The following is a 72,089-nucleotide window of genomic DNA, read 5'->3' as shown; positions in this document are numbered from 1 at the left end:
TCAGAGTGCACAGTCTCTCATGGTTTGTCTCTCCCTCCAATTTCCCCCAACTCACTTCTCTCCATCTCCCCATGTCCTTTGTGTTGTTTTTTACGCTCCACGAGTAAGTGAAACCATATGATACTTGACTCTCTCTGCTCGACTGATTTCACTCAGCATAATCTCCTCCAGTCCTGTCCATGTTGATACAAAAGTTGGGTATTCATCCTTTCTGATGATTAGTACTTCTTAACCATGGCTACACAACCCCGGGAATTTATAAGGTAATTGCAAAGGATTTACAGATATAATATGTACAAAGTATATATCTCACACACAGATATGCATTATTATTTTTCAAATATATATAGGCCACTGTGATAAAATACATCATAACTTTAAAGCACTACTGAATTCATAATAACTTTATTGTACATTATTTTTAATCAATTTTTAAAATTAAAAAAATTATGATACTCTAAAAATTAAAAAAAATTATGATACTCCAAAAATTTAGAAACTATTACACGTTGAGTTGATTGATTAAAGCAACGGTTTGTCAACTTTTAGCCACACATTACCATCACTTCAAAAAATTGAGCTCACACATCCCAGTTGGTATATATTTCCTTCTAATCATTATGCACATTCTTCTATGCTCTTATCTTTCTTTACCGTATAAAAGCTTATAAAAGAAAATTTAAAACAATCAGCCAAAAAACAAATATAAATGTTAAAATTTCTTCCAGCACTCCTGAAATGTGGTAGCTCCCTTTCGGAAGAGCATTGGCTAGAAGGAGAGAAAGATGTTAAGGGTTGCCTGAAGAAATAAGAGGAATGAAGTTAGTGTATTCTGGGAGAAACTGTACAGGTCAGTTAGACCTTGTGGAGACGGTTTCAGGGTATTGCTGACTTACTAAATTTTCACCCGACTCTGGATATTAGCACAGCAATAAATCACAAAGGCACATATCCACATTGTCTCACCTGTTTTACACATTAGCACTGCTGTTTGGGAAGAATTATAGGCTGGAAAAGAAAAACACTCTCTGTCCTGGTGCCTCATATGAACGGACCTGTACCTGGAACAACGCCGACAGCCCGTTGTGTCCTCTTGACCATAACCCTGGGGGTTGGGCCTTTAATCAGCAAGCAGAGCGAGCAAGGTTTTTGAACTGGTTTCTATGGGGACCCACTGAAGCCTGGCACGATGTCAGAGAATGAAATTTCTGACAAGGGTGTTAAATCCAGGTCAGTTTACATTTGATCTATATATTTCCAAGTTGGGAAGTGGTGGAACTCTTTCGCATCCTTCAAAACACTTGATTGTAGGGTGGAGGGGAGATGTTCCTATTTGTAGAACACAAGAAGCTATCACTTGATAAGGTAAAGGCTGAAAGGCAAGGGGACCAGAACAAGGGGAGCCTGCTGTGGAGGTTACCCAGAGTCAGCCAGAAAGATGAAAGTTTTGAGAGCTGGGTCACCGGGACAAGGGGACTTTTCTGAAGAGTCTGTCCTTGGTGGTGGCCTGGATGATGAGAAAGATTTCCGATATGAGTCAGAATGAGAGGGCTCTTCTGTTTGCCCATGCTAAAGGTCAAAAGAGTGGATGAATGAGAAGGGACACATAAGTGAGATCTCTAGGTAGCTTCTCCTGAGTGAGGAAACCACAGTGGCCAGGGTTGAGAAGAAGCTTGGGAGAAGAGAATGGTATTCTCATCAGCATGAAGTGTTCTCAGAATGGAGATGTGGATGCCAGTCCTGCAGCAATTGTGATCATTGTTGAGGGAAGACTTGGAGATACCTCTCTTCTGAGGGTCATGGTTACTTCCATGAGCAGATGGCCTCAGGCTCAGAGTGTGATAAATTGGGTTTGGCCAGAAAAGCCAAGGTCATCTCTGCTAGAAAAATAATTTACATACCGGAAGACTAGGATTTCTGGGAAATTACCTCGGCTCTACTTCATGTACCTTTGGGCACTTTTTCTTGATTTCAAAAGCGAAAGAGAAAGATGAGATTAGAGGATAGAAGGACTTACCTGGAAGTGACCTGGCATTTCACTGAGGATACTCCCTTCAAAGGGAAGTGAGAAATGTCTCTGAGTGGAAGAAATGCAGGGACCATCTGACAGGTGAATCATGACAACTTTTAAGACAATAAAACAACATATATTGAACAAAACTAGCAATCAAAAAAATAGCTTCTAGACACTTCTAAATTAAGTGGATGTGCATTTAAAAAAACCCATTCATTTTTATAAATCAGGGTTTAGTCTCAGTTTACAGAACTGAATTTAATGGGAATTAGAAGCTTTAAAAGCTGCTAGAAGCTAAGTCTGAAGGAGTCACCCCAAGAATAGTACCACAGAACTAGCCTGCCAACGTAACTGCTACCACTAGCAGCATCAGGAAGATGGGGGGAATAAAGAAGGTGCAAGAGCAATCCATGACCTCAGGGCCATACCATCCTAGCCACAATCCAGGGATCAGGGACCCAACACCAGAGCTATACGGAGCCTGCTAGATCTATCCCAGAAAAACAGAGGGGGAAGAAGCTTACATGATGGGAGAGAAATGGGACAGAGACTCAAGGTGGGTGAGACTGATCAAGGTAAAAATGTATGGTTCCAGAAGGGATCTGCTAGAAGTATCACCTGAAGGTATCTGCTAGAAGCATCACCTGAAGACATTCAGAGAGAGCAACAGCCTGATTCATCAGGGCAAGTGACCAAATGAGAGGGAAAATGATAGAGAGTAACTAAATAGAAGCTCTACCGCCCACTACAGTTCTTCTAAGAAATTGAATGACTTCACCCAGAGACGGTATTTTTCTTCATCTTAGCTGTTAATTTCAAAATTGTTAGAATAGACAGAAGCTACTAGAAAAGGGCAAATCTGACAGGCATCCGTGTTGGTGCCCACTGCAAGTCTCCAGCTCCATTGAGAGCATCAGGGCCACTGGCTGTTAAGAATATCAGGAGTAGGTTAGTGTCACCACAGGGATCCAGGAACCCTGCTGGGTTTATATAGGACTGGGTCTCCAGGGCTCTAGCTAGCTGTGGTAACAGGAAGAAGCAGACAAGTGCTGATGCTTTGTTCTATCACACCATCAGACTCTGGGACTGTTCAGTGACACCAGTTCAACCTGGTAAGAACATCTCAGAGGCTTTCTCCCACACCTGTGGATGTGTAGTTAGTGAAGGCTTAGGACCAAGAAACACGACTGCCCAGGTGCTCATTGTTCCTCTAAAGCCATTGTCAACATGGCTGGGGACTCCACCCCCCAAATTCTAGCTGCTTTTGGCAATCCAGAGGCTGAAGTCAGGATTAAATTTAAGGATTGTACATTGTTCCAGATGGCTATACTCTGGATAGGTAATGACAATTAACTAATTAATTAAAATAGTTTTTTTAAAAAGGCCAACCAGTTTCTGCCATCCGGGTGAGCAGCAGAAAGGAACAAAAAAAGAAACAAGTCTCACAAACAACATCTTTGTCAATTAAAAACAAAAGTTTCAAATCCAGTGTCACAGGCCACAAGAAGAGTTGCAGAAGCATGGGGGAATTGGGTTTTTGGTGTCGCAGTCTTGGGACAGCCTCAGAACTTTATTAAGGCAAAGCCATCCACCCAGTTGCACCCTACTTTCAATAGAAAAGAGACATAGCTCCCCAGAAACCACCCAAAACGAAAGGGATGGATAAACAGCCTTCTGGGAAAGACAGCAGGGGCCCGCCTACCCAGCTGGGCGCCATTGCTGCTCTCCCTTCTGGGATGACTGAGTGGGGCCAACATGACTCCTTCCCATGGGTTAGGCTAACACAACTGAGAGGACTCATGGCTCCCTGAATCCTTCTGACCTTATTCCAAATTTCCTTATGTCTTCTCTGCACTTTCTTTGAGCACCTAAGATGTCTCATTAGAGTTTTAGTTTGGACTTGTGGTTGTCAGTCCCCTGCGGACGGTGAAACACCTGGGGACGTAATATAGGCCACAGTGTCCAGCTCGTGGTCCAGCAGATTGAGAGGCATTGTGTGGAGGTGAGAAATGGGTACTGCTTTGAGCGGACGGTCTGCTAATAGTTTGCCTCTGATGCTAATTAGCTGGGCAGCTCAGCATCCTATAATCTCTCTGAGCCTCAGTTTCCTTCTGTAGAAAATGAAAAGGACGATCTTTTAGGAGGCTCTTTAATGCCAACATCCTATGAGAGAAGTCTGCTTTTGAACAAACTCTGAGAGGTCAGAATGGGAGATGAAGATCAAAGATTACTGCACCAACATATCTAAAAGCATAGCAAAGAAACTGACAAGCCTGAGGTGCCCCTCTTTAGTCCTAGCAACTGGTCAAGTTAATGACAGACAAATGAAGCCCATACAACACACAGGCTCAGACAATTTGAGGTGTAAATGGTCCAGTCCTTGGCTTATGCCCCTCCCCCACTTTCATCACTGTGTGTAGCATTCTCTAATGATTCATTGATCCACTTCTAACCTCATTTTAAAAAGTGCTCAGCAAAAAGGCGCCCCATTACCTGCCGCTTTCTGCGGCCCGAGGACGCCTATTTCTGTCTCCTAAAAGAGTTAGCTGTGGGCTCCAACTACCACCCAGCCCTCTATCACTGTCAGAGCAGAGTGAGCCCCAGCGGTGTGCAGAAAGCCTGATGGTCTTACCCTCCTGGGATTCTGCTTTAACCCTTTGAAGTACACAGGCAAGCACTTGCAGAAACCATAAATCATTCTGATAGAGAAGAATCGAACCTGCTTCCCTTGAACAAGCCTGGAGGATGCCTCTGCATAACATTCATCACCAGCTGCCTACATCCCACACCTGGGGAAACAGTATCCTGCTGGAGTTGCTGTGGGAATTCATCCCCGCCCCCATCCTCTCTCCCTTCCTGCAATCTCCTTACCCACCAGTCAGCCCAAAACAATCCTATGAAGAGGTTACCTTTTCAAAGAACTTTCCCCTCTCCTTTCTCCCTCTTCAGGTTGGCCTGCATACTGGAAGCATTCATCAATACTTAATAAAGATATTTTTATTGAGCCTTCAGCCGAGGTTCTCAAAGGACTTTGCAAGCATTAGCTCCTAAATCCCTACCCAGGAACATTACTATAGGGTTGAAGATGGAAAAAACCAAGACACAAACTTGTTACGAGTGTCTCAAGGTCCCCTGGTGAAAGGTGCACCAAAACATTCAAGTGTGCTAGATGTCCTTAAGCCTTTAAGGCAAAGGCGAGAAGGGGCCTAGTGCCCAAGTCTGTAGTGCCAGCTGTTGTACGCTCAGATGTGGCTGGATGCTGGCCTGTCCCTGCCTGCTCACCACTCACCATCTCTGCAAGGACAGAGGTTTCCTCCCTGGGAATCTGCTGTCTCTCCCATATTCCCCACAGACAGAGAATGGTTTCTCCAGTCATACCAGAGCTTCTTCAATGTCTCTCTGAATTCTCTAGGTCACCAATTCCTATTAATCCTCCCTCAAAAATGTCTCAAAATCCATTCCCTTCCTTTGTCAGCTATTTCTGCCTCTAGTAAATTCCTGCTTACTTTTCTCATGAGCTTGTGCATACATTTTCTAACTGATTTTCTACCATGTCTTCCCTCTCTGAAGCAACTTTTACTCCACCTTCTGGAGAGCCCCTTCTAATCAATAAATCTGAGCATGTCACACTCCTTCTTAGAAAAAGATAGAATCTTCCTGCCACCAGAGCAATCGATGGAACTGCTGAAGTTGCATCAAAAATATACACCCACATTTTTTAGGTTTAAAAATCCCCTTCCTCTTCTCATTTTTCAGAGAGCCCGTAGGTCTTAACATTATATGCGCCTGTTGTATGATGACTTCTTGTGCTCCTTCCTCCAACACCAGACTTCTTGCCAATCAGTCCTGCCTCTGCTGCCTCAGCGCCACCACGCCCAGACCACAGCCTGAGACTGTTCCATCGCCCCACCTGGGCCACCAGCCGTATTGCTTATCTCATCTGGACACATCACAGACACACCCAGAAATACTATTGAATCTGGGCACTTCGTGGCCCACTCAAATTGGTACATAACATAAATCATCACAGAGAGAAGCCATTTCTTGGCTCTTCCCAGTTGCCTTCCTTGGCTGGTGGCTTCTCCCTCCTTCTTCATAGTTAGCCATGGTCGGATGAGTCCTTCTCACACTGAATCACCCTGCGCGCTTCCTTATCCCATCCCCCTTTCTTGACTCTGACCCCTTCCCTGCCTCTCTCTTCTTTGTGATCCCGCCAGACCTGCCCTGAGAACTCAGGATAATCTCTTCAACTCAAGGTCTTCAACTCAACTTCTTTCAGTCTGTGACTTTGATTCCCTTGTGCCACATAACATATTATATTCACAGATTCTGGAGATTTGGATATGGACATCGTTGGGCCTCCATTACCCTGCCTATCAGAATGGGACGTGAGGAGTGGGTGATGGGGCAAGGACAGAGTAGAGCACCTCGCCCAAGCATGGCCTCTGCGCTCTGCGGAACGGAGGTCAGGTCCTCCCGCAGCTCCACAACATCCAGCAGGTAGGTCACTTTACAACCATGAGCTCAGTTCCATCGGCTGAAAACTGTGGATCAGTTTTTAGGATCAGTCCTTCTAATAAAAGGACCTGAGCACAGAGCCTGAAACAGAAGAATAACAATTATAGTAGCTACGATTTATGAACTCTTCCTAAGTGCTCAATAAAATGCAGCTATTATCCTGAGGATGGTGTTGATGATGATGATGATGGTGCTGAGAGTTGATGATGATGACGATGATGGTGCTGAGAGCACGAGTTGATGTTTGGTGAGTCAACATTCTAACAACAGGGACTGAAATCTAAAGATTAATATAGCCAAGGTCGGGACCCTGTGGTGGTCTTAGCAATCATCATTCCAAACTGGTCTGAGAGCATTTGCTCCGGTTAATGCCAAGAAATATTTGCTCTTTCCATTAAATTATCCATTGTATGTCACTCTACTTTCCTGCCCTTAGGGCTTCAAAGACCTTGCTAGCACCTTCCCTGACTCTTCAAGTTCACTGTCACTAGTAGCATCTCTCGATAAAGAAGTTCAAAAGCACATCCACATGAGCAGGGCTTAGGACCTGTGTCTCAGCTCTCTCCCTGTCACCTACATGGTTGAGTAGAGGTGGTAGCCTTGAAGTGATTAAAAAGAATATTCCCGTGTAAAACACGCCCTCTTCATCTTAGAAAGAACACTCTGGGAAGTAGTGCAGCTAATGGCATATTAGCTGACAGAAGTGATTTAGCAACTGTCATCATATAACAAAATAATGACTTACTAGAAAAGAATATCTCAAAACTACTTAGACAAAGTAGCAACTACGTATTTAAATTGAGTGACCATTAGATAGGAATATCAAGAAAGAGCTAAGAACACTTGCATATCTTTCTTATTTTGTTTTTGGTAACATTGAATGGGCTTCTTGTTTTGAAATTTGCCCTGTGCGCTAAATTATCTGCTGTGTGCCACCCTACTCTCCCTGCCTCCTGACTCATTTAAAATACAGCATAATTTTAAAGTCTAGTACCTAGGGCATAGATGATCACTGGTTGGCACTCATGCTGTCTGTCTGCTCCTTGTGCCCACCAGCCCCATGATAAGCATCATCCACCATCAGCTGCAGAACTGTAGTCAATTCCATAGGCAGACGCTACAAATCTTGTGGGATGGTCCGCAAACTGAAACTGAGCAGACCTCCCTGAGCCACAGCATTTCACTGATACAGGGGAAAGGTTGCCAAATCTTGCAGCTATCACCACCAAAGAACAAAGAGCCACTCACATCTCATGGAAACAAAACCAGCAGCGAAGGCCATACAGTAAACTAGAATATTCTTTTCACAAAATCATTTTTTTGTTAGTGAAATACAGAGCCAATTAAATTATTTCACATAAGACTAGACATCTCTTTTGCCACCCCTGTGATCTCAGTAGCTTATTTTCCAGATCTTTTCCAATGTATCTAAAGACATGCATTTATACCCAAAGAAATGTGCATTATTGTTAAACATTAGAGTCCTAAAAACCAAATTGTAACTCCGAAAAGTCAAAAAAGGAAGCATATAAAATGTAAGTCACAAAATAAGATAAACAAATGACTGATAAACATTTGAAAAATAGCTAGCCTTTTAAAAATCAAAGACATGCAAAACAAGCTTTTGTTTTTGCCATCAAATTGTCACGGGTCTGTTACACCAATATTGGCAAGGGTATAGTGAGGCAGGTTCTCTAACGACACTGACAAAACTCCAAATTGCTATAACTTTTCTAAAAGGCATTCTACTATAGACATCAAGGAACTAAACAAATGTTTAGACCTCAGACCTTAGTGATTTTATTATAAAAGTTTATTAGATGTAGTTTAAAATATATGCCCATAAATAGTCCTCTGATTATACAGCATATACACAGAATTTATAGTAGACTTTTTATATAAGTTATGTGATTTTAACAGGACCTATAATCATTAAAAGGAAAAGTTTTTGAAGAATTTAAAGTAACATGATTAAGTAAGTAAAAAAAAAAAGTACATGATGAAAGTGTATATACATGGGGGCGTCTGGGTCACACAGTCAGTTAAGCATCTGACTCTTAATTAAAGCTCAGGTCATGATCGCAGGGCCATGAGAGGGAACCCCCTCCACCATGACCACTGCACTCTGTGCTAGGTCTGGAGTCTGCTTAAGATTCCATCTCTCCCTCTGCCCCTCCCTCCCCTTTAAAAAAAGGGTATATACTCCCATACTCCTCATGTAAAATACACACACACTAAACTAAAACTAAAATGATATAAAATGATAACAGTGATTATCTTTCTGGCAGTGAGGTTGCTATTGATTTTTATGTTGTTCTTTGCACTTTAGCATGTTTTGCACATTCTCTACAGTGAATAGTTTTTACTCTTATAATCCAAAATATTTATGAAACTAGTTAGAGATCTTGCTACATTTGGAATAAACAGAGATTTCTTAAATAGGATACAAAACATGCTAAACATAATATAAAAAATACAGATTCAATAGAAAACATAAAGAAAAGCTAATAGTTTGTGTTTATAAAAAATGTAATAATGAAAAAAGAATGGAATCTAAGAGTGGGAAAACATATGTTATACATATATACCCAAATATAAATATTTATTTGTCCTGTATTAGTCTGGGATATATTCTTTCCAGATAGAGAGATAGAAAGGTAGAGAGATAGATATAGCTAGAGACATATAGACATATCTGTTTATCTATTTATCTAGAAAGAAATTTATAGAAAACGGGAAGAAAAAGTCACAGAATAAAATCTTCAAGGGAGTTCCAGACTGAAAGAGGCACCTCACACAAAAGGATATACAAATAATCATATTCAAAGATGCGCACAATCTTATGCTCCAGAAACATAAATAAACACACCAGTGGGGGGGTGGGCACAATATACCCACCAGCATAATTAAAATGAAAAATGACAAAAATGTATGTGGAGTAATTGGAACCCTCCCACACTGCTGAGGGGATTGTAAATTGACTATGGAAAGCTGTTTGGCAGTTTCTATTAAAGATGATTGTATACACATCTATGACTCGGCAAGTCTGCTATTTGATTTATAGACAGGGAACATGCATAGTTACATTCACTGAAAGGCAAGTAATAGAATGTTCATGTCAGTACTGCTCCAATGCCTATCAACACTAGAATAGATAAACTGTAGAATATTAACACAGAGGAAATCAGGCAATCAGAATAAAAGAGAAACACCCACAATATGGAAGAACTTCACAAACATAATGTCAACTGAAAGAAGCCAGTCTTGAGGCACCTGGGTGCCTCAGTTGGTTAAGCCTCTGCCTTCAGCTTGGGTCATGATCTCAGGGTCCTGGAACCGAGCCCCACATCAGGCTCCCTGCTCAGCGGGGACTCTGCTTCTCCCTCTTCCTCTCTCCCTTCTTATGCTCTCTCTCTCTCTTTCTCTCTCTCTCTCTAGTAAATAAATAAAATCTTGAAAATATTAAAGAAATAAAAAGAAACCAGTTTCAAAATAGTGCATAGTGTTATTCCTTATGCTCCAAGTAAGCAAAATCATATGATGTGGAGAGGAGAAGGGAGTTGGGGGAAATTGGAGGGGGAGATGAGCCATGGGAGACTGTGGACTCTCAGAAACAAATTGAGGGTTTTAGAGGGAATGGGAATGGGAGATTGGGTGAGCCTGGCGGTGGGTATTATGGCGGGCACGTATGGCATGGAGCAATGGGTGTGGTGCATAAACAATGAATTCTGGAACACTGAAAAGAAATAAAATAAAATAAAATAATTTTTTAAATAGTAAGATTAAAAAAATAGTACATAGTGTATGATTCTATTTACATAAGTCCAAAAACAGGCACAAATAATCTATGGTGGGTGGAATAGTGACTAAAAGAGGTCATGGGAGATTTCTTGCTGCTGCTAACAACATGGGAGTCTAAGCAGACTAACGTACACTCCAATGAGTTCTGTTTTCTTTCGCATCACTGGACCTCAAGCAAGCCAGGCCATGCCTACCTCACCATCAGGTTGGAGAGGGGCATTCCCTCTGACTCCCAGGAAAGGCAGTTTTGCTTGCAGAAGGGCTGAGGAGGGGATAATTCGGAATTCAGGATGCCCTAACTTGTTTCTGGTTTTGTATCTTCATCTGTAAAATGGATATGATCCTACCAATGCCGTGGGGGAAATTGTAGGTACAAAATTCAACTGAATAAATAGTTGCTGACATTATTCATGCAAAGTGTTGTATTGGCAAGAATATAAGGATACACATGTGCGATCTGTTACAGGAAATTTTTCTCAGTAATGTATGTGTAGAAAATAGTTGTGAAAGCATTTTGGGAGTGTCAGATTTTTAGATGAGGAGGGTTTTTTCCCTATAAAGTTAATAATTTTGTTATTTGTTGAATGTAAATGCACTGATTTTTGTAATCATTATTGCCTTCTAAGTATTGTCTCTTAAAGTGGTAAAATATTTACAAGACTCTAATACATTTGTGAATTTAATTAAACATTTAGAAGTATTGAAATAGGTTTGCAATGTTTAAGTATTTAGAAAAAAATACCTTAGTATATATATTACTTATTATACTTAGATATTTATTATACCTTATTATATATTATTATATTTATATATTTTGATTTATTAGTTATGTACATAGTCTAGGACTATTTGGGAGGCTGTTGATTATTTGATGTCCAAGGCAATGCTAATAAGCTTAATAAATGTATATATAAGATTACAACACTATGCACTGCCCCAAGGTAACAAAACAATGGGAAGAAGTTGGGGGGGGCTGTTAACAGTGTGGAGTAGGGGGTGTGCAGAGAGACCCCGAAGCAGCTGCCAGACATCTGAGAGATAATGACAGAGGGAAGGATAGAGGGAGCCTTGCTGTAGCCAAAGAAAATAAATCCTCTTGGGCACTTTCGTGAAGGGATGTAATAACGATTCTAATTGCTTAATTACTCCTGCCGGTGTTTATGTGAGTGTGCCTTCCCTGCTGGAGCTGGACCACACAAGCCCCTGACTCCACATAGGTTACAGGAATGAATGTGCACGGGAAATGCATGGAATTATTCAAATGAAGCAGTTTTCTCTGGAGTATTATCCAAATAGCCCAAAGGCTTCCCTTCTGGGAAGTACAAATCGACTAAACTTAAGATGTCTGCAGAGTGACTTGTCCAAGTCCAAGTTGTCCAAAGTAACCTGCAGATGGAGGATGGTGGAGATGGAGAACATCTCAGGGAGGCCTACCCTATATGAGTACTTTGCTAAGTGCTTTTACATATGTTGTCCTATGTCATCTTCACAGCCCCCTGAGACAGAGCTCAATATTTTCAGGCTTACCGACTAGCAAATAAAAGCTTCGAGGGAGTGCCTTCCGTGCCTGAGGACTCCCGACCAAGAGTTCAGACACAGGCTCCCAGGCTGCGAGCCCCCAGCCTCCCTGTTGCTCCAAACTGCTTCCCCAAACCACAGCCTTGAGTCTTGTTTGTGACCCACAACCTCGTCCCCACCATGCTGTGGGGGCTGCATTTCTTGCGGCCTTGTGGCAAAATGAAACAAACCACCACAAAGGTTAGGTAAAACCCCTAACCTTCAGTTTAAGCTTGTGAATGTCAACCCTCCCCTAAAGAACAGGCGGTCAGGACTGAGTTCAACCAGGTTTTGGGTTATTTTTGATTTCTAGCACACATCTCTGATCGTCTAACCTTTATCTTTTGAGATTCTGGCTTTGTTCCCATATTTCTGGAAGTAACAAAGTATATTTATGTAAGAAACTGTTTATAGATATCTACATTTGAGAGGCGAAGGAGACCCAGACTTGCTTTGATTTACGATGAATTGGGCTTCCATGACCTCACTTCTTACGCAGAGGACAAAAGTTCTTTTTTCTGACAGGATCTGGGGGACCCGCCTAGAGCAGGTCCAGGAGGCTTGCTTCTCCCTCATCACAAGGGCCAGCACTGTCTTCTGGACTCCCTTCTGTCCAGAGCTGCATTACGCCCAGCATAATCACTGCCACTGTGTTCTTTTATTTATTTATTTATTTTAAAGATTTTATTTATTTATTCAACAGAGAGAGATCACAAGTAGGCAGAGAGGAAGGCACAGAGAGAGGAGGAAGCAGGCTCCCTGCTGAGCAGAGAGCCCGATGCGGGACTCGATCCCAGGACCCTGAGATCATGACCTGAGCCGAAGGCAGCGGCTTAACCCACTGAGCCACACAGGCGCCCCACTGCGTTCTTTTAAGTAGGAACTTGAGTATGTGTTTTCAGAACCCTCAAAATAACAAAATTCAACTCTGAAGAACTAATTAGAGACCGACTCATAATTAATTAAAAGTAAATAATTAATAAAAGATCAACTTACACAAAGCATCTAGTAGTTCATGACAACTTGTATTTCTGCAGGGTTTTATAGATTCCGAGAGGACTGACATGCGCTTTCATATTTTATTTTGTCCTCACCACTACTTTGCAAGATGGGGCAAGTATGTCACTTCCATGTTACAGATGAGAAAACTAAGGCAAAGACATCAAAGTCCTTTGCCCAAGGTCACGTGGATGGAAAGTATCAGAACTGAGGCTGGGTCTCAGCTCATTTGACTTGGTGTTATAACGCTTTATCCTTTATAAGCATGTTTCTTCTTCAGATTTGTATTTTCCTTTGACGTAGAACTTACAGACTCAGGAGCTACTTTGGCATATATTCAAATCTGAAATGGAGAACCATTTCTTAAAAAATGATTCAACTTTTCCCAAAGAGGGCAGTTGGGGGTCGGCAACACTCCGAAAAGAGTATCTCAATTTATACACCATGAGGAGCATTAGCAAAGCTTTTAAAAAACACAGATAATCAAGCATGACTACAAATACATTCAATAAGAATTTCCAGGTGTGGGTTAGTTTGTTTGTTTGTCTGTTTGTTTTAAAAGCTGAAGAGTTGATTTCATCCCAAACTAAAAAGCACAAGTTTAAATGTGGACAACATTAGGCAATCTGAGAACTGGTGAGGAGAGTCACTGATTTGCAAAGTAAGTGGCTCCTGTGCTCAAAGGCTTACACCATTTCATGGGGGTGTCTGGGTGGCTCAGTGGGTTAAGGTCTGTGAACTCAGACACTTGGGTCATGACTCCGGGGTTCTGGGATCGAGTCCTGTATTAGGCTCCTTGCTGGGGGAGGGGGGTATGGTAGTCTGCTTCTCCGTCTCCCTCTGCAACCGCCCCCCCCACATACTCTTTCTCAAATAAATAAATAAAATCTTTAAAAAAAAAAAAAAGACAGTGCCATTTCCTTACAGGAAAACTTAATAAGATTAATTTGTACATAGCTCCCCCAACAGAGAAGACAGAATGAATCGCATACAATTGAACATAATGAAGAATGAATTCCAACTGGCTATGGGGCATTGTTCTATATTTACATGGAAGATCTAGTCTACATGTTCCTTAAAGAGCAACGTTCCTCGTACGCAGATGACTCTAGTCATCATACAGTCTTCCTCAGAAGTGTTCCATGACTCTCCAGTTTCTCTCCAATCATGCCCACAATCACCCATGATCCTACCCAACCTGCTTCTACAGACTTGACGCACAACCATTGCCCTCCCAAACCCCTCCGCCAGGAGGCGATATGCCCACCAGTTCACATCAGATTGCTTACAATTTCCAAAAAGCACTAGATTTTGTTGGGTTGGGTCTTTACCCACGTGCCTCAACTAAAATGCCCTTCCCTTTTATCCTTCCTCAGTGTCTGCCCATTAAACTCTGCCTTTTCTTTAAGGGTTAAGAACTCTTAAAAAAAAAGTCATTAAACTCTGCCTTTTCTTTAAAAAAAAAAAAAAGTCATTTAAACTAGAATTCTTTCTTCTTTGTGTTCTGTTGGTGGTTTGTCTGTCTGTTCCTAACTTATAAACACCCATCAGTTTCGGACTTATGCTCGGTGTTACGTGGTATAAAAAAGATTGAGTAGTGAATTTAATTTAATGTGGTCCCCGGATTGGAATGCATCCAGGAACTTAGCAAAAATAAACATAAAACTTCTGTGGAGGAAAGCCACATAAGCCTCAAAAGATTCCCACTCATCAGGTTCCAAAGAACAGGCCTGGAGTCAAAAATCGCAAAACACACCAAATCACCATGGATGAGAAACAGCAAAAATGATATGCATGAAAGTAATATTTCAGAATACAAGAGATAAAGAGAAGATCTCAAGACCAACCAGCAAGAAAGTCAACTCACTTATGAAGCAGTATCACACTCTAGTTTAGCGTGGTCTAGAAGCAAATAAGGTCTAAGTGGCAAGTGTGGTGGCTAAGGGCATGAGCTCCGGAATGCACTGACTGGGTTTCAATGCCACTTCTATCCTTTGCAAGTACATCTTAGCAAGTTACTTTACCTCTCTATGACTTAGTTTTTCCATCTATAAAATATGATTAATACCATTTTCAATTTCTTGTACTATATGAAAAATGCACACATATTTCCTAGAAGATTATCTGGGATTAATTAAAGGAACTGGACAGCTGACTTCTCATTGGCAACAACAAAAAGCAGAAGACAGTCACTCTAGCTATCAATCTAGAACTCTTGATTTACCCATATATTAATCTATATCTTTGTTCACTACTCCTTCTTGCATTCCAGAATGCCCATCTGTTACCATTTTTCTTTAGCCAAAAGTACAATCTTTAAATTTCTTTTTGTGATAGTTTATTGGTTAACTCCCTAAGTGTAAATAATATATGAAAATCACAGTGAAACATGAACACCACATTGAAAGTAACTTGAAACTCCCCAGGTTTCAACAGGTTAAAAGTCTAACCATCTCAAATGCTTCAAAAGAGACAGGTATGTGGAAGTTCTTGTACACTGCTATCAAGAGTTTGAATTGGTAAAGCCAGTTTGGAAAAGAGTTGAGTATTACATAGAATTGTGGATCATGAACACATTCCTAAATATATAATCTAAACAAGTTTTTACATGTTCACACTGAAAGACATGTATGGGAATATTTGTAGAGCCATGGTTTCCAAAAGAAAAAACTGACAATAATCCATTTCCATTAACAGAAGTATGGATAATTAAATATTATGCTCGTACCAGCAGTAGTATCATGATTGAACCTCAAGAAGATAAAGCTGAATGGAAAAAAACTGTTACCATAGAAACTATTTCTAGAAAGAGCAAAAACATTCAAACTAAAATCAGTTGCCCCTTGAACAATGTGAGTATTGGGGGTGCTGACCTCTCACACAACTGAAAATCCACGTTTAAGTTCGAGCTCCCCCAAAACTTAACTAATAGCCTACTCTTGACAAGAAGTCTTACTGATGAAATATAAATGGTATGTAATACATATTTTGTATATTGTAGGGATTACATACTGAATTTTTACAATAAAATAAGCAAGAGAAAAGAAAATCTTATTAAGAAAATCATAAGGAAGGAGAAAATACATTTATAGTACAGTACAAATACATTTACAGTACAAGGGGAAAATACATTTATAAATACAACAGCGCTGTACTTATAGAAAAAACTCCACAAAAAAGTGGACCCACATGGTTAAAATCTATGTCATTTAAGGGTTGCTTGGAGATGCATTTATATGGTAAAGGAATTTTTAACACAAAATTCAGAATAATGGTTACCTCCAGGATCAGAGGTACATAAATAAGTGTGGTGGGACTAATAAGATTCTATTTCTGGGGTGCCTGGGTGACTCTTGATCTTGGGGTTGTGAGTTTGAGCCCCACGATGAGTATAGAGATTACTTAGGAATAAAATCTAGGGGTGCCTGGGTGCTCAGTGAGTTAAAGCCTCTGCCTTGGGCTCAGGTCATGATCCCAGAGTCCTGGGATCAAGCCTCACATGGGGCTCTCTGCTCAGCAGGGAACTTGCTTTCTCCTCTCTCTCTCTCTCTCTCTCTGCCTGCCTCTCTGCCTACTTGTAATCTCTGTCTGTCAAATAAATAAATAAAATCTTTAAAAATAAATAAATAAATAAAACCTAAAAAAAGAAGATTCTAATTCTTAGAGTAGGGAGTAAGAACAGAAGTAACAGTTTTATTCTTTCTTAATTGAAACATTTTTGTTTGTCTGAAGGATCTTGTGAATAAAGAAAGCATCATCTTCATTTTAAGAAAATTAATTTACAGCACAATTGAAGCACCTATCCCACAAGGCTAATAGGAAATTCCATCTTGGCCGTTATACGGGTTCCCCAATTTGAGAGTTATACAAGAGTTTGTTTTTCCCTGACTTGAGGGTTATGCAAAGGTCCTGATGTTCTACAGGAGCCAACACAGGCTGTAGTAGCTTCCTTCCATGTCCCACAGGCCCTGCTATGTCTGTCCCACGCTTGGCATGCAAGGATCTTTGGAGACAAGGAAGCAGAGGAAGGACCATGGGTCCCTGGGCTTAGAATTTTCAAGCAGCTGAAGCTTCTGAGACCTTTCCAACTCCCCATGTAAATTAACCTCCGTTCCTGTCTATGTATCTTTGAACTCTCTGTGTATTCTCACATCAGTGCTATACTCTTTGCTTGTTAGAGCTTTCAAATACACACTAACTTTTTTTCCCATTTATTTATTTTCAGCATAACAGTATCATTATTTTTTCACCACACCCAGTGCTCCATGCAATCCATGCCCTCTATAATACCCACCACCTGGTACCCCGACCTCCCACCCCCCGCCACTTGAAACCCCTCAGATTGTTTCTCAGAGTCCATAGTCTCTCATGATTCACCAATTTTTAACAAGTTCTCTATTGTTAAAACTCTCCTTGCGGCTTTTATTAGCCATGAGTAGCTGCCCCTATCTACTTGGGGACAAAAATATCTTAGAGAAGGATCTCCTATCACCATATTCTCTGGATTACCCCCTCCCACCTACCTCCATTCTCCCCAACAGGGTCTCTATTTTCAAGCCCTTTTCCAGAAAGAAAAATGAAAGCTCTGTAGAAAGCCATCTCCCTTGTCCATCTCTCCTCATAAACCTGTTTTTGGTCAGTTTGACAACATTTTTGCTGCAGAATAAATTGTAAGTCATCTTAATTAAATCCAACACAGAGAACTGGTCATTCAAAATAGTTACAAAACTTAATGGCATTTGCTTCTTAGGTCCCCACTGAAAACACAGAGTTGCAGTATCAAAATTCCTCTAAAGCTGACACAACAAACACCCTTTCTCTCTCTGGATGTTGAACAATTTGTGTACTTGCTTGAGGGGCTATCTAATCTTTCAAACAAAAAGAACTGTATCTAAAACTTTGGGACACTCTTGGCTTTCACTGTGGTAAATAAAGAAATCCATTTTGTTTTCTTCCTTAAGGACAACATTCTTTACCAGATGAGATGCTTCACCCTGACTGGAGAAAGGGAAAGTCTTGGAAAAAGGAAAAATAATTCATTAACCATGTATTCTCTCACAGACCCACATACACACACACATACGCAGGCACCATAGGTTTAAAGACACAATGACTCACAACCCCTCCATTACTGTTGATTCCAAGGATGTCGGTTGCTCTCAGGTACCCCAGCTTTACCTGGGCCTCCCCTTGGAGAGTTGTTGAGATTTCTAATCACCTTTTGAAAATCCTTGAATTTACAATATAAACTCCTATTTTAGCTTTTGTCTTTCTTCTAACCCATCATTCCTTCACACTCCTGAGCTGCTGGGGCCACTACATAGGTACCAGCCATGTTGGGCTTGGATGCCTGGCTCGCTGGCAGCTCTTTTCCACCTCACTTGTGGTGCAGGTGACTCACTATGTTGCCTCTGCAGTCCCATTTCACCCTTCTCCCAGCTGAGATTTCAGTGGGTTTAACCCTCCTGCAGGTGTAGACGTTGACCATCCTTACTGCATCAGAGAAATCCTTCCTTGGTCTAGTATAGGAGCCGGGGTGTAATCTGAGTATTCTGATCAAAAGGAAGCCCAATGACTTTGTTTGGAACAGGAGATACCCTGTTTCTTCTCCTGGATATAAGAAAGGGAGCATGTAGCCTCAGGCGCTTGCAATCAGCTTGTTTCCTTGAGGGGATTCATCCATCACGTAGGGGCCGATGCCTGGAGAAGAAGGCTCACAGAAGCCCCTGCTCTATAGTGCCTGAAGTCCAATTCTCTCTGGATGTTAAGTTATGTGAGATAGTGGCTGGATTGTTTAAGCCACTCGGAGTTGGGTTTTCTGCTGCTTGTCTCTAAAAAATATCTGGATATACTAAATAATCTCTGATCCTAGGAATTGATTCCAGCCTTCCCAAGAGGGGTCTCCCCTCCCATGGCAGGGCTGGGTGGGTCTCCCTCAGAGGCCCAAGTCCAAGTCTAGCCATTTCCTGCTTTCCTTTCTCCTGTCTGTGTTCAGTGCCCATTTCTGGCAACCTTTCTTTTCTGTCTCATTTCTTTGAAAACGAACAAACAAAACCCACAGAATCCATTTGACTTTTAAAGTTTAATTTAAACAATTTTTATTTCAACAATACATATTTACAAGGTAGATGGCTGAAAAGTTTTTAACAGGAAAAGAGAAATCTCCACCCTATTGTTCTACCCCTAACTCTCCAGAGGCCATCCCTGTCTCTCCTTTTCATTGTTTCTTCTGGACTACAGCTCCTGTTGCTAAATAACATTGTTCTACAGCTTTTGTCATTCCCTAGCTTTAGTTATTATGCATTTTCTGTGACAGAAGATGGAGATCTAGACATCTTACACCTCTCCCCCGCATACATACCCTCTCATTTCTTAAAAAAGTTGCATCACAGTATTTTGTTATTTACATTATTCTCTGTGTGCACATTATTTACAGCTGAGCCACATAGTGTACTACGATTAAATTTCTGTTCTTAAACAACTGTTTCTTTCTGCGAGCATTCAAGGATCAGTGTCTTTTCCCTTGTTTATTTTTCTATGTATTTTCACTAGTTCATCCCAAGTTCTTCAAGAAAAATATAAATCCCTCCAATGCGTGCAAATCAATTAGTTTCTATTTTCTTTTCTGCTATCACCAACATCTTATTTTCTTCACCTTTCTCCTGTGTTGGATTCTTTGTTTCCTAGATCCCATGTTTTCCCCTATCTTGGCTTAATCATTTATTTTGGAGGAACACATCCTCCAGCGGGTTTCTGATAAAAAGTGCAAGGGTGATAAAGAGTGTTGAGACCTTCTGTACTAAAAATGTCTATCTACCCTCTCATTTATTTGTAGGTGTTTTTCATGTTTGGGCCTTTGTGCCCCACGCCCCCACTGCCTGGCCTTGCTGGCCCCCAAGTGCAGTGGTCATTGACTATTCATAATTACGAGTGAGGCTCTAACAGGCTGACTAGGTGCTCTCTGAATGTGAGGGATTATTTGCAGTGTGGGCTTCCCTGTCAGGTAGGTAATAAGGGAGGTTCTGGCTTTTTTGTTAGGAAATCCTCAACGGTCGGTTAGTCTTTTTCTTGGGTTGGACAGTTTCCCCACAGTGGAATCCTATACGCACCTGTTTTGATGGGATATGAGTCTGTCAGCATTCTGGACTCCTGTTTACTATGAAGACATTTCCTTTCTCCCTAGCTTGAGACCACCACCTCCCTCCCACACTCTACCTGAGGTCAGTAACTCCAAAGAGAGTATCTTGTGAAAATGAGAAGGGGTAGGTGCTTGATGGGGAAAGGGAACTTTTATTCAGACCTTCAACCAATCTTCCTGGAGTTTTGTAGGGAAAGCAGTGGAGTAAACACCCAGCTATCTCTTCTCCACAGATATTTTTTAAACACTTACAAGCTGTGTGAACTTGAACAAGCTTCTTAATTACTCTGAGCTTCAGTTTTTTCATTTGTGAAGTAGAAACACAAGGCTTTGGTGTGAGGGTTACATGGGGTTGCTGAATGCGAAATGTCTGGCACAGTCAGCCCAGCATGGAGAGGGCATTCAATTGTTCATGGTACAGTGGTCTGGGAGGTAGCAGTTGGTAGTCTCACTAGGTTTGTTTCAGTGGACAAAAGAACCCCTTCCTAATATCCAGTTCTTTTCTATACTCTCTCAAAAGGAAAGCCACCCTATTCATGTTTTGCCAGCATATTAGTAGAATTTCAGAGGTACAACAACCTTTGCGATTTATCCTCTACCCCACACTCTCTCTCAGTGCCCACCCAAACACTTAGAGCAACCTCCTCTGTTCTGGCTCCCACCCCATTGGATTAATGTGCAAGACTGAGAACTGAAGTGAAGTCAGTCCAAACCCAAATCCCAAGAGTAAAACTGACTCCCTCTTCTCTGTATTTTCACCCATAATCCCTCTAATCCTAGGCAATGGCCTAGTTCTTCCTCCTACTCTTCCCATCCTTTCTAGCCTCCTGGCAAGAAAGAGGCAAAGAGAACTTTCTTGCCTTCAGTGTGCTAGAGCCTCTATCTCAGTCCAAAATGAAATATCTCCTTCTCCCTACTTTTCACCCAGCTCTTTCTTGCCCCAGACCTCCTCTCCCTTTCTCTCTCACTGTTCTTGTTTGGGACCTGTTAAAGGGCAACCTTCTTCACAAAGTCTTTTCAGTGAATTCCTAGGATGCTTTTCTTATCTGCTCTGGAACCTCCTTTAGCTTTGTTAACTGGCTATATCTTAAAGGATTGAAGGTGTAAGAGGGGCTGGAGAAGCTGGACAAGTTGAGATTGTCTTAACCTTAATCTAGAATGCCTGGTGGGACCAAGATCTGGTACAGAATCTGACAAAAAGAAGCACACAATATGCTAAGCACTTTTTCCCCAGTCTGACCTTTTAGGTTGCAAGACTAGTAGAGACTTTGCCTGCTACATTTCTCATCTAGACTCAACCACTGAAAACACACCTAATAAAGTGTTTGAAGTAGGACTTGATTGACCTTTGTTGGAAATGGTGTAAATATATGGTCATTTGAGACTACGTGTGAATGAATGTGAGCACAAGGATACAAGAACAGGCCTTATCTACAAAACCCTTAAACTTGTGTTTCCTTTTTCAACCAGATGCAGACAGGAATGCTGCACTTTGTCTTCTGTAGGTGATCTTTTCTGAGTGTAGCCCTTAGCCTGTCCTTAAAATTTTCCCCAGCAAAGTAATAGAGCAAAGGATTGAGGCACGTATTGGCTGCTGCCAAGGCCAGTGTGATGACCACAGCTTTATGCAGCTTGTCTCCGCATACACCCACTTCCCATGCAAGCAGGTGGAGGGTTCTCAGTACATGATAGGGCAGGAAACACAGGAGGAAGATGATCAAGGCAATGATGATGGTGATAAGAGCCTTCTTGTGAGAAACCCGCACACCCAGTTCTGGGACCTTCACCTTTAACAGAGCTCGAATGATCAGCAGGTAACAAATGTTGAGCATGCAGAATGGCAGCAGGAAGCCCATCACCAAGGCAACGTAGTTCATGGTCTGCAGATTAAAAATCTTACGCATATTCAGCTCTAAGCATAATGTGACACTGCCATTCCGCTCAGAGCCATTGTTCAGAAGCACTGCTGAGGAAGCCATGATAAGGAACCATATGATCCCACACAGAGTCCAGGCACTCCTGGTGCTGGTGACATGGAGGCGCCTGAAGGGGTGAACGGTTGCCAGGAAACGCACAATGCTCAGCACGGTCAGGAAATAAATGCTGCTGTACATGTTGACATACAGAGAATAAGACATAATCCTGCAGGCCAAGTCCCCAAATATCCAATTGGAGCCTCTGAGGTAATAGTCAGCTCTGAAGGGTAGTGTACTTGTGAATAAGAAATCTGAAATGGCCAGGTTTAGCATGAAAATATTCACAGACGTGGACTTCTTATAAGACTGCAGGAAAACATATATGGAAAAGCCATTTCCCAAGGTTCCCCAGATAAATATTATCAGGTACACGGTAGGGTAAAAATCCTTTTTGAAGTTTTCAATTGTACAGTTCCCATTGCTGTTGTTACTGGTGAAGGTGCCATTGGATTCCATTTCTGGTATGGTGGTGGATGGAGGCAAGAACATAAGTTTTCTCTTCATCCTAGATTAAAAAAACACACACACAAAAAGTTGCTTCTTGTTCACTACTTACAGCTTTTCAGATTTTAATGAAACAGAAACACTAGCTTTTCTTTGCTACTTGAGTCAAAAAATATCTGAAAAGTCTTTACTGTATGCTCCATTATAAATTTCTAGAATGCAAAATAAACATTAATTTATTTGGTTAAATCCAAAGCTTCAAACTTGGGAGACCTTTGGCAGAGTGCCTATGCTAATACTGCAGCTAAATCTACCAAAGAGCAGTTGGCTCATCAGAATGTATGGAAGACAAAAGGAAATGGCACAAATTTTCAAGTGCTAAAAGAAAACTCTACCAACACAGTGGTTCTATATGCTGCAAAAATACCCTTCAAATATGAAGGAGAAGTCAAGACATTCTTAGATAATGGAAATCTAAGAGAATTTGTTGCCAGCAGACCTACCCTAAATGAATGACTAAAAGAAGTCCTCTAGACAGTAAGGAATCAATAAAAGAAAGAACCTAAGAACATTTAAAAAAAAAAAAAGTAAGACATGAAAAGCAAAAATATATAAGTAAGTACAAGAGGATTTTCTTCTCTTTTTGAGTCTAAGTTATGTTGTTTAATGATTGAAACAAAAACCCTAATATTGATGGGATTTGATATGATGTAGGGGAATTTTTAAAGATAATTTATTGTAATTGGGGGAGGGTAAAGGGATATAAAAGAGGTAAGTTTTCCACACTTTGCTTGAGTTGGTAAAATGATGATGTCAATAGATTGTGGTTAGTGACATATGTATAATGTAACACCTAGAGCAGCCATTATCAGAAGAGACCCCAAATTGTTACGGAAATGTTGAAAAACAAAAATAAAACTGGCGGCATCCTGTTAACTGATTTCAAGCTTTACTACAAAACTGTGATCACCAAGACAGCATGGTATTGGCATAAAAACAGACACATAGAACAGTGGAACAGAGTAGATAGCCCAGATATCGACCCTCAACTCTATGGTCAAATAATCTGTGACAAAACAGAAAAAAAACATACAGTGGAAAAAAGACAGTCTCTTCAATAAATGGTGCTGGGAAAACTGGACAGCTATATGTAGAAGAATGAAACTCAACCATTCTCTTACACCATACACAAAGATAAACTCGAAATGGATAAAAGACCTCAATGTGAGACAGGAATCCATCAGAACCCTAGAGGAGAATATAGGCAGTAACCTCTTCAATATCAGCCACAGCAACTTCTTTCAAGATATGTCCCCAAAGGCAAAGGAAACAAAAGAGAAAATGAACTTTTGGGACTTCATCAAGATCAAAAGCTTCTTCACATCAAAGGAGACAGTCAAGAAAGCAAAGAGGCAACCCACAGAATGGGAGAAGATATTTGAAAATGACAGTACAGACAAAAGGCTGACATCCAGGATCTATACTGAACTCCTCAAACTCAACACACAAAACAGATAATCATATCAAATAATGGGCAGAAGATATGGACAGACACTTCTCCAATGAAGACATACAAATGGCTAAAACATGAAACATGAAAAAATGTTCATCATCACTAGCCATCAGGGAGATTCAAATTAAAACCACATTGAGATATCACCTTACACCAGTTAGAATGGCCAAAATTAGCAAGACAGGAAACAACATGTGTTGGAGGGGATGTGGAGAAAGGGGAACCCTCTTACACTGTTGGTGGGAATGCAAGTTAGTGCAGCCTCTTTGGAGAACAGTGTGGAGATTCCTCAAGAAATTAAAAATAGAGCTTCCCTATGACCCTGCCATTGCACTACAGGGTATTTACCCCAAAGATACAGATGTAGTGAAAAGAAGGTCCATCTGTACCCCAATGTTTATAGCAGCAATGGCCACAGTCGCCAAACTGTGGAAAGAACCAAGATGCCCTTCAACGGACGAATGGATAAGAAAGATGTGGTCCATATACACTATGGAGTATTATGCCTCCATCAGAAAGGACGAATACCCAACTTTTGTAGCAACATGGACGGGACTGGAAGAGATTATGCTGAGTGAAATAAGTCAAGCAGAGAGAGTCAATTATCATATGGTTTCACTTATTTGTGGAGCATGACAAATAGCACGGAGGACATGGGGAGTTAGAGAGGAGAAGGGAGTTGGGAGAAATTGGAAGGGGAGGTGAACCATGAGAGACTATGGACTCTGAAAAATAATCTGAGGGTTTTGAAGGGGCAGGGAGTGGGAGGTCAGGGTACCAGGTGGTGGGTATTGGGGAGGGCGTGGATTGCATGGAGCACTGGATGTGGTGCAAAAATAAAGAATACTGTTATGCTGAAAATAAAAAAAAAATAAATAAAAACAAATAGAGATTTCTATTAAAGATTATTAAAGCATAAATGACATATAACATTATGTTAATTTTAAATGTACTACATGACTTTGGGAAAGGATCACCAAAATGAGTCTAGTTACCATCCACCACCACACATAATCAACAGATTTTTTTCTCTTGTGATGAGAACTTCCAAGATCTACTTTCTTAGCAACTTTCAGATATGCAGGAAATATTGTTGACTATAGGTACCACACTGTACATCTCCCTGACTTATTTTAATAATCAGAAGTTTGTACCTCCGGATGTCCTTCACCCATGTCTCCTACTCCCACCCCCCTCCTCTGGCAGCCCCCAATCCGGTCTCTCTTTATGAGTTTCATTTTGTTTGTTCATTTGTTTCTCAGACTCCATATATAAGTGAAATCACATGGTATTTGTTTTTTCTCTGTCTGAATTATTTTACTTAGCATAATACCCCATAGGTTCTTAATTATTTTCTTAATTACTGCTCTAAAATTCAGCCATCTTTAAGGGCCGGCAATAAAGTTTTAGAAAATGCAAAAAAAAAAAAAAAAAAAAAAAGGATCAAAGTAAACAATGGATCAAAGGTAAACAATGGATCAAAGAACCCTGAGATGCTTTGCTATTTATTACCCAAAGATATAGCCATAATAAAAGTAGAGTTTAGCAAGGCTGCTTCATGATATTACCTGTAACAGTAGAGATAAACTGGTGATGGTATTAAACCAACACTGGCAGGGTAACTTGAAGGCTATCGCTAAGGATGCTCCCATGTATGCCCCATCTGCCATCAACACAATTCTAGCAAGTCTGTAAAGGTAGAACATGGACATCCACAGTCCCAAGGCTCCTTTGGACATCTCCAGAAAATCTATGAATGTGTTCTGGTTATTGTTCATTCTCAGAGTGTGTCAAGGCTTTTCTTTGCTACAGAGCTCTGTAGAAAAAAAAATTGCTTGATTTGGGAATCCCAACTTGTCTCTTCTGATAGAGTCATCAAAGAACCATAAAGCTTTAACTTTTACTTAGTAACGTCACTGTCCTTATCCATAGACCCAGGGAAAGTAACAAGAACGAATGGCATTCTCACACCCTCAACCTTCTCATGATTGAAGTATTTCCACTGGCCTTGATTGCAGGCAATGAGATCAGGCCCTCCTAGAACCCACAAATTACCTGAGTTTACAAACTCATATTACAAACTCCTCTTAATTTGTTTGTAATTGCTTAATTTGTTTACTTAATTTGTAAACCGGTCCCCCTTCTCCTCCTCCTCCTACTTCTTTTTATTTATTTATTTTTTTAAGTAGACTTCACATCCAGCATGGAGCCCAATGTGGGGCTTGAACTCACAACCCTGAGACCATGACCTGAGCTCAAGAGTTAGGGACACTTAACTAAGCCACCCAGGCACCCCTCTGGGTTGTTTTTTTCTTAGATCATAGCTACTGTTCTGAATTTAACAGATTACTGACAAAACTTAATAAATAAAACCAACCAAAAAACAAATGAAAAATACTTCAAGATGTAAATTTTCTTCTCTCTATCCCTTCTGATAGTTAAGTTTCTCCTCACATAATTAACCCTAATTTCAGTCTTATCAAAATTATATATTGACTCCATATCAACAAAATGCTTCTGCCGAAGTCCTTACAACCCTATCAGCAAAACCTAACCCTTCGGGAGTGGGAACAAAGATTGAGTCTAACCTGGGTAGAAATCATTACTTTATTTTCTTCAACAACCTTCCAGCCAGTTATGCGGGACCTATTTGACTCCACTGAAGGCATCTGTCCACCTCCAAGGACTCTCCACCACAGATACTCAATAAAGAAAAAGTCTCATTCCTATTGTGAGAAATGAATCTTAAATTCCTGGTTACCGGGCACCTGGGTGGCTCAGTGGATTAAGCCGCTGTCTTTGGCTCAGCTCATGATCTCGGGGTCCTGGGATCGGGTCCCGCGTCGGGCTCTCTGCTCAGCGGGGAGCCTGCTTCTCTCTCTCTTTCTCTCTCTGCCTGCCTCTCTGTCTACTTGTGATCTCTCTGTCAAATGAATAAATAAATAAATCTTTAAATTCCCGGTTACCACTTGTCTACTTCTTATGGAGACATCGAGCTTATACCCATCTATAACTCACCCTGTGTATTCAATATCATCGTTAGAGGACATCAGATGTCTAAAATTACCACCCCTCCAGGAATTACGTTTCCCTAAAAAGTTACAGAGAGACATCTGAGAGAGTCAGGCACACGCTAATTGAGAGAAGTCTCTCTCAGGAGAGATAACAGACTGCCCGGTGTACATAATGAGCAACCAACCACCAGAGCTGGAATAATGCAATCGGAAAGAATCACTCATAACTTGTTTCTGACCCTGGCGAGAGCATTATGTATTTAGAGTATACAACTTCTGCTCTGGAACCTGACAAAAACTCGCTCTCAAATGCTAGCCAGGCTCCTCGGAGTCCTCTTCTTGCTAGGCTTCCCACTTGAATAAAGGACTAACAGTTTTTTGGTTTTTGTTTTTTCTGCTAACATTTTTTTTAATTACAAAAACGACAGTAGGTTGTAAATGCTTTAAACAATTTTCCTATAAAAAAAATGTCACAATCGTTTTCCCATTTGATAGATTTTCTACTACAACACGAAAAAAATATTTGCTTGTGTAAACAGTAAGGATATAACATGACTCTAAGCCAGACAACTTTGCCTCATGCCCAAACACATAAGAATTAGTGGTAGGATGGAGGAGAAAACATTTCTGAAGGGGTAGACGGCCTAGCCTAACCACATAAATATGCAACAACTGTTCATACAGTTTATGAGGGTTTCTCAACCTATGTTTGCCACACTCTTTCTTTTTTAAAAAATATTTTTTATTTAAATTAAATTAACATACAATATATTATTGATTTCAGAGGTGCAGGCCTGTGATTCTTCAGTCTTATACCCAGTGCTCATTACATCGCGTGCCCTCCTTAATGAAGGACTAAGAGGGGCGCCTGGGTGGCTCAGTCAGTTAAGTGGCTGCCTTTGGCTCAGGTCACGATCCCAGAGTCCTGGGATTGAGCCTCGCATTGGGCTCCCTGCTCAGTGGAGAGCCTTGTTCTCCCTTTCCCTCTGCCTGCCTCTCTGCCTACTTGTGTTCTCTATCTCTCTGTCAAATAAATAAATAAAATCTTTTTAAAAAACGAAAGACTAAGAGGTTTTTTTTTTTTTTAACAGTTTAGGGCTACATCTCTAGGATGACCATAACCTCCCCTTCTTATAGAGCCTGAAAAAACTCAAGGCAATCGAAAGAACTTACTGTTTGTTCCAGCCAACACCTGAAGATAGGCCTCCTGTCTCCCTCTCTTGGGGGGGGGGGGTAGCATCCTAAGCTTCAGAAATGTCAGTTAGCAAACCCAGATGCAGTTCACATACGCCAACCTCCCCTTCCCATTTTTGGTATTTTTTCACTTCCCTGACTCTGCTGAACACCTGTTTACCCCCTCCCTAATCCTTCATTCTTCCTTAAAAACATCCATTCACCTCTGTAAAAAATGAAGTTGAGTTCAGTTAATGTTGGGCTCTTTTCTCTAATATAAGAGTATATTACTGATTAAAATCTGTCCTTCCTTTAACTAACATCTGGCTTTGTTTATCTTTGACAAAGCCCAGGTTTAAATGTAAATTCGTTAGAGAGAGTTGTCATAGATAATAACACAGTCCTTACTTTCTCCTTAACTAGCCAAAGAGAATTTTCTACTAGAGTAAACACTTACTACTGCACCTGTATAAATATTACATAACAGCCTAAGACTTAAGGTATGGGTATAGGGAACCTTGCTGTATGTCTAGAAAAGAACAGGAGGATCAGGGGACATGTTTTCATTATCGGAGTATGATAGTATGGGTCCCTATTTTTCAGTCTGTTACATGAACTAACCATTCTTGTTCCTGAAAAGTCCTGCTTCCTTGAATATTACCCCCAAAGTATCCAATGCAAACATAAATCCTATTATAATTCCTAACATCCTCTTTCTGAAATGCCCCAGTTTCCCTTCATGTGCATTCCACCTTGACACAAGTCAATAGACCTAACTTTGTTCAACAACCGGTATGTTCCCAATGGCCTTGGCTAGAAGACATTGACTCTGAGAATCCACATAAAGATCTAAAGAATAAAAAAGTTATGGTAAAACATTAGTTAAGTTAACCTACCCAAAGAGATGGTTTGTTAATATATTTTAATGCAGCAAGGATGTTTTTCAATTCTCCTTCAGACACTTATGTGAAGGTATAACTCAGAAAACATGGTTGACATGGAAATGATGTACAAAAAAAAAAAAAAAAGAAGAAGCTTTTTTCTTTAATTCAGCATTTCCCAAAGTATCTTCCACAGAATATGAATTCCATAGGATGCTCTGTAAAAGACAAGCTTTCCATGTTTAAATCAGCTTGAGAAATATCGTAACCTCTAGTATTCTTCTCTTGGAGATTCATAATGCACGTTAAAGGCTCTATGGGGGTCCTGTAGAAAGACAGAAAGAAGACAGCTTGATTTACACACAGTAACCTTCCCTTTTTTTGATCCTAAGAACTCTTGTGCACATTAACATATTTTAATACTCCACAGAACTAATGTTCTACATAATCTTACTTACAGGGAAATGCTGATGTTAGTATATAATTTTTCTGGAACAGGAATTTTTGATAGAAGAGAAAGAGAACCCCCACCCAATGGACCAGTCCAACCAGCAAGTGTTCAAGTGTTTGGAGTTAAAGAGTCCTAAGCACTTACTTTTGGGCAAACCAGCATTTCTGAGCATCCATTACTTCATTTGTAAAATGGAGATTGTATTAATTTCCTAAGGCTGCCTTCACAAAGTACCACAAACCTGGAGGCTTAAACAACTGTATTCTCTCACAGTTCTGGAGGCTAGACATCTGAAATCCAGGTGTCAGTTGGGCCATACTCCCTTAGAAGCCTCTAGGAAAGACATCTTCCTTGCCTTTTCTAGCTTCTAGTGGCTACCAGCAATCTTTGGCTTTCCTTGGCTTGTGGATGTGTCACTCCAATCTCTTGACTTTCCCATGGTATTTTCTTCTGTGTCTTCACATCTTCTTCCTACTACATATTCTATGTTCCTGTGTCTTCTCCTCTTCTTACAAGAACCCAGGTCTTTTGGCTTAGGACCCATCTTACTCCAGTAGGACCTCATCTTAATTAAATCCATCTACAAAAATCCTATTTCCAAATAAGGTCACATTCACAGGTACCTGGGATTAGGACTTGGATCTGTCTTTTTGGGGAGATATAATTCAACCCACAACAAGGATATATAACATTGATTTCATGGGGTTGTTGTAACCATTAAATGAGTAAGAGAGAGAGAGAGTGCTTCACACAGTACTTGGTACTGGATAAATGCCCCCTTGCTCTTCCACCCTCAGGAATGTATGTAGGAATGATCTTGCTTCGACATCTGTCATTCCACTGACCATGAGGGTGATGACCTCAGTTCTCATGTTCGTATGAAGTGTAAAAAGTAGACTCCTCTTCATGTTTGCTAGAAGGGCATACTGTACAGAAATACTGACAACTCCTGGATTTTTCTGACAAGTTTATGATGAAAATCTCTCAAACAACTCCACTCTTATGCTTTCAGTCCATTTCTATCAGGCAGCCTTCTAACAACCCATCTGCTCCATCAGGCCTCTCTGGAAGGGTGGACTTTGAATCGTGAGCTGAAAGGTTATAATAAAGGGAACATAGAACCTCCCATTATAAACATTCAAACCAGAATAACAAGAATTCTGGGCTAAAAATTATTTCCCTGTGAACTGGACTTGTGTAAATTGATTTCTTTAGGCCTAGGAGTAGCCTGGCAAGATGAGAATTCTCATATGCAGAGCTGAGGGCCACCTCTTATTTCGGAGAGGACCATAGGGCCTTCATTGTGATGACATGAATCATGGCTCTCTGTTTTTGATCTGTCTCAACAGCAAGTCTGAGGTTTCTTGCTTGGGTTATAGGGAGAATGGTGAGGTCATCAGCTGGGATGAGGAGAGCATGCTCTAGAGCTTAGGAGACAGCTCAAGGTAGAGAAGGAATTCTGTACACAGAATACACAGAGGCTGGAATTCTGTAAGCCTAACTGAGGAAAGGGAATACAGCAAAATGAGGAAGTTGGAGACAGTGTTTGAACTCATCTTACAGGGAATTAAAATTTCTATTGGTTGGCAGGACTAGGACAGAAGGATCAAACCCCAAATCCCAAAATGCTAGAAGTGGTACAGGCAGCACAACCCAAGTCCATGAAGCAAGCCTGGAGCTGGATTCAATGTCACAATTCTGTGTCTGGAAGGGCGGAGCACTAAAACCAGGATCAACAAACAGAGCCTTGGGGACAAAGAGACAAGGCATGAGAAATAAGACTGGTATACGCCCAGCCAGAGGAATTCCCATATTCCCAGGGGTTTCATTACAAATGGCTTTTTTTTTTTTTTTGTGGGGGGTGGGGGAAGGATGGAGTCTTATCCGTATGACCATACAGAATCTATTCTAGTCTTAAAGACCCTAACTTTGGAGCCAGGATTCTGATAGAATCTTAGGGAAAACTCATCTAACAGACCAGGGAAGAATCTGAAAAAAGTAGAAATGGACCTAAAAATGAGCAATCTTTAGACTTTTTGACCATGAAGACCACAGCTCCTGCCTCAGGACCAACAGGACTTGTGAATTGCTATGAGAATGGCAGCGGGGCTGTGGGGGTGGGGGGCGCCTGAGTGGCTCAGTGGGTTAAAGCCTCTGCCTTTGGCTTGGGTCATAATACTGGGGTTCTGGGATCGAACCCTGCATCGGGCTCTCTGCTCAGCGGGGAGACTGCTTCCCCCTCTCTGCCTGCCTCTCTGCCTACTTGTGATCTCTGTCTGTCAAATAAATAAATAAAATCTTAAAAAGAAAAAAAAAATAATGGCAGCTGGGGAAGGTTTGGAAGCAGCCTGCCCTCCTCCCTGACTAGGGTGTGGCAAGCATTCAGAGACACTGTCAGCTACGTATGCTGAAAAAAGTCCCTCATCATAGGCAGGGCATGGAATCTAGCAGGTGTGACCACAGACAAGAGGTCATCAAAAAAGATGGTAACAGGTGTTCCCACCAGGAAGTTGAGGGGTGTGAGGGAACCAAAGCCAGACCCTAGCAATAGGGACTGTGCGCCCACAGGTGAACTCAACTTCAGTGCTGAGATCTGGCCCTGGGACTTGTCTCAGAACCTGAAGACTGAGGCATTAAGACACACCGACAGACACGTGCCCCAGGGAGCAGAGAGCGATAAGCATTATGCAACCGGAGGCTGTGAAATTGAGATAAACTGGTGAAGAATCAAGAATCTTCTGGAGAATAAAGGTCAGTGCCCCAGGCATCATCTTTACGAAAAATTCATGATCAGATTTTTCTAAGCCATCAGCACCAAGACAGGAGAGCTATAGACCTGCCTGCCAGCAGCCTCCCAGGTTACCACTAGGTGACGTTCTGGGTCCTCTGTTTGGCCACTGTCTGTGGAACTTCTAGCTCCCACAGTGAAAATCCTTTCCTCAAGTTAACATCAGGCCCTCGGTTGTCTGATTTTGTCAGCTGCCCTCACTGCTCTCACTTCAAGATACCCGCCTTTGCCAGACCTGCCTGAGGGTTCTGGGAAAGCTCACGTCCTCCATCAGTGACAAATGAGCAGCATTCAAAATAAGCAGCAGACAGCCCGTACTGTGTTTACTCTGTGGTCCGCACTCCGCAGAGCTCCTTCTGTGTGTTAACTCAGGTAGTCCCCAGATATCCCTAGATAGTCTGAATTGGTTATTTTATAGATGAGGAAAATTAAAGTGCAAAGATATGGAATAGCTTGTGTGCCCAAGTTCACTTGTCGCTTACTGGTGGGATGGGGCTTAAACCCCGCTCCCAGCTCTCTGTCACAAAGCTCTTCTGCCTCTCTCTGCACCACAAATACTGGGTCCTGTGTACCTGACAAGGAAGAAAATACAACCTTAGAGCTGAAGGACCCGCCAGAGTGGTGAATAAACCAGAAACGTAGTAGACAAAGCCAGGTGAAAACGGCCATCAGAATGAAATGCTGTAGGGAACAGCCTTGGGGAACAAGAGTGTTTTTAAGGTACTAAGGGGAAAGGCTGGCTAAGGAGAGGGGCCAGGGGTTCCAGACAGAGGACCAGGCTGTGTGAAGACTGGTTGCTGTGAGCACAGGGCAAGTCTGGGGAACGGCAAGTGATAACAACCTAGGGGAAGCATGAAAGGGAGGAGGAGTTGGGCAGAGGGAGGTTTGAGAGTGACCTACATCCACACAAAGGAGTTGGGGTTTTATTTTGGGGGCCATACGAGCCACTGAATTGCAGAAAGCAGATGCGTATTTTTAGAAGGGTGATATTGGCAGCAGGTGGAGGACAGCTGGGAAGGAGGCAAGCCTAGGTTCAGAGAGACTGCAAGGGATTGTCCGGGGCAGAGGGGGTGGACATCTGGATGGGACTGAGAGACATGAAGAAACATGAGAGGTGGCCAGAGTTGAGGATGGACCAGTTATGGAATGTCAAGGAAAGTGGGGGCGGGGAGGGGAATCTTCTCAGGTCTTTGCTGGGAGAAGGGTGCCTTCCACTAATAAAAAGGACATAAGAAGATGCTGTTTTATAAATTGAAAAAATTAAAAAAAAAAAAAAAAGAAGATGCTGTTTTCGGGTTGGGGCAGGGGAGGGGTGGAGAGGATCAGTTCAACTAGGGACATTTTGAATATGAGGCTTTTGTGACACATGTAAATGAACTGTCCCCTTGTGTCTAGAGCTGGGGTGGAGGGGTTAAGAGAGCTTGCTGAGTTTGTGGTTCATCAGCACTTATGGTGACTAAAGCCAGAAAAGCTGAATGACCTCCCACAGGGGCATGAGAACAGAGAAGGAAAGAGGCCCAGAGATAAGACCTTGGGGTGAGGGGTGGGGGTGGGGGAATCACCAATTAAGAGCCAGGCAGAGAACAGGAGCCTGGAAAGATGGCTGAGAAAGGTTAGCCCCAAACCCAAACCAAAAGACATGAATCTAGAATGCAGTGTCAGGAGACCAGGAGAAAGACTGGTGGAAGGAGCAGGAGGTTGGTGGGAATTAAAAGTCTCAGGGGACTCGGCAATAAGAAGTTTTCAGTGACCAGAGGGGTCGGGTGAAAGCCCAAGGCCAGGGGCAGCAGTGACTGCTGAGCTGGGAGAGGACCCTTTCCAGTTCTGCGGCTGTGAAGGGCATGTTGCTGGAGGAACATTCTGAGTCTGGGAGGGAAGCTGCAAGTATTCTCTTCTCTGGAGACACTTTGACTGTGACCCATAGCCACACTCCCTCCTGTGACTTGGGTCTCCTCCTCTCTTCATTTCTCCTTCTCTCTTCCAGCTTCATCCACCTGAACCTGAAGGCTAGCGGGCCCAAGCAACTCCCAACCTTCCCGCTTTTCCAGCTGCGTAACTCTTCTCTCCGCCCTTCGGCTTCCTCAGCCTCAAAGTGAGGCTAAACAAGAAAGCCTGTAGGGTTGTTCTGAGTTGTAAAGGAAAGAATATGCTTACTCCACACAGCGAGTGGTCAACCCAATGCCAGCGTTCTCTTCTACCTAATTCTGCGACCTACTGGAATTTTTGTTTTTGCTTGTCCTCTCACTCTTAAATTCCTGAACTACAGGCTCACTGTTCTCATTTCTTCTCATCGTCCTCTTTTTTTTTTTTTTTTTAAAGATTTTATTTATTCATTTGACAGAGAGAGATCACAGGTAGGTAGAGAGGCTGGCAGAGAGAGAGAGAGAGAGAGAGAGAAGCAGGCTCCCCGCTGAGCAGAGAGCCCGATGCGGGACTCGATCCCAGGACCCTGAGATCATGACCTGAGCCGAAGGCAGCGGCTTAACCCCACAGCCACCCAGGCACCCCTCATCGTCCTCTTTTTAACTTCCAGCAGTAGCTGCCCTGCCTTGTGGTTTTCCATTTGTCCTCATGAGAGCCACCTGTGCATCACAGGGGACTAGGATAAGGTCATCTGTTTCTATTCAGGACCCCCACCAGGGTCCTCAGTTCACCTCTCTCTATAACCCCCCAAGAACTCACCCACCATGGAGACCTTACCCCATCTCTGCCCCCGACTCCCAGATGTCGCTTACCTATGAAAATACCATATTTTCATCTTATAATTTTTTTAAAATATTTTATTTATTTATTTGACAGACAGAGATCCCAAGTAGGTAGAGAGGCAGGCAGAGTGAGAGGAGGAAGCAGGCTCCCTGCTGAGCAGAGAGCCCGATGCAGGGCTCGATCCCAGGACTCTGGGATCATGACTTGAGCCGAAGGCAGAGGCTTTAACCCACTGAGCCACCCAGGCGCCCTCATCTTATAATTTACAAAGACTTTTTTTTCTCCATTACCTCATTTGCTCCACTTGGCTACCTTTTGAGATAGGCTGAGTTGGCATTTTTATCTCAGTTCTAAAAATAAAGAAAAAGAGCTCTGAGACCTAGAAAATTTAAGTGGTTTTTCCTGAATTCTAACCTAAGCCTTGGTCCAGTATTCCTAGTTGTCTAGAGGATAGTCTTATTTGGAGATTCTGCCTCTACCTCAGATCTTACTTGGGTCTATCCTTCCTCTCAAATCAATCCCACTCAGCTGGTGTTAGGGACTGAACATGAGCCCCTGACATTTACATCGTGAAGCTCCAAACTCCAATGGGACTGTATTTGGAGATAGGGATTTCATGGGGGTGATTAAGGTTAAATGAGGTGATACGGTAGAGTTTTTATCCAATAGGACTAGTGTCCTAGGAGAAGAAACACATTCTGCCATGTGAGAGGACATAGCCAGATGGTGGCCACCTACAAGCCAAGAGGAAAGGTCTCAGAATAAAACCCATCTTATCAGCATCTTGATCTTGGACTTCCAGCCTCTAGAACTGTGAGAAATAAATTTCTGTTCTTTAAACCACTCAGTCTGTGGTATTTCGTTATGGCAGCTGGAGTGGAGCTAGATGGCTGGTGACCATTTGAGGGATGTTTTCTTTCATTTTTCTCTTTCTTTAATATCTCACATCCAATCAGTTGACAGAGTTATCACCATCATTTTTGTATGACATGCCTTGAATTCTATCCCTCCTCTTCATGTCAAAGTCACCACTGTAACCCTGAGTTTTGTTAGCTGATGCCTAGAAACCATTAGCCTCTCCTGGCCTGTAAACCACTGCGAGATTAAACCAGTCAAAACACTGCAGACCCGTGGGATTTGATGGTCCAGGTGAATTCTCGGCCCCATCAGACCTCTCCTTCTCCTCCCCACTGATGTCTCTATTCTCCCCCTAAGTTCTCCACAGTGTGAGGTTTCTGCTTTAATAACCACGCTGCTGTTCACTACTCTCCCCTAACAATAATGCTCTTCGTTTTCTCCAACAACTTTAGTTAAAAACTTCGATTTGAGCCCCCAGAGCTACTGCATACTGTAGAGTGGCAAATAGGACATTCTTTTTATATCTCACAGAAATATTCAGAGGAGGGAGTTGGGCTAAGGTCATGGAGCCAGATCTGGCATTTACCAGCTCGGGGATTCTTTGCAAGTGATGTAACTTCTCTGCGCCTCTCTTTCCTTGTCTGTAAACGGCACAATGAGTGTGAGGTATTTCACACTGTCTGAGCCCTCCACGATGTTAACTATTATGATTAAACTTCAAAATTGGGGTCTAGAGAAATGATTTAAAAGGTGACAAGGCTTTCAGGGCATTAGTAGAAATATAAAAGCAAGGCTGAGAGATGATTTGATTCAAAAAAAAAAAAAATATGGTGTCTGTGCTGCGGGAAAACAGCAGAGAGCGGCGGGTGTGGGCAGAGATCCCAGGTGTGAGCGCCGGCTCTTTCACTCACAAGGGTTGTGATCTTGGGCAAGTCACTTCATGCCCTTGAGCCTCCACTGCCCCATTAAAATGGGGGCAGGGATGATACTAGTCGCTCCCTCACAGGGCTGCTGTAAGGATGATGGGCGATGACACATGAATGGCACGCAGACCAGGGCTGGGATGAGAGATAGCACCGTGTGGGAGTCGTTGTTCCTTCGAAGGATCACAGACTGAGAGCCCCTGAAATTGGGCGGAGAGGATGCAATCCTCTGGATCAGAAGATTCTGCATGTTTGACCCTCGAAACCCCAAAGGCCCCAGAATGCTGAACGGACACATCCCCCCAAACAGGAAAGTATCATCGAGCGCTGATTCTGGGAATGCGAGACTGCTAGCCTAGCCCTTTCTTGAAACTGGCCCCAAATGCCATGGCAGACACGTAAAGCTTCGTACACTTTCTTGCCTCCTCAGAACAGTCTTGTACTTTCCAATTTTTTCCCAAAGGGATCAAGTAAATTAAGTTTTAGAGACCAAAACAGAACTGAGAACAAAAAGAACTGCGATTACGACATCTTTTGAATGAAGCGCTGAGCTGGTCCCCAGGCCTCCAGAATAAATGGGGGACGGGGAGGAGGAGTGACCCACACAGGGCCCCGTTCCCTTGGAGTCAGCACGCTGGAGCATTCTGCTGCTCCCATCCTTGCTTGGCCCTGTCTCTCCGGAAGTGCCTCAGAGTGCCCCACAGCGCAAGCCACTTCCCGAAGCACCAGGCTACGCCGCTTTGCCTTCCAAAAGCCACTCACTTCCCCAGGCCTCAGAGCCCAGAAGTCAACACTTTGGCCCCGATCTGCTGCTGTAAACCAGTAAATGCTGAATAGTATTTATGGCTCTGCAATTCCCTGAAGAGGAAATTCTCTAATTCGTTTTCTCTCTACTGCAGAAAGTCTCTTTAACAGCTCTGGGGCCAGAGGGATTTTTCAGCCGGAGTCCTAGGACTTGGTAACTCACCCTGAAGGGAGTTTCTGCTTCGTGGCCAATGCAGAGTTTCACTGTCTAGTTTCCATCCTCTAGTTAGGACTCCACGTTTGGAAGCCGCAAAGCTCACAGAGCCCTGTCCTCCCAGATTCCACCAACCTGTGCCTGGCTCGCCCTGGAGCTCGGCAGCCCCAAAATTCAACGTGTGGTTGTTCATAGCATTGCTGCCGGCTTCTGGAGTAGCTTGAAACCCCTGAGCTTGAACCCCGGATCTGGCCCATTTCCCATCTAGGGGAAGACCTGAGCAAGGCCTTACCGCGAGGGTGGGAAGGCTTTCACCAGCATTCATTGCCATAGGGCCAAAGAGGATCTCTGTGGGCTCCCCAGTGCGCTGAGCACATTCTCCCCTGTAATCGTCTGATGCAAGTGGTTTCTTTTGTAACCAGACTTTCCAGCCCCCATCGCCATCTCTCCTCAGATCCTTCAGCCAACCGCCAGGATCGGCAAGGAGGAGACAGCCCATGAGTCCATCTCCCTGACCCACCTGCTGACTAAATTCCAGGATGTCCCGAGAAAGTTCAGAAACCCCAAGAATAAATTCTGCATTTCGTTAATTTGGTTTCTTGTTTTATCTCTAAAGACCAGATACCTTATTGCATTAAGTTTGCTAATTAGAACATTTTCTTAAAGTCACAGCAGTTGGGTTTTCAGCTTTCCGGTGATTTTGCCCAGCTGCCGATCCCCATGAGCCCCTCAGTTTACACCTGCCTTTCTCGAGTTCTAGCACTTTTCCCAAATCCTGGGAGCTCAAGGAAGCCACCAGGGCCTTCCTGGCCTGGGCTCTGCCTAAAGCTGGGCCTTCTTGAAATATTGACAGTTGGGCCCATTTCGGGGATGGGACTGGACACGCAGCACCCACTTCTTCCCCCAAAAGGAGAACTTAGCTCAGACCCCAGAATGCGTCGTAAAATGACATCCACCACCACAAATGCACATGTACAGATGGAAGAAGAGGCACCTTGAGAACATGTTTATTGCCAGAGCCGCCGTTAGGGCAAAGATCTGCAGGGATGAAAAGTGGCTTTTCAAAAGCATCAGAGGTCAGGTATCAGCATCAGATTTATGGGTTAGCAATATTTGCCTTCTTTCTACCCTTTGCTAACAAGTTTTTCTCCACTGTTGGCTTGTTTGCTTTTCTCCTCTTGTTTGTTCATTCTCCCTGTGAAGCTTCTTTCTGGATAATTTTTCTGTGCAAAAAGGTGCTGATGGATTTGGGGCATATTTGGGGATAAATGCCCCCTTAAAATTGGGCTTTTTTCCACAATTTCATCCTTTCTTGTGTATCTTGAGGGTACAAATGCTTCCAAAGAACAATTTACCCTCAGGGGAAGAAGCAGGTGCTGAACCTTAGCAGAAGGTCGGCACCTTAGCAGAAGGTCGGCATCCACGCACGTGAGGGATCTCTCTTCTGCCCCCAAGGGTGAGATGCACGGCATTATCTCTGACATCCTACTTCCCACCTCTGTCTTCTTAATCTCCTTGTTTCATTCTCGAATGTTCTCCAAATCTAGCTTTTCTTCCAATTTCTTCCTAACCAGCAACACTCGGCCACGACAACAAACAAAGACAAGCTGAATGCAGGGAACTGAGAGAGTAAAGACTGCTCTGAGGTCCTTAAAGATATGGCTTCATTTTCTTTAGGCATTATTTTGACTAAATGCTGTCTTTTCTCTGGCTCTTATCACTTTTCAGCTCTTGTTTGTTAATGAAACATATGAACCCATGACACTGATTATGGATTTAATTTTATAAAACCATCTCAATGATTTATTTTATTTATTTATTTATTTTTTTTCCCCTAGTGTTCTTCACCGGTGTATCCGGGAAGACCGACCATATCTGGGACTAACCCAGTCTCTGACCTCAGGAAGGCCGCAGGGCCACTCTGCGTCTGCCTCCGATCCCCTCCAGTCTTCTCATTGCAAAGACAGAATAAAGATGGAAGGTCAGCAAGTATCATCTCAGAAGCCATCAGGCAACACAGCCCAATAAGTTCCTAGGAACTGCCAGCATCAGGACTATCCTTGTTCACAATCAAAGTGACAAAGTTTAATCAAATTAAAACTGTCTCTCTCTCTTCCCTCCTACCAAGGCACTTCATATTCTGCCATTAAATTCAAATTATAGAGCCAAGAAATTATTTACAGAGGTCACTTGTTAAGCATCCCTTGTTTCCTGAAATGATACAGAGACATCGTGATATCATAGAAAATCTGTACATCACAACAGGAACCAAATCCTAGCTCTACCCCCCCCTTGCTAACTGCATGGTCATTAGCAAGTACTCAACTTCTGGGACTTCTCCAGAAGACAAAGGAGGCGACACAGGCGGAAGCCTCCAGCACAGCCGCACTGAGCCTGGCACTCACACACGGTCCATGCGTTAGCATGCCAGATGCCACCCTGTCTGTTGCCGTGGGAAGCAGAGCCTGAGAACTTCTGGGTATGCCAGCTCTAGGACACCTGCCTAGGAGAGTAAGAAACAAAAGGAGAAGGAGAGAATGTTTCAGTATCTCTGGAAAAATGGAAAGCCAGGGGAATTGTCCTGAATGGTGCCCTAGGAAGCTGCCAGTAGCATGGGCCTGGGAGCATCTGTAACCTAAAGAGGAGAGAGTACGGAACAAAAGCAAACCAAGGGCTTCCCTCCTTCCCCGGGGCAGACCTGGCCTCATTACCCGCCCATCTCCACCCGCACCTCTCTCTTCTGTCCCAGGGACCAGATGATGGTGGGCCCAGTACAGGTTGTCGTCTTCCACCTGCACAAAGGACACACAGCCTCCTGTTTCACTCCAGCTATGCTCAGCCCATTCTCTACACGGTGGCTAGAGTGACCTTTCCAAAATGCATACCTGACCATATGACTTCTGCTTAAAACCCACTATCACATCAGAATGAAGTTCAACTCCAAGAATATCACAATGTGGACTTGTCAACCAGCATATTCTCTCCCCACACCTTGCCTCACTAAAACCCATTCTAGCTTCACGGAACTTATTTCAATGCCCTAAACACACCTGGCTCTCTCTTGCTTATTCACTCTGAGCTCCAGCTCCTCTGGCCATCTCTGAACCAACCTCAGATTTCTTTCTAGACATCACTTCTTCCAGAAAAAGACTTCTCTGACCCCTCCAGGTCTTGGCCGGCTGCTGCCCCAGCCCCACCTGGCCCCGCAGGGCCATGGGCTTCCTGTCCCAGCACTTCCTCCTCAGAGCCACCATAGTTCCTGTGTATCCTCACCCCCCAGACTGTTCACCACTGATGGCAGGCATGGGGTCTCACCTGTCTACTACTGTATCCTCAGGCTCTGGCACAGCTTGTGGCCCATAAATGTGCTCCAGTGAATGATCGCTGAGTGAGCTACGGATGGTATTATTCACCTCCCCCATTTTATGTCTCACAATAACTATCTTCCGAGGGAGAAAAAAAATGCCCAGTAGTCTTTTGCAGCAAAATGATGTTTGCATATTTTCCCTCACACACTTACTGTTTCTAAAAGTCAAATATAGGTTCTAGGGACAAGAATACGGAATCAATGGCATTGAGGGTAATGGGGTGTCGACAGAAAGGACCCAAGTGGTACTCTGTGCTTAACACTGTAGAAAGGGACACTATTGATATATCTGAAGGTTGACGGTTGTTTTTCTCACTCTGTGCCAAATGAGTTCCTGGTAGGGCTTTGTCTGCTATGAGTTAACAAGGAAAACTGCCTTCAATTCTCTCAGAGAATTTATAAGAGAATAAAATTATTGTCATGGTAAAACACAAAATAAAAAGAAACCGACTTCCTTTAAAGAATCTGCGATGCCCCCACATCCCCTGCAGACAATCCCATCTCCTATCCTGGAGTCGCAAACAAGGTAAAATGCTATCTCCACTGCCTCAGAGGAGGACCCTTGTGTGGGACTCAGTTTTTCTTTAGTGATAAAAAAAAATTCTTATTTCTACAATGTACAATAAAGGTATGTGGACTGGATCCTTTTAAATTCTTCCAGCTTAACCTTGAAGCCTCTAGAGCAAAGAGGCTCTGCTCCCCGCTCTTCCCGCTTTCCGTCCACTTCTTCTCTCCGTCCCGTCCCTGGCCTGTCCTCCCTCCCTTCTCCTCTTCTCTTCCTTCTTGTTCTCCTTCAAATCGGCTCCCCCCTTTCCTCAAAACCTCTCTTCAAAACACTAGAGATTCAAAAAGCTTCCTTTCCTGACCCTGGCTCTTCCTAAAGACGCTTCCACCTTTGGGATTCTTTGGTTCCAACTCACTACTCCAGGTTCCATTACTTGCTTTGTGAGACGCATCAGCCCACACCACCACCAAGTCATCAGTCCAATGGGAGAAGTTTTCCTTCAAATATGGCCAGACATTGCACCATCTTCTCCACGGAGGAGTTAATATAAAAAAGTTAATAGGTTCAACAGAGATAAACATAAGCTGTTATCTAACTTGCACATTGATCGGTGACTTAGTTTATTTATACCTTTCCATCTATTCTTTCTTTCTTTTTTTTTTTTTAAGATTTTATTTATTTATTTGACAGAGAGATCACAAGTAGGCCAAGAGGCAGGAAGAGAGAGAGAGAGGAGGAAGCAGGCTCCCTGCTGAGCAGAGAGCCTGATGCGGGGCTCGATCCCAGGACCCTGGGATCATGATCTGAGCCAAAGGCAGAGGCTTTAACCCACTGAGCCACTCAGGCACCTCCTTTCCATCTATTCTGAGTGGAGCCCATGTGCTAGGTTGCCTGCAAGGACTCCATCCTCAAGCATTCTTGGTCAGCAGAGGAACCAAGACCTGCACATAAGGAACTCCAGGACAAGGAAGGCAGTGGTCAGTGCCCCGAGAAAAATCACAGACACAGGGCTGGAGGTTCTGATAATTTGATAAGGCGCTATGACAAAGCTGAGCAACCCAGAATGCTTGCCTTTCTCTGCAGCATCCCACTTGTATTAAGGAGAGCCCCCTGGGTAACAGTATGGGCCCTTGCTTGGCTTTTATCTTCCAGGCTTAATCCTGGGAAGATTAGTGTGCCTCAGATGTCTGGTGTGTAAGACAAACTTGGAAAATGGGAGTCCCTGAGTCTGGAATACGTATGAGATACTGAAAATGCCCAAGGTGATCCTGACATATCACAATGAGCACATTGCAAAAAGATGTTATTTTCTTCCAGAACAGGTGTTGTTTATGTTGTGTTGTATCCCTTAAGACCCCAGGCCGGTAGGAAGTCAGAATACTAACAGATGCTGGGCATAATTTTGATTCATTTGGAGCATTCTGGAGCCCCAGCCTCTCTAACTTTTAACCAATGGACTGGAAACAAATCCATCTCTTTAAAGCATTAGTAAATTGGAATTCATAAGTAGATTCACATCACAAGAGTTTATGTGGTTAAGGTGGATGATAGAAATTTCTAGAGGTTTGGGGGTCCCTGGGTGGCTCAATCAATTAAGCATCTGTCTCCCTTCAGCTCAGGTCATGACCCCGGGGTCCTGGGATGGAGCCTTGGGGTCCTGGGATAGAGCCCTGTGATGCACTCCCTGTTCAGCCAAGAGTCTGCCTCTCCCCCTGCCTCCTGTGCGCACGTATGCTCTCTCTCTCTCACTTTCTCTCTCTCAAATAAATAAACAAAGTCTTTAAAAATATTTCTAGAGGTTTTGTTCATTTTAGGTTTCCCACAAATTACTTCTGCATTATTAATACAGTATTCAAAGAGAGACTTGGGTGGCCTGCCTAAAATTGTACCTCTCCTTCCCTTAATATGTATTGATCTCAGGTATGTGACAGAGACAGGAAAACATTTCAAATGACCTAGGTATAAATGACAGGTCTCATAATGCTGGCCACCCATTAGAATGACCTGGGAAATTTTTAAAAAACAAACAAACAAACAAAAAACCAGAACAAAAACTACTACAGATGATTGGCTTATCGCCAATCAATTATTCTAGGGATACTTTTTAAATTCCTCAGAATCAGGTGATTCTGGCTGAATGTGTAGCTAAACCAGATTCAGGGTCCACAGGGGTGATAAACAGATAAACACATACAGTCTCACACATGCCTTACCTCTCATTTAACCCCTGGGGTAAGCCACTGACACATTCTCAAATTTAACCTCCTCTCTCCGCCGGTCAAAAAAAAAAACCTCCTATCCTCCGAATGGGAAAAAATACATTTTTTAAAATAAAATAGCCCAGTCTATGAAAGACAGGAAAGGTGCTATCTGGTCAAAATCAGGGGAATCCTTGAGTGAGGTGTGGCAAGTCTCAATGCAACAGTACCCAGCAATTTAAAATTATGATTATGAAGAATTTACAGCAATGCAGAAACAGTTCATGCTCTAAGGGGGAAAAAAATGAGCATCAAGTAATCCATGCTGTATGGACACAACTGTGGAAATCATCCTGAAATTATATGCAGACACGCAAAAAAAGAATGGAAAGAAATACCGCCCAGATGTCAATAAAGACTAGCTCAGTGGTGGTTTTACTTTCTTCTCCTTTTTTGTACTTTCCCAGTATCTTTTAATCGGCTATGTATATGGTAGGAAAAAAAATTTACAATGGAACAAAATTAATGTACTTTTCAGAAAGCATGCTATCAGCAACTTCTAATACTCAGTAACAAATTAACAAAACAAAGATTAAAAATGCTCACCCGAAGGTTCCTGTGTTTCCACTGTCTTCTCTCTGTCTCCTCTACTCCTCCTGCTTTCCTCCTCCAAGTAATTCGGCTTGCTGACTTAAAAGTGAAAACAGCAAATTTATTTTATAAAAATTTCAGCTAACATCTCGAGAATAAGGAACTTGGGTCAGCTGGTCTCTCAGGGCTTTATAGCACTTGGTGTGGGGGTTGGTCTGGCTTCCTTCTTAAGAAGGGAAATTCTTCCAGTTAGAGACTACACATCTAAAAGGAAGAAGCCTGGATTAACCCTGTTGCCCTGATGCCTGTTTTTATTAGCATCTTTCATAATAGATCAAGGGAATGTGATGGGCTAGACGCAGGGCTGTTAAATAGCTATTAGATCTCCTAAATGTTTTTTGTTTCCATGACAATAGTAACAGCAAAGCTGCCTTATCCACCTTATATATACAGCTCTACAGAGCTGTTTAGAGCACTTCCCACCCAGTCTTGCTTTTCCAGCTTACTTGCTCCTGGGCAGAGGCCTTCCTCCATTCTGCTGCAAATGCTCTGTTGGAGGTCACCCATAACCTCACTGCTCAGTTAAAAGGTCCTTGCTTCGTCCTCATCTTCCTTACCAAGCTCATTGTGCAATTACAGCCACTTTATTGAAACTTTTTCTGTTTTGTTTCTCTGACTCTTCTCATTCTTTTTGTACCCCTTGGGCTGCTGCTTCTTACCTTCCTTATGTTTTTCTTCTACTCCTTTTCTAAAGGTGAGTTTGCCCCAGAAGCCTGTCTTCTCACCTCTTCCTACCATCTTCTCTTGCTTTTATTTATATTGTCCGCTTCCATGGATACGTTTAACATGGCCCCTCCCAAGCATACACTCCCCCATCTACCCCATCTAATCAAATGGCACCACAGTGATTCAGCCAGTCATTCTATCTGCAAGCCTAGAAGTCATTCTTAACTCCTTTCTTTCTCCCACAACCAATATCCAAACCAACCAACTCTATTTATTCTACCTGCAAAATGTGTCCTAAATCCTAAAGAGAAATGCATAAGAGAATTTCTCTTATGCTAAGAGAAATAAATTACAAGATTTAATCCCCTTTAAAATCTTCTTCATCATGTCTTGGACAGAATGTTGCAGTAACATTAAGCAAGAACTAAAAGACTTCCAAATTGGAAAGAAAGAAGGAAAACTATGTCTGTTTACAAATGATGTAATGTTTTATGTAGAAAACCCTAAAGATTCCACACACACAAAAAACTGTTGGAACTAATAAACAAATTCATCAGTTGCAGGATACAAAATTAACACACAAAAATCAGTTGCATCTCTATATACTAACAATGGACAATTTGAAAGAAAATTTTAAACAATTCTAATTACAATAGCATCAAGAAGAACAAGTAAAAACAAGACTTGGGAATTAGCTAAGGAGACGATAGACTTATACACTGAAAACTACAAAACATTGCTGAAAGTAATTAAAGAAGACATAAAAAATGGAAAGATATCCCATGTTCATGGTTTGGAAGACTTAATATTATTAAGACATCAATACTACCCAAATCAATCTACAAATGCAATACAATCTCTTTCAAAATCATAATGATGTTTTTCTCAGACATAGAAAAGTCTAATCTTAAAATTTATATGAAATCTAAAGGGACTCCCAAATAGTCAAAAACAGTCTTGAAAAAGAACAAAGTTAGAGGAACGTTACTTCCTGATTTCAAGACTTACTACAACACACAGTAATCAAAACAATATAATCTTGGCATAGAGTTAGATAGATAGACTAATGAAGTAGAATAGAGAACCCAGAAATAAACTCTCACATATATGTTCTAATAACTTTTGATGAGCGTGCCAAGACCATTTATGGGAAAAGGAACGTTTTGAACAAATAAGTTCTGGAAAAACTGGATATCCACATGCAAATGATTGAAGCTGGACCCTTACCTATTACCATACACAAAAAAATTACAAAATGGATCAAAGACTTAAACATAAGAGCTAAAACTATCAAAAAAAGAAAATATAGGGGAAAGCTTCATGGATTTTGTGACGATTTGTTGAATATGACACAGGCTTTAAAAGAAAAAATAGGCAAATTTGACTTCATCAAAACTGTAAACTTTTGGGCATCAAAGGACACATAAATAGAGTTAAAAAGGCAATCCACAAAATGGTAGAGAATATTTGCAAAACACAGATCTGATAAGGGATTAATATCCAGAGTAAACACAACACAAAAACTAACAACCCAATTTAAAAATAAGCAAAGGACTTGAATAGAAATTTCTCCAAAGAAAATATACAAATGGCCAATAAGCACATGAAAAGATACACATCACTAATCATTACAGAAATGCAAGTCAAAACCACAGTAAGATACTACCTCCTATCCATTAAGATGACCATTACCAAAAAAGAAAAAGAAAAAGAAAATAACAAGTGTTGACAAGGATGTGAAGAAATTGGACTCTTGTGCATTGCTGGTAGGATGTGTGTGGTTTCACAAAAAAATTTTTAAATAGAAGTATACCCCATATGGTCGGGTAATTCCACTTCTGAGTATATACCCCCCAAAGAATTGAGGCATCTACTGCATACCCAGGAACATTTGAAGAGCTATTTGTACATTCATGTTCATAGTAGCATTATTCACAATAACCAAAAGGTGGAAGCAACCCAAGTGTCCATTGATGGGTGAATAGATAAACAGAATATACTATATACATACCATGGAATATTATTCTTTAGTAAAAGGAAGGAAATTCTGCTCCCTGCTCAGCAGAGAGTCTGCTTCTCCCTCCCTGGCTCATACTCTCTCTTTCTCTCTCACATGTGCACACACACACACACACACACACACACGAGCAAAAATAAATAAATAAATAATCTTTTAAAAAAGGAAGGAAATTCTGGCACATGCTGCAACACAGATGAACCTTGAAGACATTATGCTAAGAGAAATAAATCACAAAAAGACAAAAACTGTGCGATTGTACTTAGATGAGGTATCTAAAGTAGTCAAATTTGAGAGCCTGGCCCAGCAAGATGGCACTAACTGCATTGTTGCTCCTGTTCTGCAAGATGCTGACTCTGGCTGGGCTCCCAAGAGGCTCTTCAGCCAGATCAATTCTACATTCAAAAGCTACCACATGATAGACCTGACTGGCTGAGAGTTGGACTGATCTTGGCCACCTCCATCTTCTTGTGGGTCTCTCTCATCAAACAACATGATGAAGATGTTTTAGTTTATCAGAGAAGAAATGGTTGGAATAAACAATTGAAATACTAATGTGATATGCTCCAAATAGTGATTATACCATTTCCTTTGGATCCACCAATGTGCTGGGTCATAAATGTGACAGAAAAAGTGATATGTGAATGGATGTCAAGTCAGCATTTGTGTTTTGCACCATCAAAATGAAAAAATACAAATACTCTTGTATTCTTAAAAGTTAATAAATTAAAGTTAAAAAAATAAAGTAGTCAAATTCATAGAGACAGGAAGTAGAAGTTGGTTGCCAGAAGCTAAATGAAGGGGGAAATGAGTTATATAATGGGTACTTAATGAGATTCAGCTTTGTAAGATGAAAAAGTTTTGGAGATGGATAGTGATTGCACAACAATGTGAATGGATTTGACGTCACTGAGCAGTACACATAAAAATGGTAAATTTTAGGTTATGCATACTTAACCACATTTTTAAAAATAAGAAATTTTTAAAATAAATTGAAAAAACCTTTAATAAAAGAATGCTGTCTAACAACTTACCTAATTGTTTTCCCATTTCCCCTTTTGTTATCCTACCGTCAAGTTTTTTTTTTTTAAGATTTTATTTATTTATTTGACAGACAGAGATCACAAGTAGGCAGAGACACAGGCAGAGAGGAGGCAGAGGGGAGGAAGCAGGCCCCCCACCGAGCAGAGAGCCCGATGTGGGCTTGATCCCCGGACCCTGAGATCATGACCTGAGCCAAAGGCAGAGGCTTAACCCACTGAGCCACCCAGCCGCCCCCTACCGTCAAGTTTTTTAAGAGTAAATCAAATCATGGCGGTCTCCTGCTCAGAATTTTGTAATGATTTCCCAAAATTCTCAGAATAAAAATCCTTATAGTCAAAAAAAAAAAAAAAATCCTTCTAGTCTACAAAGACCTGACCTATTGGCCGGTCCTACATGTCTGTACAACTTCATCTCTCTCCCTGAGGACTTTCCTGCTGCTGTTCCAGGCACCTGTGCCAAAATGTTCATGCCCTCTGACTCCCTCACTACATTTGGTTTCTGCTTAAATGCCACTGACCCAAAAATGACTTTCTCAATCTCCCTTTTCTTTATTTTTTTTAAAGACTTTATTTATTTATTTATTTGAGAGAGAGAGACAGAACAAGCCCATGGAAGGGGCAGAGGGAGAGAGAGAGAGAAGTAGACTCCCTGCTGAGCAAGGAGCCTGATGTGGGGCTCCATCTGAACACCCAGAGATCATGACCTGAGCGGAAGGCAAATGGCTAACTGACTGAGCCACCCAGGCACCCCTCCTGATCTCCATTTCTAAAAGACCGCCAGCCCAACACACACTCTATCCCCACCTTAACCTGCTTTATTGTGCTTTACAGTGTTCATCACCATCACTACTTCTTTAACATATGTGTTTGTAAATTGTTGAGCTCCTATAATGTTTGTGCAGACTTCAACTTCCTGGGGTTCTGGCCCCCTCAGATGTCTGCAGGTGCCTGTGTCCTGGTCCCTCCCCCCTTGGCTCCCTCTCGCATTATTAAGAGCCCCACACTTAGGACTGTGGACACTCCACCTTTTTTTGTCCACATCCCTGCCACTGCAAATGGCTGCCCTTGGCCACTGCTAGGACAAGACAGCTCCACAAATTGTACGTTCCGACACATTTGGGGAGGTGAGCATGCAGCCCTTAGGGATATTTGGCTGGTGAATTCTCAGGTATCCTGAGCACACCACAGACAGCAAAGTTGGGGGAGGTTAGCTCCACAGACTCCCCGCAGCCTTGGGACAGAAAGGGCTGGAGGAGGACCAGATTGGGGTCCTCCAAAGCGTGCCCCCCCGGGGCAGTGGTTCCTCGTGCCTATGTAGGAGTAGTCTGCCTTCATGGACCCACTCCAGCCTCCCTTTCATGTCACATTTCCTGCTCATGGCTCTCTTGTTCCCTTCCCATGCGCCAAACTGAACTGTTTATTTATCTCCCAGAATAAAAAGCACTGTTCTGGAGCCCAGGAGTGGCACAAAATGATAAGGAGTTTAGTTGTATTGAATAGAAAACAGCAAATGCTTCCTTAAAAATAAACGTGGAAGCCTTTGTTTCATGTGTTTATACTTTGTTCACTGGACCTATAACAGACCTCACAAATTATCACGCTTCTTCTAAAGATGCAGAGGTTCCTGCTAAAAAGCTCAGTGCTGACACGAGCACCCCCAGAACCCAAGGCAGCATCCTGAAAAGCTGCAAACAGTTCTCTGGGCCCACCTGTCTGACCCCACTCCACCAGTGTCCTCTGCCAGCCCAAAGGCTGCAGAAAAGACATGCTGTCTTGGACTACACCTCACCCTACGTCTCCTAGAACCCAGGAAACTGCTGATTCTAGCACCCGGCCCCATCCCCCACCCCCCTTCACCATGGCCTGGGGTAGTAGCTGGAATGGCAAATCCTTCCTCATCCCATCTGTAGGTCCCGCAGGTGACAAAAATCTTGAAACTTGGAGAGAAAAAAAAAAAGTCCTTCCTCAAAAGCTCTGGGCTGCTGCTGCTGTGAATATGAAAAGGAAAAGAGGCTTCTAGAACCACTGTATGAATGTCCCAGAGCTCTCCAGGATGGCTGTGGATAGGGCAGTGTGGTGAGGTGACCTTGACACCACAGAACCCGGGGTTACAGCAAGGGCTTATCTGTGCCGCTTCTTCGTGGAGCTGTGGAGAAGAGACTGGGGCCAAGTCTGCTGCTCTGATAACATGGTTCTTCCTGGCCCAGGGACTCTGTGTCTGGTATTTGATTGACCCTAGCAGAAATTAACAGTGTACAAATATTACATTACTATTCTTACCTTCAGAAAAAAAAAAAAAGTTTAAGAAAAAAGTCTACAAGCCATCACTACAGGTTTTCATTCTCCTCCCCCCAAAATCGAGCGAATTGACTATCGTCCAACTCATTAAAATAAAAACGATGAAAAAATTAAACCCTACACACCCAGAACTAACTTTTGCGTATTAGATTTTCAAGGAGCAGAATAACACTCTCTTCAATAGTTAGGAAAACAAGGAAGGAAAATCTTTTTTTCCCCTTCTACCTCTGATTCTGTAAACCTCTGGTAGAGGAGAAATCTCATCAAGACTTTCTTTTATTTTTAGAGCAGCCTGGAATTTCTAAGCATTCCAAGGGCAGGCACTCACTTCACTGGAAAGGACCCATTAGAAAGTCTTTCTTTGTGCCACGTGGCCTGATAACAGATGAAATCTCACTGTAATATGACATTTCCGGATGGCCAATGAAGGCATTTGTTTAGAGAAGAGATGGAAGGGATTCATGGCTTTAAACAGAAAAATAAAATCCTCAGAGAGCAGAGAAATAAATCAACATATTTTTAAAAATTTGTTGTTCCTGACAAGCTCGAGAAAAACAAGAAAAAAAGTCAGCCTGTTTCATGTGCAGCATGTTTCAGGACACAGAGAGCTTGTCTGGGACTCTTAAGGGCTTATAGATCTCCTGCAGGGAAGGTGGGAATCTGCTCTCATTTTTAAGGAGATCTTAGCTGGTCCTGCACAACAAAGTGAACTGGGGAATTTTGGCGTCAATTTCTTGCTGATTACACTGATGCCCTAGTCACAGAACGTTTTACTCAAGAGTTTTAGAGTCATAAACTTGAATCTAGCAGGTATGTTCTTGTAAACACAAATCTGGGATTCCTACAAAGTCAGAACTACTGTTAAGATGCTAGGGAGAAAGTAGCTTATTTTCATGATGCAAGATTAAACATCACGAAGTTCGTGGGAGTTATGTCTATATGGGTCATTAACAAAGGCAAAGAGTAGAAGCAAGCTCAGGGAATTTAGAAAGCACCAAAGTGTATGCACAGGAGGGTTCATTCTATGATAAAACTAAAAAACTTGTGCTGTGTAATGGACTGAATGGTGGCACTGATGAAGTTCTAGAACCTAGGTGAGGTTTGGTGGGCTGAGGTCCGGAGCCGATGACCAAGAAAGAATTCTTGAGACATCTTTGGTGCAAAATGGTGGTTTATTAAAGCACGGGACAGGACCCGTGGGCAGGAAGAGCTGCTGCCCCGGGTTGTGAGGGATGGCAGGTTATGTACCCTGCTGTTGGGGGAAGGTGAGGGGAAGGGAGGTTTCAGTGGAGTTTTCATATGCTAAAGAGGGCCTACAAGGTGCCAGGATGTTCCAGGCCTGCCAGAGGCCTTGCCCTTGCTGCTGGATCAATGTTGTCTTTAGACCAGCCATTAACATTAAGATCTTTGGGAGACTTTTTGGTGGGGTGTCACAATCCTGCTATCAATCATCTTTGTTAGTGAGATTTAGGACATTTGTAAGCCAAGGGAGACTCCTGTCTAGCAGGATTGTGAGCTCTGCAAGTTAACTATTTGCTTATTGTTCATGGCAGTCAGGGCTGCCTGAGGGATGCTACACTTATGGAGGGGAAAGGGTGAAGAGGGGGTGCAAGGCGCCAGCTTAGCCAGCCTCCTGCTCCCTCATCAGCACCAAAGATAGGTCCCCATCGTAATCCCAGAGTATTCTGAGTCAGAGTAACTTGTGTTCACAGTGGCTCAACTGCTTACAAATCATGATCCTTGGAGAGATGTTAACACAGTTAACCAGTTTTAATGTTCATTCCTTACTTATACTGGATACACAGAAATTTAAGTATACAAAAAGCAAAGCCAGCATGGTTTACTAGGACTGGAAGTGTGGTAACAGGATTCACAGCTGATGGCCCCGCAGATTGTGAGGGATGAATCCCCCTACACCCAGCCCTCCAGGACCTCCTTCCCTCTGAGCCATCACTTGAGCAGTCACTCCTCAGGCATTGCCTGATGTTGAGTGAAACAAAGCCTACCCGGGAGGGACTTTACTAGTTTATTATTGCAATTACTAATCACTGGGCTGCTTCAAGTTTAAAAACCCAAACCAAACTGAACCACCTAGAAAGCATACTGGACAGTTGAAATACTTCCCCTCCCCATGTGGGCTCTCTGGTGCTGGGAAAGATGACCAAACATGGCCTCATATGGCAAAAGCTGTGACAAAGTGAAGAATCCTGAGAAGAGTGTCTCCTGGATTATCCAGATGGGCCCAAAATGTAGTCGTGGTTATGCTTGTGACAGAAAAGCTGAAGGACTTTTGACAGAGTCACCCAGAGAAGGAAGGCCATGTGCACTGGTTACAGAGGGGCAACCATTAGCCAAGGAATTCCTGATACCACCCGAAACTCAAAAAAGGCAAGGAAGGATTTCCCCAGAGCCTCTAGATGGAGCGCCCTGATTTCAGACTTCTGGCTTCCAGAACTGTAAAGGAATTTCTGTTGTTTTAAACCACCAACTGATGGTAATTTGTTATGGCAGCCCTGGGGAACTCATATGCCTAAGCTTCCCCGACCACAAAGACCCGAAATGTGGGGAGAAAGTGAACAGTAGACTAATAGGTTTAACTAATCATAGTGGATTTTTCTTAATGAAAATAAAAATCCTTCTACTTTTAATTTATGTTTTGATTTTTAACCTCTCATATTGGATTCTCCCTTCAACGGAACAACTTAGCTTCCTGAGTGGGATCAGCTCTCTGGAGAGGCAGTGGGACTGGAGTGAGCACTCATGGCTGCTCCAGTCCAGTTTAGTCAGAGGGGCTGGGAGGAGATGGAGGGGTGGGGAGGAGATGGAGAGAAATGTGCTGTGTGCTGGTCATGTGACACATACCGTCCAACCCTCACACTTCCACCTTTGCAAAGTGCTTTTGAACACTTTGGTGATGAGTTGCCAGGTTAGAAATTCTAACAGGAGGTGTGCGTCCCTTTGTGCGTCCCTTGCAGAGTTTGCATGAGAATGAGACTCAACAAACTCCTGGTCCCTTCAGAGTCTGCATGAGAATGGGAGCCTACAGACCCCCGGTCTCTTTCAGAGGCCCAGTCAACAGTCTTTGGGAAGGAGCTGGTCCATTTCCCAAGCTATAACTCTTGCAACTGGGTTCAGGCTGAGCTTTCTGTGTGGAGGGGGCTGAAGTTATCTTTACATCTTTCTTTTCCCCTATCAGACCATTTCTTCTCCCTTTAGGCCATGCCTCATGGAGACCCATAAAATCTCTTGCTGCTTACCCTAAGCCTTTGAGAGGAAGCAAATAGTCAAGTCGTTTGGGATAAATTAGCACCTAACAATGTAGCATCCTAAACAACAAACATACAAAAAAACCCCACCCAACAGCAAAGGATTAGAGCCTCTACAAAATGCATGGTACAGAAGAGAATTCATTGAAACTTGCTAGTTTAGTTTCAAATCTGTAATGGCTCATCAGTCCCTTCTGGTTTCTTCCAAATCTCAACTGCGCTGCCATGATCCTGGCTTAAGATGATCTCACACTCTCTCCCTGCCCTCCATAGCTTTGGTCTTGGCAGTGAGCACCTTAACTCCCACCTTGGCCTGAGGTGGCAGGTGGCCAGGTAAGAATCCTGAAGGGAGTCAAGAGATAGTCTGGTCCAGTCTTGGCACTTTAGTTGTATGGTCTTAGAAATACACTGGAACCCTCTCCGTGCTGGAGGGGAAGGAAGGAGGACACAATGATAAGTAACACAAGGAATTCTGGGCTTAATTTAGTATCTTTGCACAAAAATCAATCATAGCGCCATTCCCTAAAAGACCACATTGTAGTACATTCCCTTCTAGGCATTTTTTCTCTGCTGTTATTTGCACAGTTGTTGTTCCCTTTGTTTGACGTAAATTTGCATCCTGCTTTTTTCCACTAACACCTTAAAGCATTTTCCCACTTCAGATGAAATATTTTAATGATTGAATTCTATTCTGTCAATAGATACACAGTAGTTGGGAGATTAAACTGCTGTCAGGGTTATTTTTGTTTCCCTGAGGCATAAAGCTATTCCCAGTTTCAGGGTGACAGACCACATGGATACTCTGGGTTAGTTTCAATAATAGAATGTAAGAGCGGATTTTTGTAGCATGGAGTTTAATGTGGTAGATGATGGAGGAATGACTCTTGAGAAAAAGGCAAAGGTCTATCAGAAAACCCTAAGGAACGTTCTGTTCCCTGCCTTCTCTGGGTTGAGTCTGAGTCTGAAGCCAGAGCTTTTTTTTTTTTTTTTTAAGATTTTATTTATTTATTTGACAGATCACAGAGAAGCAGGCAGAGAGAGAGGAGGAAGCAGGCTCCCCGCTGAGCAGAGAGATGGATGCAGGGCTTGATCCCAGGACCCTGGGATCATGACCTGAGCCAAAGACAGAGGCTTTAACCCACTGAGCCACCCAGGCACCCCTGAAGCCAGAGCTTTAAGAATCAATGTAGGTGGCTCAAGGGTGGGGGACTTTCCTCATCTCCCACCCTAGAGCCAGGCGCCTGGGGTTCCCTGAGAGACCCTATGAGCAATTTCTGCCCAGTTCTAGGCAGAATGGCAGAAATGGTGGCATTAACCTGATTCCCTCTGTGCTCGGCCAGCTCAAGGCATTTGATTGGCCTGCCCATCTCAGGCATTTAAACAGCAGACACAATGGCAGCACAGTGATGGCCTGAGGTCACACTGGGTCTGTGGTGTCTCCTCCTTTCCTCCATAGACAAAAGGATGGCCTAGCATGAGCAGAAAACCTCAGGGACATTTGGGAAATAAGCATGGAAAGGTTGGGAACAAGAAGAAGAGGGAAGAGCTAGTTGGAAATAGACTCTCACCCCAGATGAAGACCTGAGCCAGACCATTCTCCTGGTCCCTTTGTCACTGAGGCAGGATTCAAAGCCCTTTGGGCCACCAGAGCCTGGGCTTGCTTACCCTCAGCTCTATCCTTCACAGCCACCGCGCCTTCTACCCTGCTCTCTCTGCACTGGGGTGTCAGGCCCAGCCCTAGAGGCTGCCTACCTCAGACCCTCGGGTCAGCCCAGCTTCCGGCTGGATTTGGCTCTTGGGGAGGGTGGAATGCGGAAGAAGGGAGTGAGGAGACGGGATATCTCTTCCCATTCGCCTTCAGGGGGTGTTTCTGATGGCTGCTGTGTCTTTTCTGTGGCTCCAGCTCCTGCCTGCCACGACCCAGGCTTCTGCAAGGCGGCCCTGAAGCTTGGGGAAGGCAATGTCCCCACTCTGTCCCTACAGCCACCATGGTGATAGCATCCCACTGTGCTAATCTCTGTGTCACCGCATCTCCCTCTGGTCTCAGCTTCTCCAGCACAGCAGAAACCTTCCCTGTTTTAAGTACTTAGAGGGGGTTCTGTGTTCCTGGTTGGTCTCTGGCAGCTATCCCACTCCTGCCTGCGTGAGCTGACGAGGTCCTCGCTCAAAGAGGGACATGCGTTCACCACACTCAGATGCCCCACAGTCACAGCTACTGGGCACCCACTGTGCGCCTGGTCCAGACAGGCACTTCCCCACCCATACCCATGTGGTCAATGCGAGGACCCTTGCAAATATCATCAGCCAAGACATCACCTAAATCATGAGGCGCCCACATTTCAGAGATGCTGGTAATCATGCATCTTCCTGCCATTAGCAGATGCCTGGGATACACACCGGAGAGCCCCCTGACACTATAAACCCCCCATCGATATTAACGGATTTCTACTTACTCACAAAAAGGTTGGCGTCCTCTTAGCATTGCTGAGCTTTTCCATGGCACTCATTTATTTGACACTACGGCTTTCTCAATTTATCCGGCTTCTCCTTCTCAACAGCCATGGAAAGGGGGGCAGCATGTCCCTCTCAGCTGGGCATGCTCAGTAGAATGAGCCCAAGTGGGTGGCCCACGAAAACAGTAACACAAAATATGTCATGCGTTCAAGTACCTAAAGAGTACTTTGCAGTTGATTTAAAAGCTGGAGGCCTCAGAATTCCTCAGAGCCCAGAAAACTACATTATTTCATCCGAGTCATTAGGGAGGTCCAACGAACCAAGACACTTAGGAACTGCCCAGACGAACAAATCCACTTTGCTTTGAACAGATGAGCCATGAGGCTCCTACTGATGACTTCTCAGGGCCCAATTAGCAACCACCCTCTGCTTCAACAGGGAGGCAGGGAGCCCGCAAAAGGAAAAGGAGCTCTGCCTGGCAGTCCAGCCTGGGCTCTGTCCCGGTGGAGTGCAGAGCGGTGGATTCAACCGAGGAGTAAATGCTGCAGAAAAACAAACAGATGGGAAACATGCAGTGAAGAAGGCATTCTGAAATCCAAATTTTCCACACTCCAGGAATGTCAGCATTTATAAATTCCTTCCCCTAGTATACATAAAAAGGATCTTCTGTTTTGAACATGTAAGGTAATTTGGAGCCTGGAAGGATGAAACCCCAGGAAACCTCGTAGGGTACTTTAAGGAACCAGCTTGCTGTAGGGGTGTTGTTTTTCCTCTGTGCAAAATAGTGGGAAAGAATAAATGAGTTTCTCCAGAATTAGAACATTTCACATGCGTTTGTAGCCCCACTGTCTATACTCTGACTGACACGTACTAGATGCTCAATAAATATACATGTACAGATGAAGAAAGAAATGAAATAATCTTGCCAACTTCAAAAAATACATCTGGGCTCCTCCCTTCCTCTACCTCTTTTTTGTTTTGTTTTGTTTTTTAAAATCCATTTGTTCAGCAGACATTAAGCCAAGCTGTATCAGTCCCCATGCTGGAGGGAGGTATACAACACTACCTAAGACATGGGTCCTGCCCTCAGGAGAGTCACTGCCTAGTGGAGAGAGGCAGAAAGCAAATATTCCTGGGACACCTAGGTGGCTCAGTTGGTTAAGCAGCTGCCTTCGGCTCAGGTCATGATCCCAGCGTCCTGGGATCGAGTCCCACATCGGGCTCCTTGCTCCGCAGGGAGCCTGCTTCTCCCTCTGACTCTGCCTTCCACTCTGTCTGCCTGTGCTCGCTCTCTCTCTCTCTGACAAATAAATAAATAAATAATCCTTAAAAAAAAAAAAAAAAAAAGAAAAAAGAAAGCAAACATTCCTAAGTCCTTGAGCTGGTCGGGGCCTGGAGGAGGAATGGTGGGTCCTAGGGCCCAGCTAACACTACAGGTGCCCCTGTATGAGTGACAACCCTTCTGAATATGAGAATTACAATAAGGCTTAGCTTCCCGAGTCACCCACACCCGAGGGCTCTTTTAGTTGCCAGGGTGCAGAGATTGGATTTCCATCCAACATCGTCTCAGTCCAGGACGTAGCTGGTGCTGGCAGGCTCTTCCTAAGGCAAAACACAACAGAAAAAGGCTGCTTCGAGCTTGTGGGGCAGGAGTTGGCTCTGGGACAGAAGCAGTGGTCCCAGGTGGGGAATGAGGGCCTTTGTGGCAGAAGGAATCTTGGAAGAAATGCCAGGACTCTGCAGGGAGCAATAGCCCAGCATGGGCTCCACCTTGCCTTGCCCTTTCCAGCTGTGTATGTGTGTGTGTGTGTGTGTGTGTGTGTATGTGTGTGTGTGCATGTGACTTACTCTCTCTGAGCCTCTTTGCTCACCATGAAATGGTCACAACAGTGTAGCAGCCAAATGAGGCTGTTGTCCGGGACAACCACGTTAATGTGTGGAAAGTGCTTGGCACAGGACCTGGTAATTCATGGTATTGTGCTAGGTTTTGGGAGAGGATGGAAAGGTGAATTGAAAATAGAGCCTACTATTAAGGAGCTGAAAGAATCCCAGTTCAGAGAAGATACTTTCACAGAAATTATACATTCAATAGAGTATAAACATTCTGCAGAAAAAAAAAACAGATGAATTAAAAACTCCTTTAGTGTTATCTGCTAGGCAGGTATGATAGTCAATTTCATGTGTCAGCATGGCTAGGTGATGTTGGTCAGTTACTAGGTCAAACACCAGTCCAGAGGTTGCTGCAAGGTATTTTTTAATGTGATTAACACTTAATCAGTAGACTTTCACTAAAGCAGAATATCCTCTGTCATGCAGTTGGGCCTCATCCAGTCAGATGAAGGCTTTAAGAGAAAGACTATGTGAGTTTCCGCCAAATAGAAGAAATTCTCAAGACTGCAATATAGAAAACCTGTCTGAGTTTCTGGCCTACTGCCCTATGAAATTTGGACCCAAGACATCATTAGTTTGCATCAGAATTTCCAGCCTACCAGTCTGTCCCACGGGTTTTGAACTTGGCCCCCACATTTGGATGAGCCAATTCTGTAAAATAAATTTGTGTATGTGTATATGAATGTGTGTGTGTGGGTGTGTGGTGTGGGTGTATGTATTCTATTTGTTCTGTTTCTCTGGAAAAGCCTAATATAGAGGATGTTGGGAAATTGCAACATATGACATAATTTTATGAGGAATTAATAGGATTATACACAAGGAGAAAGATTGGGTTAGTAACTGTTCTTTCTGGGGAATACAGATTCGCGGCACTTGCGGGGAAAGGGATAATTACTAAACAAACCATCTACCTCTCTATTTGCAAGTTTCTGCTTTGTGGCCCCCTCAGTGTCTTAAAGTGGGTGTTCTTGAGACTCTACAGTTCAAACAAACCTCTTAACGGCTTCACTTACCTGAAAAGAGTAGACAAAGCAATTTATTTTCACTATTTGGCACATAGCAGGAGTTGCCTGGCATTTTCGTGCATGGTTTATGCCCTCTCTCCAACTGAATTATAAGCTTTTCGAGGGACTCTCAGCATGTAGCCTGCCATTCTAAATACACAGGTTCTCAGTAAACATTGCTTAGATTGAATTGAGTTGAATATATCCTCCCATGGACCTCGGATTACTCCATTAGGGTATATTAAGCTCCCACAAATGGCCGCATTCTAGGCAGACCCAAGGGGATAGAGGATCATTTAGAAACTACTCTTATCTCTCTTATTTCTCTTCCCTCCATCCTACATAGGCAATTCCTGTTCCTTGTTCACCTGTGCTTGGCTTCATGCCCAACATGTAGTCAACAATTACCAAGGACCAGTAAGATGTACAGCCCATGCTTGATGTGTGTTTAAAGAAATTGTCTTTTTCATTCTACTCCCTCATCCTCCATTCTCTACCCAAGTTCCCCTCTCAGCCCAGGCTTTCATCCTCATCAATCAGCTCGCCCAACAACTCTTAACAAGACCACAAGTGACAGCTATTTTGTTTTAAATATGTAAAAAAGTAAACAGGGTAATATAATCAACTCCAGTGTTCTTATCAATCAGCTTCAACTCATGACCAATCTTGTTTCATTTATCTCCTACTCATTTCCCACTCCCAAATGATTTATACATCCCAGATATATTACTTCATCCATAAATATTTCTGTTTCTCTAAATAAGGGCTCTTTTATAAAAAAAAATAATAATGACCACACCTAAAAAAATTAACAATCATTAGTTTCATCAAATATCAATGGCTACTCCCTCTTAGCTTCCTTTGCTGGCTCCCTTCTTCTACGTGACCTCTGAATGCTGGGAGTCTCAGGCTGTGTCCTCTGTTCTTTTCCCTTTTTATATTCCTTCCCTAGGTGATCTCATCCAATCATAGTGCTTTGAATGTCAGCTGTATGTTTATGACTCTCCTGAGTTCCAGGTTTCTTTGGTTGATGGCTTAACTTAAATTTCTAATGAGAACATCAATTTGAATGTGACAGAACAGAATCTTTGATTCTTTCTCCACCCACCCCTACCCCCAAAATCTTCTCAACTTCCAGCTTTACACATCCTAATAAATGACACTACCATTTATATTTTTTGCACACACAACAACCTGGCAGTTAATCTTGCTTTCTTGAGTTCACTTCCAACTGATATAGGGACTCCTATTTGGCTCTACTATTTTCTTTTCTTCCATAGTATAGAACTTTTACTGGGCACATGTGCACCCAGAATGAAGATGGCACTTCTCCATTTCCCTTGCACCCAGTTGTAGCCCTAGGACTGGGAAGCGCCAAGGGACAACTTTTTGTCTCTCCTTTATCATTTTTTCTGTCATGATGTCTTCAAGGCAGAGGCTGTTTTGGACCAGGGGGATGAGGGCCACCACCCTAAGATGCCCTAGTAGTGAGCTGCTAGTATGTATATTATCCAGGGTCTAGGCTGGAGATAGAATTTAAACGGGCAATGTTTAATATAAAGAATTATTAACTATTTTTAGGGGATTGGGTTCTAAAAGCAGATAAAAGAAAACTCTAAAGAATACCTGAGGGCTGAGAAAGAGTAGCCAATGAAGGAACAAATTTGAAAGGGGAGAGGGGCTCAGAACTTGTTGGAAAAGGTGTGCCAGAGCCCACTAGAGGTGGAGAAGTTTGCTTAGGCCAGTTACTTTAAAGGAGATTGACAGCCTGTGGACTAAAAGTGGGTAGGAAACTGTGGGCCAAAACTGGACAGAGATGGTCATGGGATGCCCTGTACGCAAGCCACTGGGAGTTACCCTGTAGGTGCAAGAGGAAGAGAAAGAGAGCCATAACCAAGAAGAGAAGCTCCTTCTTCTTGTCATATCCCTATTGTACCATCTACTGACAAAGCTAACATCAGGCCAACCAGCAAAGGAAAAGTGCTTACAGAATCCAACTCCAGTGCTACAAATAAGGCAATGAAGAATGGATTTGGAGTGAAGAAGCAAAATCTGTGTTGGTTTGCTAGGCTGCCACAACACAGACCAGGAGGCTTAACCAACAGACATTTATTTCCTCACAGTACTTGAGGCTAGAATTCCAAGATCAAGAAGTAAACAGATTTGCTTTCTCTTGAGGCCTCTCGTTGGCTTGCAGATGGTCCCCTCCTTGCTGTGTCTTCACGTGGCCTTTTCCCTCTGCACTCACTCACATAAATCCCCTGATGTCTTCTTACTTCTAAAGACACCAGTCACATTGCATTAGAGCTCTACACTTAGGACCTCCCTTGACTTACCTCTTTAGAAGCCCTGTCTCCAAATATAGTCATTTTGGGGGTTGGGGCTTCAACATAAGAATCTGGGGAGAACACAATTCAGTCCAAAATTCTCCACCCTTTGGACCCCCAAATGTATGTCTTTCTCATATGTAAAATACATTGCTCCCATCCTCACAGGCCCACAGTCTCAACCCATTTCAGCATCGACTCCAAGTTCAGCTCTAAACAGCATCTAAGGGGCACCTGGGTGGCTCAGTGGGTTAATGCCTCTGCCTTCTCCTCAGATCATGATCCCAGGGTCCTGGGATCTAGCCCCGCATCGGGCTCTCTGCTCAGTGGGGAGCCTGCTTCCTCCTCTCTCTCTCTCTCTGCCTGTCTCTCTGCCTACTTATGATTTCTGTCTGTTAAATAAATAAATAAAACCTTTAAAAAAAGAAAATAAAATAAACAGCATCTAAATCAGGTGTAAGTGAGACCCAAGGTATGATTTATTCTGAGGCAAAATTCCTCTCTACTGTGAACATGTGAACTCAAGCAAAGTATGTGCGTCCAAAACACAGTGGTGCGACAGGCCCAGTATGTTTCCAACTTAAAAGGGAGAATTTGGAGAGAAGGCAGGCAGAACTGTTAACTGGCACAGAGGGCTGCATCAGTCCTGGATTTCCTACAAAGACTTTGACTTCAGAGAACAATAAATTTCTTCCTTTTTTTTTTTTTTTTTTTTTTTTTTTTTGGATAGAGCAGAACCTAATAAACATACAATTCATCAGCAAATCTTGTTGGCTCACCATTACCGTGGCACTCACCCTGATCTGAAACACTATTATCTCTCAGCTAGTAAGATGGTTAATTTTATGTGTCAACTTGACTGGGCCGAAGGATGACTCAATATAGGATTAAACATAAAATATCGGATTAACCTCTTCCAGAAGAGGTTAGCATTTGAATTGGTGGTCTGAGTAAAGATGATCCACCTCCATATGGGTGAACATCATCTAACCTGTTCAAGACCTGAGTTGAATACTGATCTTCTCCCCCTTCAGTGCACCTGGTTCTCAGGCCTTCAGACTTGGACTGGGATCCACATTTCCCGATAGATTTATCAGCTCTGTAGTTCTCAGGCTTTCAAACAATACCTCAGCTCTCCTGGGCCTCCAGCTTGCAGACTACAGGTGGTGGGACTTCTCAGACTTTATAATGGTATGAACCAATTCCATTTAATAAATATCCCTACATTATATATAATATCTCTCTATAAATATCTTTATATAACCTATTGTTTTTTTTTTATATATCCTATTGGTTCTGTTTCCCTGGAGAACCATGACCAACACAGCTGGGTTATAGTAACTACTTCCATACTGATCTCTCCGTTGCCACTCCAGCTCACTACAGTCCGTTCTCCACACACCAGAGTGATCTTCCCATTGCATAGATCTGATCATATGACCTTACATAAACCCTTCAAACATGGTGACTGGTATAAAATCTAAAGCCCTTCAAAGTCCTACATAATCCAAACTATGCTTGCCATTCCAAATCTATTTCCTTCAACTCTGCTCTTCTTTCCCTATCCTCTAGCCATACTTGATTATTTCTGACCCTTGAACACTTCAAGCTCATTTCTACCATACAGCCTTGCTGTCTGAATCCTTTCCCCAGATTTTCACATGACTGCTTTTTTCTTATCACCCGGGGGTCACAGTTTCTGGAGTAAGCCTTGCCTTTTCCTGCATCTATGTCTTGTTTAGAGATATCTTACCTTCTAGAATGCCTTCTCTTCCCATTCCAGCCCCACAGACTTGATGCCAACACCAGCAAGCAATGCCTCGTCCCCTAGCACTGGCTGACCCTGGTTACAGTTGTACAAGAAGGGAATTTATTCACTCACTGAAATGAACTTCACAGGACACTGCTACATGCAGGGTTTGAGCTAGATAATAAAGGTTTACAAAGTGAGTTAAGAGCTGGTCACTGACCTTAGAAAGAGGACAATAGAGGAGAAAGGGAGGGGAACAAAAACTACCACATGCCTACTAAGTCTTTGGCATTTTCTAGCTACTTAACAAGCACTGTCTTAATTCTTTCAAGAGCCTTGGAGAGAGATGTTTTGGCCCCATTTTATAAACAAGGAAGCTGAGACACAGCACCATTCCACAAGGTCACGTGGCTAGGGTGCTCACATCCCTGCCACAACACTGAGGAATGGGTAGGGCTAGAGGACAGTAATGGCAGTGCCTCAGCACTGACTGGGAAGGTCCCAGGGGAACTGGGAAGGAGAGCACACTGAAGGGAGCCCACCAGTGCTTAGAGCCTGAAGTTACCTAGACCTCATCTGGTAGATGGAAGTCATCATTTTATGGCTGAGGCAAAAGAAAGTTCCATGGACTCACTGACACACCCAATGAGGCAGAATAGAGACCAGAGCCTGAGTCTTGGGCATTTTCACTCTTATTTTTCTTTTATTTGCCTTGTAGATTGCTAAGAATAATCCCATGATCCTTGCCAGGGTTTGGTTTAGAAACTCGGGCCCAAGCTAGTCAGCACAAGGCATTCAAATAGTCACAGGTACTGGTTCACACATGGACAGGTGATAAAATCTCAGGTTTGTGAGATGTGAGAAGAAGGTAGTCAAAGGATTCTGGGAAAGTTTCCTCACTCTCTACAGAGGACCACAGCAAGAGATCCTGGATATAGTCCTAGGTGGCTGTGAGACCCACAGTTCTCTTAGCAATCATGATACCATCCTGGGGATGAATCTGACATCTGGAGGAAGAAAAAGCCTAGAGAATCTCAGAGAAATGAAATAAGAATACTGAATTGTGCTTGGTCCCACCAACTCTTGGTCTTTTTCAGTAACATGGGTTACTGAATCTACATTGGTTAAGTTGAAGAGGAAATTTTCCCAGAGCAGGCCTAGGCTGGCAGGCCCAGAAGATAGAAAGTTACTAGAAATAGCAAAAGATAAACAGAAGCCTCTCCGGGAGCAATATAAAACCAGCCCTTTCTGCTTCTATAAATAGGCCTCCCTCCATAAGCTCCCTGCCCTAACCTTTGTTCCCACCTAAAGAACCCCCCCTCCCAGTTTAAACCCACCAACCAGCGGTCAGCATAGCCCTTGGACACTCACCTCCTGCACTCCCCTATAAAAGCTCTATAACCCCAATGCCCAGGGCCCAGAATTTTGAGTGCAAGCTTGTCTGGGTCCACCAGTGTAAAATAAACCAAGTTCACCTACTTCTCCAAGTGTTGCTTGATTTCTCACAAGTCTGATTCTTATTTTCCACAACAAAACCACTTTGATTTGGGTTTTCTGTAACTTTAAGTTGAACGTATCCTGTCTGATAGTGAGGCTCCATTGCCTCATCTGAAAAGTGGGTATAATAATGTCTACTCTATGAAATTGTTATGATCATTAAGTTAAGTAATATATATATAAAGTATTTATAATTTATAGTATAATGTCCATCATAAACCCAAACCAAATGTTTATTATTACTCTTATTTCCAGGTATTTTGACAAAAAGAAAAAATATATGGACTTAAATAAACTTGGCAATCCAACAGTGGGATGTCCACTTTCCCAAATATGAAATTGTATGGAGGCATGGCGGGGGGGTGGGGAGAGAATGTCTAATAATTCTGGATTAAAATGTAAATTGCTATTGTCATATCTCTGTCTCTCTGTCTCTCTTTTTAGTAGCCCTTTACCAACCTTTCCCTATTTCTCCAATCCTACCCCCAGCCCCTGGCAACCAATTTCCTACTTTGTTTCTTTGAGTTCAACATTTTTTAAGGGGGAATGGAGGTTGGATTGTGATAAATTAGAAGACTGGCAGAAGCTTTGAAAGTATACAGGTAAACCTCTCTTTCAGGAAAAGACAGAGATGAATCATTTTGCCTGTTTTGCCTGCATTGGGCCCTGGGGGACAGCGCTCAGAGTCCTTAAGAACTGCCTCTTTGTTTGCTATAGTTTTGTGGGTCTCAGACACAAGACCATTGGATTTCAGAATTAAGTATTTCAAGAACTCAGCTCCTGTACTGGGAGTCTTCACAGTTGGGGCACTGGATGTGGAATCCAAACCCCTTACTCCTCCCCCCAAAGCAGAGACTTATGACTTCCCGCCTAGTTGTATGTGTGTTGGGAGTAGTTTATGGTAACGGTGTGTCTCAGTCTTTCAACACATTTTGGTGGGGGTATTTTCTCATTCCTCCGATGTGTATAAGTCACTCGGCTAGTTTCTTGACCGTGCTCTGAGTAATTGTACATTCCGTATATCCACAGGAGAGGTGCTCAGGAGCCTGCTAGGTTGCCATCTTGGTTGCCTCCAATTCCCCTTAAAAGCTTTCTTTGACTTCTCAGTAAAATAGGAGGGTAAGCATCTCATTTTCTGATGAAGATGGATGAAAATCTTCACTTTAAAAAATATATTTATTTATTTGCGAGAGGGAGGGAGGGAACATGAGCAGGGAGGGGGGCAGAAGGAGAAGCAGGCTTCCTGCTGAGCCTGGAGCCCAGTATGGGGCTTGATCCCAGGACCCTGAGATCATGACCTGAGCAGAAGGCAGATGCTTTACTGACTGAGCCACCCAGGTGCCCCTTCACCTTTTCTTTTTTTTTTTTTTTTTAATTCAATTTTATATTGAGGAACAAGACAAGAAAGAGTATTGGATGGGGGTAAGAATAAATTATCTCTGCCCAATTTCATCAAACCCTGAGATTAACTGAAATATTACATCTTGCCAATAGACATTGAAGCTGCCCCTTTCAGCTCTACTCTTTCCTACCCCCTTTTCCTTTCTAACCCTCCTTACTTCCCATATAGCTGTCAAATCCCTTAGATTTATTCACTAACAATGCTCAGTACACATAGGCTTCTTTATAGAATCCTTAACAGCATCATAAATGGCAGATTCGGTTAAGGTTGAGGACTGAAGGCTCGAGAATGTTTGTACAGAGAGGCTTATCTAAATAGTAAGGAAATACAAATTATCGTGATGACAGAAAGTCAAGATAGAATGAAAATTATAGGTCACCTCCCCTTCCTCCACAGCACGATTTCCTTTAGTGCTCCCTCATATTTGTTGACCCATCTAGTGTTAAATGCTTCAGGGTGGCATTTCTGTATTTTCCAGGAGCCTGAAAATAGCACTTACAGTCCACAAATATTTTCCCAACTTTCAGTCTTATTTTCTTTTCTCGATTTTATGGCACTGACCCTGAAGTTCTTGGGCCTTTTTATTTATTCCCAGCTCTCCTAAGGCCTCACAGAATTTCTAGTTCTATCACCAAGCAAATGAAAAACCACTAGAAAAGTTCATATGGCTGGGCCAGCGACCCATCACGTATGGGTCTGGAATTCTTCAGGAATCACTGATTGGCCAGCAGCACAAAACATGGAGGACAATGCCTTATCCCATCACACTCTTCTGCTATTCACATCCTTCATGGCCTCTGACCTGAAGACTTCCTCCCCAGGAGCTCGTTAAGACAGAAACAAGAGTCCTGGAGCAATTTTTCATGTTTCCAAAAAGTGAATGGAAACTACACTGCTTGGGTCTCATGAGAAGAAACATCCATCACCTCACCAAACAAGTAAGGTTAATGGTTAGTCACGATCTCTGTGGATGTTGTGTGGGTTAGGGGCTGCCATAATTTGAGCACCAACTCAAATCTTTCCCTGTGTTGTTCCTAATCCTTATGTGATACAAATTTCACTGTTCACACCCATTAATGCAGGGAAGCAATCCTGAGTAAAGGGCCCCCCAGGTATTTCCTGATTCCTCAGGGGATGTTCCAAAGGGATGCAAGTCTCATCAGCTGCCATTTCCAGTCCCTTCATCTGCCCCCACCCCTCCCCACCCCACTGGTCACTGTCTCCTCAGGGCCAGCTGCCCCTGTGGACACTTCCGCCAATTCCCACTTCCCTTCAGGAATAGCTACCAGGAGCTGGAGGCCTGGAGGTGCTGAGCAGTGTGGTGGGCTTTGGCAGAGATGTAGAGAACATGTGTTTCTCCATCCTTTATTAGAGGGATACCAAATGACACTGTTCATACCCCCAATATCTTCAAGTTTTTCAGTGAAATAGTGCTTCCTGTTGGTATTTGGTGCCCACTTCTCCTCCAGCCCTGCCTTCATCCCTAATATTCCATCAGACCCAGACATAGGAGACACAGTCACAGGACAACACAGCACTGTAGTGGGAATTTTGTCTCCTTCTTGGGACAGAGGTTTGTGACTGGGGGCAAGCTTACCTTGCCTGGTTCTCAGGGCCATTCTATCTGAGGAGGCTCTCTGATCTCCCTTGCAAATCAGACCTGTAATGGGCCTGTCCTACCAGGGATCCCAACACACTCAACATGTTCTGACCCTCGGTGACGGACGAGACCCTGCCCTCCTCCCTGGTCAGTCTTGTTGGTCTCTTCTCATATAAAACTGAGGGCTGGACAGACTAAGAGAGTTTCCGAAGGCTCCACAGTAATGCCTTGATTGATTAAAAAAAATAAATTTGTTAATTAATGTACAGTTTTGTAGAAAAAGATTTGAAAACCGGCAACTAGGGACGTTAAAGTACTAGGTGGGAATTAAAGAGATCTGGGTGCTGGTATAACTAGGGAGAACTGTTCTTTTTTTTTTTTTTTAATTTTATGTATTTGACAGACAGAGATCACAAGTAGGCAGAGAGGCAGTTGAGGGAGAGGGGGAAGCAGGCTCCCTGCCAAACAGAGCCCAATGCAGGGCTTGATCCCAGGACCCTGAGATCGTGACCTGAGCCCAAGGCAGAGCCTTAACCCACTGAGCCATCCAGGTGCCCTGGGAGAACTGTTCTAATGCCAGTGTTGCCATAATCACACCACTGGCCTCTGTGGCTCCAAACCTCTGCCCTGCTCGAAGATACTGTGAAGACACTTGCATAAACTGCTGTTTCTCTCTTCATTTTCAGCACAAACCCATTGCTATAATGGATAGCATGAGAAATCTGGTTTGGGCTGAAAATGAAGATGCACACTGGGCATCCAAGCACACCTCCCTGTATCCTGGCTGGAATGAAGGATATGGGAGGAACTGCTCTCAGGCAGCCTGTGAGGGCCAAAGCAGTCCACGGTTCCAGACTCTCCTTGGATCGAATAGCATGGGAATCAGAGCAAACCTCATCAGTCTGCTTCGGATGGGAAAGCAATGAAACATAGATGAATGGGAAAAAAAAAATCCAGATGAAGAATGTTCAAGCCACAAAGCAAGGTCAATTATTCAAACTCTTTTTGACTATAGGAGTCAAAACTGTTGACTTCAAAGAATAAAAACCTGCTTTATAAACTTAAGCAGAAGGGGAATCTGCAAGAAAGCTGCTGGGGAGCTGGGGAAACAGGTATGCTGGAGGATCAGGTTTGGAAGAAGACAAAGGAAGGGAATCAGGCCACGAACTCTGCTGAGGTCATGCCTCAGGACAGCCTGGTGGAGGCGCTGTTGCCCATGACTGTTCCACGCTGTCCAGGGACCCTGGCAGTGGCCTCATCACTGCTGGAAACTGGCCTCCTCCACTGCCACCGTGGCTATGGGGCCCCTTGATGAAAGGAGTCACTACTGCCACTAGGAAGATTCTGAGCTGTCCTCGCTTGTGTTCCCATCTCCGAAGTCGAAGCCCTTGGAAGAGCCCACCACAGGCCTCATGTCCCTTCTGAGGCTGCTGAGGGCCAGGAAAAACAATCACCTGTCTTTTCAGGTGGCACTCTGATGCCTAGCAAACTTGCCCGATGGCAAGACTTCAGATAATAGGTACCCTCTGTCCTAGTTTGCTTGGGCTGTCACAGCAAAATGCCACAGACGGCGAAGCTGAAGCTACAGAAATTTGTTTTCTCACAGTTCTGGAAATTGGAAGTCCAAGATCCAAGTGCGGTCAGGCTTGGTTTCCCCTGAGGTCTCTCACCTTCGAGCCACTGTGTCCTCCTGTAGTCTTTCTTTTGTGAAGTGCCTCCCCGGCTGTCTCTTTGGGTATCCAAATTTCTTCTTTTCAAAAGGACACCAGTCAAATCGGATTAGGACACACCCTTAAGGTCTCACTGTAACTTAATCACCTCTTTAAAGGCCCTTTCTCCCAATGTCAAGTTCTGAGGTCCTGAGGGTTAGAACTTCAACATTTGGTGGGGGGAGGGGCACGATTTAGCCCACAACACTCTCCCAGATGGAAAATGTCCACAGCAGCGAATAAAAACAGAGACAGTGAATGCATGTTTAAATACAGGACTAATTTAGTAGAAAAGTTCCAGCTGAAGCCCGCCGTTACAGGTGTAATCAAGAGGCAGGTGTTCATCTAGGCCCTTGCTTCTTAGTCCCTGTGGGCCAGCAGCAGGGGCATCACATATGAGCCTCAGCTTGCAGCTCCCCTTACCCCTCAGTCAGTCTCTTCGTCCCAGCTGATCTTTTGCCATCATGCTTGGAGACTCTCTGCTCTAGGCACTACTTTAAGATTTGCTTGCTGCAGGTGAGAGGGGCGGGGTCCAAGTGCCTCAGTGGCTCTGCCTGCATCCTGATGCAGAAAAGGGACTGAGGGGCAACAGGCCCAGGGAGCAGGCCCAGGCAGCCCTCCTGTGGGGCTACCATCAGGAAGGTGATAGCGACCCTCTCAAGTCTGTTTCCTGACTTGGGCGGGCAAACTAGCTAATGCTTTGACAGTTATGTTAAAATCTTTGTAGTGGACTCTGAGATACTTTTCACCACTTCCTTCAGGGAAGTGGGGGAGGTTTCAAGCTCACTCGGCCCTTTTCTCACGGGAAGGCAGGGATGACAGTCTGTCTCCTGAGGCTGCGTGAACATTGGATGGGTCAGTCTTCATAGAATGTGAGAACAATGTCTAGCACAAAGTAAGTTGGCTTTTACTACTATTATTATTATTATTTCAGGAAAGGTAAAAAGAGGTCATAGACCTCCTTTTCGGGTTTATCTTATCAGTAGGAGTTAACATTCAACCAGAGAATTTATTTCCTAGGACCCATTTGCATACCTAAAATTTTTGCCGGAATTTCAATTATTCACCCAAATGTTTTCAAACCCTATACGCTTCTCTGGCTTCAGGGCCACTTTCTGAAGCTGTGACAATCTGGCTGGTGAATACATTTGCATGTAAAAGTTGAGTTACTGGAATCAAATGTTCAACTCCTTGCTCGAGGAAAAGGAGAGAGGTCAGAGCCTTACTCCTTCCAGAGAGAAGAGCACAAAAGGAGCCCACTCTGACTAGGAAACACAATGCAGAGCATTTGATACTTCCCTTGCAGAGTGATGGTTTGTGTCTTCTCTGATAGGAAGAGAAAGAGAAGGAGAGTAAGAGACCTTAGAGCAGGAAGCTGAAGGGAAAAGAGACGCATTCTTGCTACATAAATATGCCAGAAAGGCAAATAATGAGCCCATGTTGGTTGTCATGGAAGCTGTTAGTTAACCCCTCCCCCGCACGAGAGAAGGAAAGCTGAAGACTACAAAAGACAAAGTCGGCCCAGGAGAGACTGTCACATCGTGCCTGAAGCCTAGAGAGTCAGCTGAGGAGAAGCCCACAGCCCTGGCATCCCAGTCTCCACCATACGACGGAAAGAACCAAATGGCTTGGCATAGGAGAAATGTGTTTGGTAGGGATTTTGCTTTGTTTTGTGTGTCATTATACTCAGAAACCTCAATAAAATGGAATAAAGCAAATCTGTGGCCAGAGGCTCTGGGAGTTGTGGAAAGTAGCTAGGGTCTTTTCAGCGAGGATGGGTCTGGACCTGGGGACTCCACACAGTGAGAATAGGCTCTCCCTTTTCAAAAATAGGTTGGGGGTGGGGTGGCACCTGGGAAGCTCTAGTCAGTTAAATGTCTGACTCTTGATTTTGGCTCAGATCATGATCTCGGGGTCGTGAGATAGAGCCCTGCATCGGGGTCTGTGCTGGGGGTGGATCCTGCTTAAGTAAGATTCTCTCTCTCTCTCTCTTCCTCTGCTCATCCTTTCCCTCCAAAAAAAGATTAAAAAAAAAAAAAAAACCCACACACACAGAGGTGGAACCCTACCCATCTAGTACCCATCACTTCCAAAGAAATGACTAGCCGGCGAGTCCTCAAGCATCTTCTCTGGAACTTTTGAGATTTGTCTTTTATTCCATTGCTTTCCTTAGAAACCCGCCTTGGCATCCAGCTTGGGAAGTGAACAAAGTTCTCTATTTTGGAGACTAGCAGATTACCTTTGGAATAGAAAAATACCTCTGGCACTTGATGTCACAACCCTGGTTCCAGCCATTATTCCTTTTTTGTTATTTACTAACTTTGATGGCAGGTGATAGAAGAAAGAAAATATTGAACTTTAAAGAAGATGACACTGAGGCCAGTATCATCTGCCTGGAATGTTTCTTCTAACTGCACACTTGATTTTTTCTTATCCTTTAGACCTCAGTTTAAATGTCACCTGTTGAGAGAGCCTTCCCAATCACCTATCTACTGTGGATACCCCCTGTGATGGGTAATGACTGGGCCATGGTGCCCAGATATGGTCAAACACTATTCTGGATGTTCTTGCGAAGGTTATTTTGAATGAGATTTACATTTGAGTAAAGCATATTGCCCTCGCTAATGTGGGTGGGCCTCATCAAATCAGTTAAAGGTCTGAATAGAACAAAAAGGCTGACCTCCCCTGAGCAAGAGGGATTTCTGATGGCAGACAGCCTTTGGACTTCACCTG

The 72,089-nt window shown here is 43.2% G+C and overlaps 1 protein-coding gene across 2 annotated transcripts; it reads right to left on the bottom strand.

The window, feature by feature from the left end:
• Positions 1-18,956: 18,956 nt before the first annotated feature.
• Positions 18,957-56,676, bottom strand: LOC123391114 (cysteinyl leukotriene receptor 2-like). 2 transcript variants are annotated; one of them, XM_045076676.1, is made up of 4 exons: positions 56,177-56,676; positions 44,389-44,472; positions 29,044-29,353; positions 18,957-22,508 (listed from the first exon to the last, which is right to left on the bottom strand). In XM_045076676.1, the coding sequence occupies exon 4, from the start codon at positions 22,505-22,507 to the stop codon at positions 21,470-21,472; it is 1,038 nt and encodes a 345-aa protein (XP_044932611.1). In that variant the 5' UTR covers position 22,508; positions 29,044-29,353; positions 44,389-44,472; positions 56,177-56,676; the 3' UTR covers positions 18,957-21,469. The 2 variants fall into 2 exon arrangements, with proteins under 2 accessions (XP_044932611.1, XP_044932612.1); XM_045076677.1 differs by lacking the exons at positions 29,044-29,353; positions 44,389-44,472; positions 56,177-56,676 and adding an exon at positions 25,529-26,085.
• Between the last annotated feature and the right edge of the window lie 15,413 nt (positions 56,677-72,089).

Source organism: Mustela putorius, unplaced genomic scaffold, assembly GCF_011764305.1.
Source record: "Mustela putorius furo isolate JIRA1106 unplaced genomic scaffold, ASM1176430v1.1 tig00000179_pilon_pilon_pilon, whole genome shotgun sequence".
Taxonomy (NCBI): domain Eukaryota; kingdom Metazoa; phylum Chordata; class Mammalia; order Carnivora; family Mustelidae; genus Mustela; species Mustela putorius.
This window is presented reverse-complemented; position numbering and strand designations above follow the sequence as displayed.

Coding starts and splice junctions, on each gene's coding strand:
- LOC123391114 (XM_045076676.1), bottom strand. CDS start 22,507: ATGAAGAGAAAACTTATGTTCTTGCCTCCATCCACCACCATACCAGAA.